At 34.1% G+C, this 72,089-nt stretch overlaps 1 protein-coding gene across 1 annotated transcript; it reads left to right on the forward strand.

Annotated features, from left to right (window-relative positions):
* Positions 1-21,589: 21,589 nt before the first annotated feature.
* TYRP1 (tyrosinase related protein 1) lies at positions 21,590-38,056 on the forward strand (the record flags this gene model as incomplete). The annotated part of the gene is made up of 7 exons (XM_079111654.1): positions 21,590-21,977; positions 23,429-23,751; positions 26,377-26,581; positions 30,434-30,601; positions 32,600-32,779; positions 37,029-37,175; positions 37,851-38,056. The coding sequence occupies exons 1-7, from the start codon at positions 21,593-21,595 to the stop codon at positions 38,054-38,056; spliced, it is 1,614 nt and encodes a 537-aa protein (XP_078967780.1). The 5' UTR covers positions 21,590-21,592.
* Between the last annotated feature and the right edge of the window lie 34,033 nt (positions 38,057-72,089).

Below are 72,089 nucleotides of genomic sequence, written 5' to 3' on the forward strand. Positions count from 1 at the left end.
TATCTAACTTGATTTTCTCATTGTCACCATTAACAACAACAGCAGGATCACAAACATACCTCTTAATAACCACTAGGTTTTATGGTTGTGTGTGCCATGACTCACTGCAGTAACTGGAACTTATAAAATAATATTATAATAGTAGTAATAGCAGGTGGGCTTGTCTCACTTTTATTTAAATAAAAATCACTGAATTATTTTATTTTGAACTATAGTATTGGCTATTGGCTTATACATTTTTTAGAGAACTTAAGAAAAAAATTTCTATTTTTAGCTCATCAGTATTTCATTTTTTATCAGAAATGGATATTATATTTCCTTAAATATCTTTAAGCATTTTAAATTTTTACATACTTTTAGAATATATTAATCATCTTTCTAAAATCAAATTCCCATTTGTATATCTAAATAAATTCTTGACTAAAATTTATTATATTTATTATGCTGCTGGAATTTATTTGTCACTTTTATTTCAGACTTTTTGGTACCCATATACCTACTAAAGATTGGTCTATGGCTTTGTTTTTATGAAATGTCTTTATGAGATTTTAGGATTGACATTTTCAGAGCTTTATGAAATAATTTGAATGAATCCAACTTTTTAAGTGTTCAACTGTGATTTTAAATGCTAATGGTTTTTAGTGGTCTTAAATCACTGTCTGAACTTAAGAACATCTTGCCATTTATACGTGGGAAATTTATCAAAAATAGTAAAGTATCTGGAAATATCTGACAGAATAGTAAAATTCTATGTAGCTTTTTTCTGTGAGTCAGAAAAGAATTAGAACCAGGATTACTTTACCTTTTCTTACAAATTTCTAAGCACCATAAAAATTGTTTATCAAGGTGACCAAACTTCTCATCAAATACAGACACATTTGAATGCCTCCACACCAAGAAAATCAAGAATTGTTGTTATTTATAAATATTGTTTTGTGTGGCACAGGGCTTAGTCTCAGGAAATCCATAAATGCAGTCATGTATTTAATTCACCTTGGTTCAGAGGGTTCTCTTTAATGTACAACCAAACAGACATCAGAAAAAACAGTCTACACAGCACAGATTTTGCACCTGCTTTTCCATATCAACAAAATGCTTGCTTCATATTCCTTTTTGTGTTGTTATTGGTGACTGTACTCAACGGTATATCACCTCCAGCCAAGAGTTGTATGAAATAAATTTACATTTCAGTGTTAAAAATAATAATTTTACCTTATTCCTTTTAAATAACTAATGTGTATTGTACATTCCTTAGCACTGATTCTAAAAATTGCTGTGAACATAGAATTGATAAAATAATGTGAAGGTGAAGTATCATTTTAGTAGTAGGCAATTATGTTTAAAAGTAATAATGTTTCTCTGATTCTCTGCACTTATTCCAAGATGCTACTTTCTTCTTAATGCCTTTAAATCTCATATAACTTCATGGTTTTGACTTGATGTCTGACTGTGGCATGACAAACTTAATTAAAAAGAGATATGGTGCTGTTGAACTTTTGCAAACATAACATTTTCAAGTGTAAATGGGTGACTTTCAACCTTGTAAAGAAAAGACAATATTGCATTGTCTGTCTTGCAGGTCATGGGTTGCTTGTACATATCGTGCGTACATGACTAACGTCACTTGGCTCAATGAACAATGCCAACTTATCCAGCATCCATGAGAACTGCATCTGTGGAATTCATTCAATTATTTTCTTTTGCATAGATTTTTCTTTGGAATTTTTCTTCCACTCTTAAAATGTAGAGTGATTTTAATTTTCTTACTTTGGAATTTCTCTATTTTACTTTATCAGTGTGATTAATTCCTTTCATGTCTTCTGAGACACATTTTTCTCATAAGTTTATGGTTCAGGTGAACAGATACTTTTTGAGATCTAATCTTTGTGTAGCATACTACAATTTGTGGTTGATACAGTTGATACAAGGTATTATTAGCATTAGAGATCACACTAACGACCTGAATGTGATTTCAGGTCTCTTTATTTACTTACATTTTGTCTAGATAATTTACTTAAATCTTCGAAAATTTTTTAAATTAATAATAGCAACAGTAACAGAACCTATATTCATAGGATTGTGAGGAAATTAAGATAATATTTGTAAACAGTTTTATACTACCAAGCCCATCGTCGATGTTTATTAAATGTTAACATTATAATAATCATTCTTTTTGGCATCAAGTACTAACATCAGGAAAGGCAGTGCATCTTATATTTTTTTAAAAAATATACAATCATAATCTGAATCTTTTTGTTAGTTAAACTGTATGTATCTGTCTTAAAATTTCTCATGTGCACAATTTTCTGAAACATTTAGCAATTTCTTACTTGTATCTCTGCATCTTTATAGAAAGAATGCTAGAATGCTATAGGCATATTGTGTCTGATTTTGAATAAATCATTTTGATGTTCTTACAATTCATCTTGTAAAAGCTAAAATGAGACTGAACTAAAGTTAAGTGCTTTACAGTGGGTTGATAGAAGTGTCAATGAGTTATTACTAAGCAGGCATATGTCCCCATAGAAGAAAACTTAAAAACTGTAAGTTTAAGTACTAAATTGTAAGTTTAAGTACTAAAATTGTGTCACATTTTTAATAAAGTGATAGTAGACATGCAAATCATATTCACAGATGACACTAGTGAATATAAATAGTAAAAAATGGGTTAGAATTATCAAAACTATAAAATTTGGAAAATATGTGCAAGTAAAATATATCAGAGAAAATTAGACACCAAAAGCAAAAGAGAAATTTGATGAAAGAGATTTCTCTATTAGCTTGCACACAGAATATTTCAGGTTTGGATTTACTATAAACGCATTAGTTGATGAGACTGCACAAAAAATATAATCTTGGGCTTTATTTTAAATGCAGAAAAGGATATAGAACAATGCCCATGGGCCAGACTTTCTGGCACACACCTGTAATTCCAGCAACTAGGGAAGTGGAGGCAGGATAATCTCAAATTTGAGACCAGCCTTACTAATTTAGCAATACCCTGTCTCCAAATATTTTTTTTTTTAAAAAAGAAAGAACTAGAAGTGTAGCTTAGGGGTAAACACCCCTGGTTTCAATCCCCAGCACTGGTTAAAAAAAAAAAAAAAAAAAAAGATGCTGAAAATCCCATACTATTCTGTTTATTCCATGCTGGAGAGAAGAAACCTAAAGAATTAGATATAATCCTCTATACCACAATTTAAGTGTAACATTCACCATTGGAAGAATGTTGGATGCATATTAACAGATTGGGCTGTGTATGGAACTGGAAATATTTAAAAGACTTGAGGACATTGTTGAGAACCTATAAAATACAACGGTATCCCAATATGACACCTCTCCAGAGAAATCTCTTTGTTATTATTGATAGGAAAAACTTTCAACACCCATCAGCAGAACTTTTTTACTTAAATGGACAGGGAAAAGTATTTAACTGGTTAAAAGTAAGTAACTGGTCTGTTACTTAGACACTCGGAATTCACTCATTCATTTATTCAATGAATATTTATTATATTTCAGATGATTTTGCTTTATAGGTACTGGGGACGCAACTGTGAAAATGACAGGTAAGAAATTTTCTCTTGTGGAACGTTCTGATGGGCCTGGAAGGCAGAAAAAAAGATCTAAAACAAGCAAAGAAACACTTGGGTAAGTAAAGTAACTTAAGAAGAATGAGATTTCCCAAGAGAATTATATAATTTGATGTGATTGAAAGAGTCTGGTATTTACAGTAGACACTGGAGTTGAGTTCTGAGTAATTCAGTATACTGCCAGATCTCTGAAATGGAGCTACTAAGCAAGAGGAACAGCTTGCACAAGAGCCCTAAGAAAGGCAAGAGCCTGGACTATTAATGAACAAACAAACAAACTAACTAACTCTAAGGAGAGGCTGCAAAAATGCCAGGAGTTCAGTGAACACATAGGGAGGTCCAGGAGAAAGGCCACAAGAAGTATTGGAGGTCCTGTGGTACTAGGGAGTAATTAGAATTTTATTCCATGTGTGAAGGAAACCATTAGAATATCTTAAAGGACAGCATGATCTGTTTCTTGACTTTAAAGTGATCCATCACTCTATAAAGCTGCCAGCTCTTGAGAAGCCTGTGATTTATGTATGTGAGCATACACATTCCTAGTTTCACCCACCTTGATTTTCTGTTCTGATTTCTTTACTGTCTAGTATTAATGGTCAATTTATTACTTAAATTTTAATATTTAGCTTAAGTGTCTCACAAGCTGATTCAAATCTTAACAAATAAAATTTATATAAATTTAAAAATTAAATGAATTATGATGTTAATATTTTTGATAAAGACTAATTTAAAAGACAGAAATTTGATTTTAAAAGCCTATCAAGTCTAGGATTCAAAGAATCGCTTACGTCTCAGTTCTTAAAGACATCCTGGCTTTCCTTTGGCAAATCAGATATGACCTCTTCAATTAGTTTCAGTTTTCAGAAACATATAGAAAATGACGTAGGTTATTCCAACTGTTTGGCAAATATTCCCAAAACCTGGCTGACTCAAATGAGAGGGAAGAAACAGAAAAAAAATATGAATTATTATTTCAACAATGCATTGTGCATTTCATAATTTCTGCCCCAAAAGTAATATCTTACTCAAAGAATCATTTGATAAATTCTGTATACAAGTCACTAGCTAACCACCCAGAGTGCTTTCTGATTTTCCTTAACATAGATTGATTTTTATGATAAATGCTATTCAGTTTAGAAGAAAACATAAAACATATAAAAATATATATTAGGCAAATTAATGGAGAAAATAAAGTCCTCTTTATTTACAGATTGCTTTTCATACTAAAAAACAGAAGGAATAAAACTATCCATAGGTCAGAAAATGAATGTAAATTCTGATGTTTATGAGTTTCAGAGGAATTAATCTACAATTTTTTTCCATTGCTACCATAAGTCTATGATTATATGAAGAACCAATATCTCTAGTTCTTTGAATGTTCTTCTTCTTGAAATCTTCAAGGGCCTTCTTTAAATGGGCCAACCACATCTCCCATTATATAATACTAATTTTTTTATAACCCTTAGATAAAACAAAGAGTAATGTTCAAAATATTTAGTAGCAGTAAGATATATGCACCAATCAGGTGGACAGATAAAAAGAGTAGGGTGTTGAAAGTGCTTGACAGCACCAGCCTTTAACCCTGTAATTGTTGGAACATGAAAGATAGGAAGTGTACTGAGAAAGACTTTGATGGGATAGACCAATCAAATGGTGAGTCAAGTGTTATCAAAATGTTTTAATGCTTTAGCAACTAATAACAACTCTACCTGCTTGTAGCTGCTGACCACTAACCACATAGATAGCATTCTGTTATCTAGAGAAGTTGAGGAATGTAAAATCAAGTATTTCTTCTCTCTGTAGTTAGAATGGAAAACAATAGCCTGGCACAGTGGCACATGCCTATAATCACACCAACTCGGGAGACTGAGGCAGGAGGATCACAAGTTCAAGGCCAACCTCAGCAACCTCAGCAGTTTAGTTGAGTGAGTAAAACCTTTAACAATTTAGCAATACCTGTTCTCAAAATAACAAATAAAAGAAGTGAGAATGTCACTCACTGGCAAAGTGCTCTTGGGTTCAGTCACCGTACCAAAAAAAAAAAAAAAAAAGAGAGAGAAAGAGAGAGAGATAAAGAGAATGGAAAAATAAAATCACCATCTATTAGGTGATATATTAGTTGTGTAACTTTAAATTCAATGTTAAGGCATGCTCTATCTATTCTATCTTATGCAGTATTTTAGCATATTTTAGCATATTTTATATCATATGCCATTTCTTCAAAAAGAATCATCCTGACCTTATTAATAATAAAGTTAATAAAGCTAACCTTCCAAGTTAGCTTTTTTCAAATACCTATGTCTGTTTCCTTCAAATCATATATCACAACTTGCAATGTTTAATCTGTTTGTTTGTTTTTGTATAAATGTCAGGGTTTACTTGTGTGTGTGTATGTGTTCTTGAACTAGAGTAGAAGTTTCTTGAGACCAGGATTCCTTTTTGACTCTATATATTTGTGTTCCTTTATCAGTAATCACAGCAGCTGACACATAGATGATAAAATTTTGTTAAATAAAATATTCAGCCTGTTTTACTAATAAAAAATAATGCCATAGTTTACATTCCCAGTCTGATAATTGTTTACTTCTCTTTTAGCAATGAATGCTACATGCCATTTATTAATGATTTAAGCTCCTTAGAGAATAGGGAACACTTTTCATTTGCTTTGTGCCCCCTTCTGCTAGACAGTGCCAGACCCACAGATGGAGGTATTAAGTGTTAGCTGAAATGACAATGGTAGACACAGAAAACTGCCACTATTGCTTTCTTGCAACAAAGACAGGATTATTTGGCCAGATTTTGAGATGCTTAATAACTCAAAGGCTGCATTGCAATCTCAAAACATTGGGTTTATTCCAGGATCATATGAGTTACAATGAAAAAAAAAAAATAGAGAGAGAGAAAGGAATGCAAACCATTTCTGCCTGGAAGCATGATCTTATTCTAAAAGTCATATGAAAACTCCAACAGCAAGTCACAAGAATTGCTGTGCAATTATGCATTTCAAACACTTCGCATTGAGAGTCAAGAAGTAGCAAAATGGTCTGATTCTGACATGGATTCCAACTTTCATGAAGTTGGATGATTCATCAGACTGTCTAAGGAGCATACAAATTGCTTAAACCTTTCTCCTCTACAGGTAACCATAAAAGAGCCTGGGCTCTTGCTTTTAAGGATTATATCTGGGACATATGAGAAAATCCTTTTAATTTTTTAATGATTTTACACAGCACAGCATCCATAAGAATGCAATGATTTGGTGAAAGTCCTACTTGGATGTGAGTGCTGGCAGATAAAGGCGCCCTATGGTGCCTATCGCGTTCACAGGCTGACTTAAACTAAGTCCTGCAGCTGGTCCTTTGCCCTTCAGTTTAAGTGCAATGAGTGTATCAGTTCTATTCATGTAAAATTGTCCACATCCTCTGAGAATGATCTGGAATGATAATAAGAGATGCCTTTTTACCTTTCAATTTAAAAAATTACGTTGTTCTTCAAAATATATACTTGTGATTTATGTGGACATAAACAGTGTTTACATTGAATACACTGTTAAGATTAGCAGATTTAGTATATAAAAATGTGGGATTCCTGGATCAATTTAAGTATCAATAAGCAGTGAAAACATTTATTTCCCACACAATGTATTTAAACTAAAATTATTTGTTGTTTATCTGAAACTCAGAGTTTTGTATTTTGCCTGCCAATTCTGTCCTAACTTCAAATTTCAAATTCATAGTCAACTATCTTTTACCAGTTATTTAACAAGCCTTACTTCTCTGTACAGTAAGAGTGACTTTATTTATATTTCACATTAAAATTTTTCCCCAATATGTTTAATTGTGATAAAACACAATTAGCTTAAGTTTTACTATCTTAACCATTTTTAGATGTACATTCCAGTGGCATTCAGTACATTCATCTTTTTGTACAATCATCACTACTATCTTTCTCCAAAACTCTTTGCCTTACAAAATAATATACTAATCAATCAACTATTATGCTCACCCCTCTATAGCCTCCAGCACCCACTATGCTATCTGTCTCTATGATTTTGACTCTTCATAGTAAAATAATTCCCCCTAATCTGCACATAATACTTTTCAAGACCCCCAGGTGGATGTCTGAAACCACAGGTAGTACAGAAACCATATCATATGATTTTTCCTATACCTGTGATAAAGTTGCATCTATAAATTAGGCACAGGAAGACATTAACCATAACTAATAATAAAACAGAAAAATTATAGCAAATATATAAAAATTATTTGAATTTTAAGAAATTTATTTCTAGAGTTTCCATTTAATACTTTTGAACCATGGCCAACTGAAGGTACTTGAAACCATGGAGAGTGAATCTGTAGACACGGGGGAGTAACTCTACCTCATCCAAGTGGGGTGATACATTATCCATGTTTTGTGACTGGCTCATTTTATTTAGCATATTGTCCTTAGGGTTGATCCATGTTGTGACATATGTCCTAACTTCCTTCCCTTTCAGGTATGGAAAGTATTTCATTGTACATATGTACCATGTTTTGTTTATCCATTCATTTGTCACTGGGCACACTGGTAGCTTCTATATTTTAACTGTTATAAGTAATGATACTCTGAACATAATTGAACAAAGTCTGTTCAAAATACTGTTTTCCAATCTTTTGAATATATATCCAGAAATGGAATTGATGAATTGTATGATAATTCTAATTGAAATATTTGAGGAACCACTATGCTATTTTTCCACAGCAGCAATTCAATTACAGTTTCTTCTCTTTTCCTCCATGTTTTCTTTTTTATTTTCAAACATTAATTTCTATTGTTCTCTCCTCAAGTTCACTCATTCTTTTGTCCGCCTACTCAAACACCTTTGAATCCCTCTAGCAAATTTTCACTTCAGATGTTGAAACTTCCAGTTGCAGAATTTCCTTTTGGGTTTTGAACTCTCTGTATCTTTATTGATATTTTCATTTTGTTCATACATCATTTTCTTGAACTTCTTCCCATCTCCCTTTAGTTATTTGAGCATCTTAAAGGTAATCATTTTAAATGTCTTTAGTAGGTTTGCATCAGAACTTTTCATAGAGTTTCTTTTTTCTTTTAATGGGCCATGTTTTCCTGTTTCTTCTATTGTTTTTGAAAACTGGATATTTGAATACATTGATATGGTAACTCTAAAAAAAAAAAAAAACTCTAAAAATTCCCCTTTCTCTAGAGTTTGCTAGTCTTTGCTTTTAGTTTATGTTTTTATTTTTTATCGTTGTACAGTATTCATGTTCTGAGGATCAACTTCAAATGTAAACTTAAGGTCTTCCTAGTGCTTTTCTGAACTTGCTTATTCCTCTGGACATGAAGGACAATTTTGTAATTTCTTTAATATACACAGTGACTTTTGAATGTTCTGATCTTCAATGTCTGGCTGGCTGCCAAAATGGGAAACAGGGAAAAATGAAGACAGGAAAATGTGTTTCACATCCCCTGGAAGTCACTTTAACCAGAGAAAGAGGGACTTAAAATAATGGATGAAGTTATAATAATAAATACCACCATATGTTTGCACCTCTGAAATTATAAGCAACAATCAGTGATGACAGCACAGATCCTTGATATCTAGAGGATAGTGTCCTCTTTATTCACCCTGATTTCCATAAGCTATGTGCAATCTGATCTGTGAACAACTACCTGCCACAGGTATAAGGGGCAGGAGATTGGTAGGTTCTTTTTTATAACAGCTGAAATTGATCAAAAGTTACTACATTTTTTTCTTCCACACCCTCTCCTGGAAGATATGAGCCATCAGTAAACTCCAGAGTTCCAAAATAATTGTATTAGAAAGATTTTTCAAGTGTAACCTTTATCTGTAAGAGGAGAGCAATTCCTGGTGTTTCCTACTCCAATATCTTCCCAGAATGCATTTTTTTTTTTTTTTAAAGATACTTAGCTGAAGCATTAGCATGCCTTCTGGTATAGATGGTAGATCAGAAGTCAACTTAAACGTACTTTTTAACTGTCAGATAAGGTTAAGTGCATGTTGTGCTGACAATGCCCAAATCTCTTAATACAAAAGGCGCTCATTTTCCACACATGCAGCCTCAGTTGTGATTCCATACAGTGTCTTCAGTAACCTAGGCCACCAGGATCTTGTAACCCTACCATGTTAACCTGCTGTGTCCTTCATAACAGACAAGCACAAAAGAAGATATGAAATGACCCATTAAATGCTTCAGAATGGAAGTGATGCACTTCACTTTCACATAGAGGCCACAGCAAAACTCACACAGTTCTGCCTCCCTACAAAAGGACAGACAAAAAAAATATCAACACTATCAACACCTGGAAAGAGGAGAACAGGTATGGGTGAGGACTACAAGTCCTGACCACAAAACTTACTATCAGTTAAAATCTACAATGGATTCTACAAGTCATATAAATACTCATTGGTTGAAACTGTTTTTTTAATGTGACAATATCTTCCAGGATGTCACCAGTACTTCATCAAGATTTGTTTTTAAGTGCTTTCAGTGACTTGAGGTTCATGGACTCACTATTAAAGGCTTTCTTCTTTGTTAATCTTGTTGAACTAAAATCTGCTTCCTTATAATTCCTAACATTTGCTCCATCTTGTGACTGTCACTACCAAAGCTTATACTTTATTTGAAAAACAATAACAATCACCATAGAAAATAAGGTACAAAATAAGAAGACATGATTATTTTAAGAATTAAGAGTAAAGAAATACAGGCCACTTTTAAAGTATTTTAATATTTATGAAATATCATGATATATTCTAAGCCAATTATAGTTTTTTCTTTAATTGTTTAGTCTATAAATTACTCTTTGGAATATAGGAATGGAGGTATCAAGAGACTTAATGCCTTTCTTTTTGTTTTTGTTATTGTTGTTGTTGTTCTGTTTTTTTTTTTTTTTTTTTTTTGTGTGTGTGTGTGTATGTAACACACTTATTTTGGAAAAATAAGCTTTATGCAGGAAATTTCTAACTATGATAAAGCATAATAGCTTAGGCAAGTTTTAGGCTAAAATATTTAATTTATTATCCAGGTTAAAGTAATTTGTGTACCATGTTGTTCTGAAAAATAACCAATTGTGATGAAGGAATCCCTTAATATTTTAGGACTGATTTTTGTTTCTTCATTGAGAGATTGAAATAATGATGGGAAAGCTTAATATATACTTTTCATGAATAGAGAACATAAATCATTCTGTAACTGAGTGACTATTCATCTATTCAAAGAAGAGTTATCTTGCTTCCCATTTGATCTTTCCTACTGATTAGTAGCTGAGTTTAATTTTATCTCCCATCAGTTTCCTATTTTGTTTCTTAAACCTTTCATGCATGTTGGAGGAAAATCATTGAGCACTTCAGAAAGAATACAGAGCTCTATTTTTACTGACCTACTTATAATTCTGCATAAGAAGATAAGCTGCTAGGAGAGCTCATTCCAAAACATATAAAAAGATTTAATAATGACCACTGACTAAATGGAAACTCAAATAGAACCAGCAGTATTACCAAAGGATTAGACAAGGAGTTTGATAATAAAAAATAATAGTATATTTTATCTATAATTGTTAATATGAGATATTCACACAGCTCATCAATAAAATATGTGTCCTATAAACCAGTTTCTGAGTTCTTTAGTCATCAATTTGACTGCTTTTTATAATTCCCTCTCTGCTCCTCCTATCCCATACCCTCCCTTTAGTCAACCTACTTATTTCAAATTGTGTAGTAACACAACCACAACCAGCTGTAATGTGTGGAGATAATGTTGGAAGTGAGACTAAGAAAATACATTCAATCCTATATACGTATATATTGGTATATAAACTTCAGCAAATCATTTCAGTTTTCTGAACCTTCATGAATAAGGCTCTTACAGAGCTGATATGAAGATTAAATCTAAGAAATGTTGCAAATTTGCTTCCAATATTGTAAGTATTTCTTGAGTAAAAGTCCCCTTCTTCTTGATATCCACAGAAATAAAAGGACTACTAATGAATGGTTAAGCAGATAAGCCTTCACTATCAACAGCCTAGACAATAAGAATTATAAAACAAGCAAAAGCCAAATGTAAAAACTGAAAAATAGAAATTCATGAATCCTCAAAAGTATAAATACAAAAGCTGCAGTGCTAACAGATCCTTCCCTAATAAAAACACAAGGTCTTTCTCCTATGTAATTTATATCAGTTCATTCTCGCTGACATATTTAAGAATTTTTATAAATATTTTCCAAAGGTAAGGAATCTCTATTGACATTGACAAAAGGTTTTTATCTTTTTTAAAATGCTGAGAGTAATTGATGTGAATTAACATCCATGACAACATTTATGATGAGCAGTTCCAGGCTACTACTAACCACTCTTAATGTGACCCACAAGGAAACAAACACATTATTTTTCTGATACTTTTCTTTATGGGTATTCATTTCTGCACAAAGAATTCTACTTTCTACCAGTCTCCTCATGTTGAACACTCCAGGAAAACAATCTAGTGCAGCAATTCTTTTATATTACAAATAATTTCTTCACCCCTCTGCTGTAACTCTAATGTGAAAGGGCAGGATGATAGAATACTCCCAAATAAACACTAAAACATGCTCAGCTGAAGACAGAATTTATTTTAATCTCTGCTTAATTTAAATTTAAATGGTATTTCTCATCTGTACAGAACCCATAGGGTAACAGTAATTGAGGGCTTCTTCTAGTCTATCAGTTCATGCCAGAGAACCATCACTGTGCATGAACCCCCATCCTCCTGGCTTGATCCTCCCTGGTCACCTTACAGGCACTCTCCCTGTCCCTCTCCTAGCACTACCTTGCTTCCAACTCCTTCATTACTGCTCCTGTGGTGCAGTTTCTAATGTCTAGTCACCAACACAGATTATCTGATGGAGTAGTGAGGAAATAGGGATTTTAGTGAAAACCTTCAGGTAATATTGTTTTTCTGTGAAGAAGTGGAAGAGAAAGGGTAGTCTCTAACATTGTTTGACTTTAGGAAGCTTACCTAAAAAGTAAAGAGACAGCCTTAACATGAAAATATATCTTCTTGCTAGATTTGAGTTTCATTACCAAAGTTCCTTAGGTATTGCAGGTTTCAGGGTACAAACTAAATACAATGTGTATGAGTGTGTGATGCACAAGGACAGAAGGGGAAAGACTAATAAAACCTTCTAAAATACACCAAAATTTCTAATAAGGAATGATAGCAATAATCATACATGTGCTGATAATGTTTTTTATTTATTTCTCTGAATTCCCTAATTTTAGCTACTAAGATGCCCCACTTGCCCTCACCGTAAATTGGAAAAGTGTAGCAAGCTAATTCATTTTTAAAAGGACAATTTGTTTGAAATCTAGCCAAACCAGTATGATCTTCCTCAGTTCATTTCTGCACATGGGTTTCATCCCATTTTGTTAGTAAAGTTGCACTGATAATGATAAATCTACCAAGTCTCATTTCTCCATCTGCATATTCTTAGTTTTAATTTAGTTAATGTAAGGACTTTTTGAAAACTTTCAACCTCTTGTTGAATTTCAAAGACTTTATATCAAAAGGTTTCCATGTAATCATTCTTATCCATTAGATTTTTATATCAGACATAAAATGAATAAAATGTGACATAATTTAAAAACAAAAGATTTAGACTAGTGAGACTGCAGGTTAGTTCTCAAGATGCATGCAGTTACTTTTGGGATCAAATTGATCGTGTTAGGAAGATTCTTAAAGGGCTCTCTTTGTGGACAAGTCAGCCTCCCCCGAAGGCTATGATTCCCTCTCAGAGTTTCCCCCACCACTGGCTCCTGCATCTCCTGCTTGTTTTGTCAATAAGTTCTCCTGATGCACTCTCTCCCTACTTGAATGTTTTCCTCACATTACCCAAATCTAATGTCTTGTTTTTTGTTTTTTGTTTTCCTGGTCTCAGAATTATCTGGCATCCTTAGTAGTGAGGGCAGCTTCTATTTACAAGATTCCATTAAAAAATAAATAAAAATGACAGTTTTCTCCAGATGGGCAACTCCAAATCCAGGAGTTTTCTTCAGTTTGCAGTATTTAATTTGGGGTAGCAACCAATGTAAATTGCAATTTAGTGAAGATACTTCTAGAAACTAACAGAAATGTCTGTAGGTGGTCTTAATGAGACAGACAATCCTTTGTAAATCTCTTACTGTTTATCACTGCATTATTTATGAATAGGGATCAACAGTGTTATTTAATAAGAAATGTGATTGTCCCAGTCCTGAGATGTCTTCTTAGACTCTGGGCTTGTTTTTCAGTGAAGGGTTACTAAGGGATAATAACTGGTTTCTTGCAGGTAGAAAGGTCCCTGGCTTTTCTAGCCCATGTAGTTCCCCAAAATTGTATAGGCTAAGCCTGCATTTCACTTGTAATTTTAGCCAGCTTCTATGTGTCTAACATGTCTCCAATCTCCTTACCTCCTCTGGTTCTTCATCCTCAATGTAGGCAGTTATGATGTCACTAAAGCACTGTCCCACCTTGTCCTTAGTGACCTTACAAAGACATGATGTCTATTCCAATTATGCATTCAAGTAACAGAAGTACAAACACAGAATATTATCTCAGACTCATAGCAGCACTATGATCTGCAACCCTCAATACTACATTTCCCTTGCATCCTAGCCCAAATTAGAACACTGTTCATGCAGCAATCTACAGTGACCTTACTCTTTAATGAATTTCATTTCCTTTGTAATCATTATCAGGGATTTCAGCAAACATATTCTGAAGACCATGATTTTGCCCACCCTGCTAAATGTAAACTCATTGAGAAGGGTGCCAGTTGCTAGTCTTCTTTTATGGCTGAGACAGTAAATATTATATGGAAAATTTCCTTTATTAGATATATACATGTATTAAGAAAGCTGCCAGACCACTTCTAATGAGTGGTGTGAGCATAGTTCAAAAGGAAAAAAAAAATCAGGCAAGACAAAAGAATCCCTGGTGAGATCTAGATCTCACAAATTTGATGAGTCTTTCATCTGCAATTTAATCTATATATATAGTTACATAATTATTATGCTGACTATTTTGGAGCTTTCAAAATAGCCAGTGGTTGTTATGTGGAGTAGAAATTTCTGGTCAATCACTAAACATATTTCCTCTTTTTTTCTTGGCACAAAGATACATTACATTTCTTAACCTCCCTTATAGTAGGATGAGACCAAATGAGTAATTCTAGCCAATGGAGCTTTGTAGGAAGTGATGTAAGTCACTTACAGATCTGGCCAGTGAAAAATCTCCCACATAATAATTCTCCATGTTTCTTTCACTACCTTAATGCAAACATGCATAGTGAAGGCCAGTGTGATAAGATAGAAGATTCACAATGGAAGGAATATGATCCTTGCACTTAGTGGAAAAACACTGTTCTTAGAAACACCCATTGTAGACTCCATATTTTAAAAAAATCACAATTATGATGATCTATGAATGTTTGAGATGTGTCTGTATCTGCAACTAGAGTAAAATATGGAGGTATGTAGGTAGATAGATAGACAGTCAGGCACCCCTAACATTTTGCACAAGATGTCACGACAAAAGAAGGGGAAGAAGAAATATCACTGCCCGACCTCCAACTTCACTTCAACGGTGATGCCAGAAAGGTGTGAGACAGATGCTATAGGGTTCCTTCATGTGTTTAACTAAGGCAATAACTCAAAAATAGGCTTCAATATTCATTTTAAACACACACCAGATTAGATCCAGAGAATTAGTTCCAGAGCCTGATTAAGAAAATCAACAAAGCAGTAACTTCCAGATATTATACATACGCATGTTTACACATATATAAAAATAATAGTATGTAATATACGTTATTAAGTATGTCATATTTGATATGAAAAGAATATACTTATTATAATATCTATATAACTATTGTAAGTAGTTTTACCACTTTTGCATTTTTAAAGTAGTAAGAAAAGTGTTTTAGTATTCATTCAATATGTTGATATTTTCTTACTGTAGAAAGCTCTGACTTCTCAGTTATTTCTTTTGCTAGTAATTCTAATTCTATCACTATCTCTACACCTTAGATTACAAATATAACACATATTGGAGCATAAGTTGTGTCAGTATTATTGATAGTTATACAAGCTTGATATTTTTATTTTCTTTATATTTAAAAAAATATGGTTTAAAAAGTAAAGAGCCAACTAGCTACTAATACAATGTAAAATATGTGCATATCTATACCCACATATTGTACATTTGCATATTTAATTATTTCATAAGCATTTACAAGCATATACCACTCAGCTCTTCCAAAGCATCAGTCCCTCATTTATGCCTTTGTATACAATACATGCTAAATGAGAAATGTCGAAATAACTCCAATTTTATCTTTACTAATACCATAGTACAGACAAGTTTTGGCAGAAGCACAATAATTTAAGTTGCACACACAAAAAATGCACTATTCAATTCCATTCCAAACACAAATTATCTTTATTTTGACTTTGATGACTCACACACATATACACAGAAATTTCTCTATAGGAAAATCTTACAAAGTCATTTGCTAAGACAAGCAGAATATAAATCTTAAATAAAGTAAATATTTTAAATACTTTAAACTTAATTTAGCAATAGAGAATTTCACTGAGCAAAAATCAAATTCTTGCTAACTGGCCCTATGCCAGTGTTTGCAATTTGGTGTTGAGTTATGAAAACTTGTCAAGAAACTAATAGCACAGTTCATCAGAGATCATGATCTGCAAAATATTCTGCCCTAAAATAGAATTGTTGTGTTTGACTGAATCTCTGCTCAGACTATACATTCTTCCCATTTGCTTTCACTGAATTTAAGCTTCTCCATGAGGTATAACCACATGACTGGCCCAACAGATGACCTCAGTTGCTTAATGCCTGTGGAATTCTAGTTATTAATCTAAGCTTAGTACAACCAAGGATATAATTTAATAACATGTAATCCAATTGAACAATTAATATGTTCAGTATCATTTGCTACAAATGATCACAAAAGATTAATATTCATTAACAATTTTCATGGAAAATACAGAAGCTTCTAAAATGCTCTCTCTTCAAATTAACCTAAATTCTTGCTCTTTATCATTCAGATAGTGGACTAATTCTTTCATGAATGATAATCATAAGACTTCCAAAAATGGGAAGAGGGGATTAGTTCCTTTTTCCTGAGATATTATCTAAACACCAACTATGAATATAAGACTTGCACACCAGTGGTATTTACTTTTTGATCTTATTATGTTGCTAATGTGTATATTTCTGAACAGCACAATATGTAAATCTTTATTAATTATTGTTCCTTATGGTTATTTCCTGTTATCCTTGAAGCTACTCCCTCCTTTGGTTTAAGAGTAAGTAAATACTGAGATAAAATTTATGCAATTTGTCAGTATCATTTATCTAAAGGTCTTTGAGTATTTTCTATTGTTAACTTGTAATAAGTAATTTTTCATTTTCGTGAATGCAGTATCTGTTTCATATTGTAGACAGATGATACAGGTAAATGGTTTAGATTTGGTACATTTTCCTATCATAAGAAAAAAATCACTCTAAAAATTTCTACCAAAGAAATATTAGAAATAATTTCTACAATGAACCATGGACTATTGTGCATGGATTTTAACATTCATTTCTGATCTATGGTATAAGTAATTATGCTAGATTATGGTATTTTAACCACTCCATAATGGTAGGACAAAAAAGGAGTATTTAAGTGCATTTTTCTTTATGTTTTATTTGCACCAGCCTCATGCATTAAAAAAAGAAAAAAAAAAAACTGTAAACTGGAGAATGATGTCAGTATATGTGATAAGATTTGCCACTGGTAGATTTTCACAATAGAGCAGATCATTTCAGACATTGATTTTTAAAATCATTATTATTTATTACTACTCATAATATTGATTGGATATTATTACTTTTGATTGGTAATACTGAAAGCATTATGTAAAAAGTTTTCCTGTCTACTAAGATAGTTATAAATTAGGTATTAATTTCAGTATTTTTATCTATTTTACGATAACTCTTTGATTTGTTTATTTAATCTAGTATTGATTGACATCTGCATTTTAATGGGCATTTTTGTCTAGGCTTGCTTATCTGAAGGATACACATTTATTACATTTATTTTACAGAAGAGGAAATGAGATTCACAGAAATAAAGGCACGTGCTTACTTAGGCAAAACTTGTCTATTTCATGACTTAACTATGACACTGTTTGCATTCTGCAGTCTTGTTGTCTCAGAATGTTGTATGTATGACACAGAGCAGTGCGTCCTGAGCTAACTGCAGAAATCAGACAACAACAAAAAAAAGTAATGGGAAAAGACAGTTTTTTTTTTCTCAACATAATATAACGCACTATATTTATATCTGTACAGATTACATGAGATTATATAGTCTTTAAAGTAACTTTTTAAAATAAACATTTTATTTTGGAATCATTTTAGAATTACAGAAAACTTGCAAAGATAATACAGTGTTTCCATATGTCCTTCATCCACTTCCCTTTAATGTTAACACACATTTCTTTGGTACATTTGTCAAAACTAAGAAACCAACACTGGTACATTGCTACTAACTTTATTCAAAAGATAAAAATGATAATCTAATTATATCTGGCAAGAAACCTGACCAAAAAAACTACAAAAACTATTTACATATTATTTTTCCCCACTATTTTTTACAATTAACTTTATCTTAAATGAATAAGAAACCTTGAGATATTGGTAAATGAATGTTGGAAACCATTTGAATTAAAAAACACTTTAAAATTAACCACCCCAAACTTGAAGACAAATGCCCAGTACTTAAATTTATGAAATATTCAATCTAGAACTTTCCTAAATTTTACAAAATTACTGTATAGAACAAACTTTTGTTATATGATGTAAATTGACTACAACAGATAAACATCTAGTCAAAATATGGAGCCTTGATTAAAATTAAGAAAGTCCATAAGTCATACAAAGAGAAATGACCTATACCAAGTAGTCACATTGGAAAATATACTTATAAAATGCATCAATGAAAAATATAACCATAAATATTAATGTTTCATGATATTTATCCAGTGGAAAATTTCGGGAAGCATACCAGTCTCCTCAAATTTATCTGAGAGGCTACATTCCAAGACTCCCAGTGGAGACCTGAAACTGCAGATAGTCCTTAATTTATATTTACAGTGTTTTGCTCTATTCATTCTTCTGTTCGGTATTAATAACCTCAACATACTTTTCCCTTTCCTTTTTAAGTCAAGAACATTTACCTTTCAGAAATAGGAAGCACTTTCTGACTGCTCTTCAGCATAACCAAATCAGCAGCATCACTATTTTTGCACTTTGGGATCATTATTTAGTAAAATAAGGATTACTTAAACTGATCTAACCATCTCTGATAACATGATGATTACTAAGTGACTAGTGTGCTGGTACCATATGCAATGTGGATACCCAGGCCAAAGGTATGATTCATGCCCCAATGGGTCAGCTTGAGATGTCATCATTGTATTCAGAATGGCACACATTTAAAATTTATGAGTTGTTTATTTCTGGAATTTTTCACTTAGTATATTCAGAGCATAGATGGTCATATAACTGAAATCATGAACCAAGGATGAAGGAGGACTGCTGCACGTAAAATTGGCAATTATGTCTATTAATAATAAAGTGTTAAAAACCCTGTGAAGAAATAAGCAATGTTGAACACTGTCAATGGAAATGTAAAGTGATACTTCACTTTGGAAAACAATTTGGAATTTTCTTGCAAATAATCACAATGGCAAACAATCCCCTTTCTAGTTATTTTACATAAAGAAACTCACATGTGTTCACCAAGAAATACTCGAAGACCTTTTACAGTAGCACTACTCATAAGACAAAAGAAATGGTTAAATATATTGCTGTATATTCTTATAGTGATATGCCAAACTGCCATTCTAAAAGACTATAAAAAACTACTATGGTATTTTGTGTCCAACAACTTGGGAACACATTAGAGACATAGTATTAATTTTAAAAATGTATTAACTGAAGCCAATTTGTATAATAATGATGGCATTTTTTTGTTATTCTAATGAACTAAATATTCCAGAGGAAAAAAAATAAAAGGAAGTTTCTCTTATGTATTGGATAAGTCATCACCATAATTTTTCTGTTTTTTGAAGCATTTTAAGTAAATTGTTATGTATCACTTAATACTGTGCATACTATATCATGGATTATAGTATTATTCCACTATGTATATACATTAATAGATTGTACTATATATATCATATATATATATATATGATAGACCAAAAATAAATAAAATATTAATAGAAAGAATGACATTTTAGATTCACAGACACATAATAACCATGACTTGATATGGTTGTAATATGTCATGTTGGTTTCATAAATAAGGGGCTGTAAACAGAAGATTCCTCTTTTTCTTTCTTGCTTTGATTCATAGACAACAGTGTTAATTGTCATTTTGGGTGGTAACCAGACACTCAACTGTTTTATATAGTTTTTTGGATAATTTTATGACTTAGAAACAAATAGGCAGCCAACATTGATCATGAACTCTGACAACATTTGCTCAGTAATTATGTATTCCAGATGAAAGTTTACATTTGAAGATTGGCTTCATATGCATGAGTTTCCAGCTACAGGAGAAAGTGTCTCCAAACACATATATCTGTTATCCTCAGGACCATAGCCATACCAATACTTGCAAAGAAAAGAAATAAGAAACCATTTAATGGGCACGTTCCAAAACATGAAAGTAGTAGTGACTCCATCATGCTTTGCCACAGAGGTGAACACAGCCTGGAAGGAGGGAATGGAGTGAAAGTACCCACCTCTAAAGCCAGCAGGCAGGTGACAGCCACTGCCGTGTGATTGGGTAGAGGTGAATCTGATGCTTTCAACTACTACAATTATTCTCTCTGGAAATTGTAAGAATGACAACATGTGTTTTCAAGACAGAATACAAGCAAAAGGTACCATTGGGTACAATTACTAACCCAAGCTTTGTATCACTAAGAAAAAGTAATTATTCTTGTTTCATCCTCTAAAGCTATAATGTGGAAGGAAAAAAATTAAAAATAAAATCTCTATAATGAAAACAAAGCTCTGTAGTTTCTGTGACTTGTCTTCCAAATTAGTGCTTCTGACCTTTTCTTAAAACTTTAAGCATCACAAGGAAAATCAGTGGGAAGGGAATCATGTGCTGACTAAGTCATTAAAGGGCAGAAAAATCCAGTGATGTGAGAAGGGATTAGTGAAGGGTGGAGAAGAGGACCAGCCCCTCCCAGTGTGGGAGAGGAGGTCTGAGATTAGTTATCAGGGCAGAAACCCACCTACAACTAACAGCTCTGACATCAGGAGACAAGCAAATAAAAACCACTCAGCTCCTAGGGAAGTTTGGCAGAGAATCTTCTCAGGAATTTAAGGTACTGGAGAGAAGCTCTATGGAGAGTGGGTGCATTCTAATCAAAATTCCATTAGGATGGGGGACTTTAAACTACAGAAATTAACTTGCTGGAAATCTGCTGCCAATTCTCCCTTCTGATCACTGGTTAAATGTTTCTTATGTTGGTGACCTGCTAATGCAGGTGCTTTTGCTAAGTGAATTTCAGGATAAGTAATTTTTATGTAAATAGAAATGTAAAATTAAGAAAATTCAAGTACTAGATAGTGGATACAGTTGTTAATGCATGTAAAATTTTCAAAGGTAAATAACTAATTTTACTATGTGCTTGAAATGTTATTTATCCATATATGTGTATAGGTAGGTTGTATATGTATATATGTATATAGGTATGTGTAATGTAGATTGGAAAGGGTTCACACCCTTTTTAAGAGTACTTTAAAATAGTTGTATAATTCCATTTTGTTTTCTTTTATTCAGTTGGACTTTTATCTACATGCCTCCATCTCCTCTATGCAAAGGAGGGCAAACCAGATCTGTATCCTGCACTTTTGTCTCCAGCAGAATGAAATCTTATAAACTCCTCTCTCTGGGATTTATCTTCTCCCCCTTGCTGCTTTTTCAGCAGGCCTGGGCTCAATTCCCACGAGAATGTGCTACTGTTGAAGCTTTGAGAAGTGGTGTGTGTTGCCCAGACCTGTCCCCTTTGTCTGGGCCCGGGTCTGACCCCTGTGGCTCCTCATCAGGGAGGGGCAGGTGCGAGGCAGTGACTGCAGACTCCCGACCCCACAGCCCCCAGTACCCCCACGATGGTAGAGATGATCGGGAAGGCTGGCCCCTGAGGTTCTTCAATAGGACATGCCACTGCAATGGCAATTTCTCAGGACATAACTGTGGGACATGCCGTCCTGGGTGGAGAGGAGTGGCCTGCAACCAGAGGACTCTCATAGGTAAGTGGGGATAGGAATGAGGGGTTATGAAGAGACTCAAGGCTCTTCATAGATTCCAAAATCATTGAAGCTGGAGGAACACCTGAAAGTCACAAAACTCTACCTTGCTTTTCCCAATTGAGCAAGCGGAGGTTTAGAAAACTTAAGAAACTTGTTTAATTTAAAGATTTGGAATTGAAGCTCAGATCTTCTGACAAATAATATAGTTCCTACCCATTTGTTGAGCAACCACCACCTGCTAGAAACTGAGCTAGATGTTTAAAAGTCAAGGTATTTGTATTAACTGTTACAGATGAGATTGAGAAAGGTCTAACCACATAGCCACATAGCTGGTACTTGGTAAACCTGGAATTCACACTGAGCTTTATCTACCTCTAAAATTTCAGCTTCTTCAACTACCCCTTCTGGCTTACAAAAAATTTCCCACCATAATGAACAAATTTGGGCTTTTTAGATGAGAACCTGGGCTGGCAGCTTAAGGAGCATCATATAACAAAGCATTAATTAGGAACAGCCAGAGAACTTCATTATTTTCTATGTGTCAGATACTGGACCAAAGATTTAGCAGGACACTTATTGAGTCTTTATTATAAGCTAGACTTTGGTCTAATTGCTCTTTGATCTGTACAATATGCATGTGCTCTTTGATTTGTACAATTCTGTAAAGCAGATATTAGTTTTACCACATTTTACAGAAGAAAAAATGAGCTCACCAAAATATGCGAAAAGTCACAGATTAAGTCACTGGTCTTAACCAATACATAATACCACCTACCTTGTTTTTGCTTGATTTGTGATGATAACAAGTAGAAAATTCCAAGAAAAAAAGCTAATAGTGGACCAAAATAAGTATGTCAGAATAATAGAATCATTAAAAAACATAAGGAAAATTAAACTAATAGAAATCCTAGAGTAAATTGGAGAGAAAGCAAGAAGAAAAAGAAAGAAAGAAAGAAAGAAAGAAAGAAAGAAAGAAAGAAAGAAAGAAAGAAAGAAAGAAAGAAAGAAAGAAAGAAAACAGGCCAGAAGAAGGAATTGTAGTTATGGGTATTTTTTAAAGTATACAGGTTGAGTATCCCTTATCCAAAAATTCCAAACCTGAATTTTAATCCAAAAATATTTGATCCCTGACATGATGCCACAAGTAGAAAATTACAAGCAATGAAACTGTTTTATGCACAAAATTATTAAAACTATTGTCAAAAATGCCTTCAGTTTATGTTTATAAGGTATCCATGAAGGAAATTAATTCTGTCTTTTGAACATGTATCCCAAACTCAAATAGTTCAAAATCCAAAGCTGAAAACATGTCTGGTCCCAATAATTTCAAATAAGGGATGCTCAACCTGTAAAATAATTGAAAACAGATATTAACGTAGATAGTGTACATATAACCATCCTAGAGTAGAAATGGGAAGATGCTTTCATTTCTGTATCTTTTATCCCTCAAGTCAGGAGAAATCTGCTGGAGTTAAGTTCAGAAGAAAAGAACCGCTTTGTCCAGGCCCTGGATATGGCAAAGCGCACAACTCACCCTCAGTTCGTCATCGCTACCAGGAGATCAGAAGAAATACTGGGACCAGATGGCAATACACCACAATTTGAGAACATTTCCATTTATAACTACTTTGTTTGGACGCACTATTATTCAGTCAAAAAGACTTTCCTGGGGGCAGGGCAGGAGAGCTTTGGTGAGGTGGATTTCTCTCATGAAGGGCCAGCTTTTCTCACCTGGCACAGGTACCACCTTCTGCAGCTGGAGAGAGACATGCAGGTATGCATGCCACCATTTAATTTTCAGGTTCTTTACAGATGAGACACTCTGTTTGTCAGTCATTTTAATTCAATGTTTTCCCAAAGGACCAGAGTATATAATGACAGAGTAATTTCATATTATTAATCTGCCTTTAACATTGAGTGGTTTCTCCCCTTCTGACTTCTTATTAACTGAATTTGGTGTTTTATCAAGTGACAAAGGCAATTGAGACATTTTTAGGTGTAGGTTAAAGATATGGAGATAATCTACAACTCTATAATTGAAAAAAATGACTCTGATGACATTTGAAACAAAAAAAGTCTCATTTGGCATGTTTCTCTACCAAATGTAAGTATATGCCTCTCCTGATCTGGATGAAGTGAGTGTATATATATTTATTCTCCTCACTTGCCCAGTCCTGAATATGTGCCTCAACGTGCCAGATGCTGACTCTTTCCAATATGATGTAGAGTTTTAATAAGGGGAAAAGTTTCCATTTAGATTGTTTTATTTTCATTAATATGTTTCTCCTATGCCACCTATCACTGTGGGGCTTATAGCAGAAAGCTATCCAAAAACATCACATCCCTATATAAGACAATAAATATGTTCACTTCTTTGAATGTAATAATCATTTAGAACTTGTATATATATACACATACATGTGCATGTATTTGTGTATAAAAATATTTCAAAACATCATATAGTACATCTTAAGTATATACAAATTCTAAAAAAGACCTCCCTGAAAAACAATCCACATCAATCAAGCATTATTTTTTAATTATAAGACCTCTGGGGGGTTTTGTTGTTTTTGTTTTTGGCATAAAATGAACGTCAAGTCAGGCAAAGTTATTTAATGATCATTATTTTAAGCAAAATCACACTAAAGAATCTGGTAACATAGATAGTGTATTGTTGTTTCTTTTACCAACTGCTCTGTTTCTTGAGAAAAGTATTGTAATTTTAAACTAAAAATTTAAATGACTAGATCTCAGCTAGGAAATCCATATGCAACACTTGTTTCCTATGTGAATTAATAGCAATGAATTTCTCTCTTCAAGCAAAACTCCAAAAATCAGCCTAAAATGATCTGAAAACAGAAATGATCTTTAGACTTACTGATTGATGTGCAAAAGGCTTGTGCCAGCATTATTTCAGAGGAAAAAAATGGTTAGAAGACAGATAATTAACCCTCTAACATAAAAATATATTTGTGTGAAAGTAGTCTATCCTTACACAGTTTGCAAGTGATTAAATGAATTCATCTGCTACTCCAAACGCCATACTTTATAGTTCTGATTACAAGTAAGACAGTTAGTAGATTATGAGGAGATAAATCTGTCATTTGTAATTGACTCTGGATCTTTATGCCTTGAAGTCTCATGAGCACACCAAAATGAAAGGGCAGTTTGAAACTATCTAAAATCTTCAGTTTTGCCTAGGTAAACTTCAACCTTGATGATTTACATTTTTAAGACCCAGCAGCATTAGGCATCCAACAAATTACAATCTAAACGTATTGCACGGTTGAAATGCCACAGGAATGTTCTCTGGCTCCCAAATGTCAGTTGCTGAACCACAGTCTGATTCTTAATGATCCCTTAGAAGCTGTCAGTAATTTTGGTGACATGCAATGATGGCTTCTAAATGAGGACTACAGACCCTTGGAGATCAATAACTGGGAGACTAGAAAAGCTTTGGCCCTCTAAAACACCCAAGCATAAGAAAACTTTTCCTAGAAAGGGATTTAAAATGAAAAGGCATAAAGTACTGAGTGCTTGGCAAGTAAGAGAAAATAATGGCAATCCTGCATTTAAATTTCAACCTCTGTACAGAACTCCTCGAAGGCCAAAAGAAATGAGAAATAAGTGAATATATGTTTTACAGAAGCAAATAAAATAAATATGTGATCTTGAACCCAGCATTTTTTAAAACATAAGATTAGTTATAAATGTATATTAGTTATGGTCAAAAGAACAAAAGGCCCAAAGATTTATTTTGCTTCTGCTTAGCATTCCTTAGTGTGTGAGTCTCAGGCAGAAGCCTCAGTCTTAGTAGGGGTCACTAAACAAAACACTCTTAGGGCCCATGGAGATAAGATAAATGTGAAAGAGATCACTTGGCCTGTTTCCAAGCCAGAATCAAATTAACATAGCCACTCAAATTAAATTAAAAACAGAAACAAAACAAAAATAGGTGTTCCTCAAAACACATTTCAAGGTCAAATCTGGAACTAGACTACAATTTAATGATGTTTCAATTAAAGACAGGAAGATAGAAGAAGGTGGAAATGTCAAGGAATGGACACCATTATGGGTAATTTTTGGGATAACCAATGCAAATGCATGTAATTATCTGTCCCAAAAAAAGAAAGAAATTTTTCTTCTCAATTCTTTGCAGAAATTTCTGCATAATGATTTGAGTTTTATTCCCTTTAGTGCCTACATGGTTCCTTTTAGTAAATTGCAAGCCTTGTTAAATAACATATTTAACTTCTCTGGGACTCTCTGTCACCAATGAGACATTAACTAGTTCCTTAGTGGCTACAGAGAGTTAATAGAAATAGGCACTCAGAGAGTAAAACAAGCAAAGAGGAAGAGTGCAAACAGCCAGAATACTAACAGAGTTTCTGTGACCTAGGACATGTTGCAGGAGCCTTCTTTCTCCCTTCCTTACTGGAATTTTGCAACTGGGAAGAACATTTGTGATATCTGCACCGACGACTTGATGGGATCGAGAAGCAACTTTGATTCCACTCTTGTAAGCCCCAACTCTGTCTTTTCTCAATGGCGAGTGGTCTGTGAATCCTTGGAAGATTATGACACCCTGGGGACACTCTGTAACAGTAAGTTCCAAGTGACAACTAGTAGTCAGAACTCCTTGTTAGATAAAGAGATTAAACAAGCTGCCTGGAAAGCCCTTTATTCCACTAAGGACTTAAGAATAAAAGCTATGGTCACTGTGGAGGATCCATGTACAGATCCTTACCAGAGCACCTAGGATATTCAAGGCCACCTACAAAATGATCCCAGGAAACGGATGTTGCCTATTTATCTTCACATCATTTTTTTCTTATAAAATTCAGTCAGTGCATTGCTAACTTCCTTATTTTTTAGCAATGGCCAGTTGTATAAATTAATCCTCTTAGTATACCCAGAACTTCTTAGTGGCCATTCGTCTTGGGTTGGAATTTCACAGAAAATATTTCCAAAGAAAATCCAAAGTATGCAAAAAGATTTGGAAATGCTCTGAGAAGAGGAAAAAGAAGAAAGGGAGGCAAGGAGGAAGGGAGAGGAAAATAGATAAATATTTCTACTTATTCAATAATAGTTAAAAGCCAAAGGTGATATAGGGGACACCTTTCTGAAAAAAAAAGGTACCATACAGGTGCTGTCCACCAGTGAGCTACATTGTGTCTCTCCTGAGGTTAACGTGAGAGAATTCTTGACCAGTTGCCCTAGTATCCTTTGTCCAGGGATCTGATGCCTCTGTCACAGGCTAAGTTTCTGTAATTTGTGAATCTATTCTTGAGCTTTCTACTCTCTTTCTTGAATAATATTATTTATCTCCGTACTATTAACATTAGGTCTTAAATATTTAAGTCTCCTACCCCAACTTTTCTATTCTTCTTCAGGCATTTTGGGCTATTTTGAACATTTGTTCTTCCATATAAAACCTAGAAGTATGGGAATTTTATTCATAACATATTATTCTATACATATTTCCCTTCATTAAATGTTAAATTATTTTATAAGCTTAAAAAGAGAATATTCTAATAATGTCCAAGGCATTGAAAAAAAAAAAATCCTCTACAGCAACAGTTTGATCCCCAGCACTGGAAAACAAAACAACAAACAAACAAACAAACAAAAAACAAGGGAGAGATAATAGTCTTAAATAGAACAGAAGGAAATAGGTGTGTAATTTTCACCATTGGAAAAGTATTTAGCTGTCCATAGAAATAAGAAATGGATACTATATGAAATTTAAAAATTAGAATAAATTTGTATTTGTCATGCTGAGTGAGTGGTTCTCCTGTGGCAGAGAAATTAACTTGAAGTGCAGAATATCTTCAGGTATCAAAGTTGTTATATTTGGACTTCAGAGTTTTCCAATCATATTTATGATTGAGTACCAAAATAAAGCACAATTCAAATAGGTATATGAAGTTGTAGCATAGGAGGGCAAAAGAAGAGTGAAGATGTTTTTGTTATCACCATAGTTTTTCTCAACAATAGAACAAGTCTCAAAACTCAGACACATAGTTTTATGACAAATTAACAATTCTTTCCAATGAAATTAATTTTAAGATTACCTTGGTCTCAGTTCAATATATAAATATCAAATATTTTATTTATTAGTCAAAGTAAAGAAAAAATTAAACTGAACTTTTATTGATCAAATTATATATCTGATAGTATACGAAATGCTTTAGGATCTTTAATCCTCACAGTAATTATTTCTTCTCTCTACTTTTCCTCTTGGAAGATCTTATCCATTCCTGTGGTTTCATTGATCATCTTTTGTAGGAAACCCATACATATTGTATTAGATCAATACTTCCTTAGATAGCTCACTCTTGTCTTTTTATTCTTCTTGCACTAAACTTGATTGATTGAAAAAGTGATTTATTTACACCTAACATTCTTCCAGCCACTAAAATATCATCTTCAATTAATTATATGAAAAACACAGTTCTTTTTTTTGCCATATTTCTCAAATCTATTTTTTCCTTCAAATATTCAAAACTTCCCATTCATTCCTATGTGGAAATTCCACAGGACTCTGATTCATTGGATGTTAATATTTGCAATGGCAGAAATTGTTCATATTTTTAAAAATGTAAAAATCACCAGGATAAAATTAAACTACCTTAAATATTTTCTTTACTATCAAAATTCTTTACTATAAAATTCCACAAGGGAAAATTAGGATGTAGCACTTAGAAACTCAAGTAATCAATACATTTTTTTTCTTGAAATGTATTGATAACTCTCTAAACAGTAATCCTCAAAACATCAGCTCAAATTGTTAACTTAGCTAGTGATTTCTGAAAGTTTTTGGTGATGACATAGCCCCAATAAATGCACATACACTTTCCCATCTCAGTATAGGTATATTTTTTTTATTTCTATATTATATAAAGTTTATTATGCTAATTCATCAGGTAGTAATAATTATGTCAATTATAAACTAAGCAACAATATATATAAGTTTCGTGAACAAAGTAAGTGGAACGTGAGTTGAAGTTGCAATGTTGCAATGTTCTCTCTCCCAGTCCAATTATTTTCTTTGTCCCTTTGGGGCACATATTTTTTCTCTGGAGACCAGTGGAAGAGACTGATGCAAAATACTTCTAGTCAACCTCCTCTCCTCCCACCAGTCTAAGGCTTCAGTTTCTTCCTAATGAATTAAATATAACTTTTTCATCTTGCTACTATTGTCTTCACAATAGGGCTCTGGTCTAGTTTCCCTTTGTCCCCACAGTCCACTATGCTTCTCCATTGCTATGTACTGCAGGAAGGCTTTTCTCCAAATAAGAATTTTTTTACAGCCAGCAGGACCCTTCCCAATCAACACCACACACCAAACAATTCTTGTAAATGTCAGGCCCTGAAGACCAAGCCGCACACTGGTAAGCCAGGATGGAAGAGTTCATCTGAGAGGGTTTTTGTATACATAGAAGAAAGCAGATAGTCCCCCATTATTTCCTCTGCCTAAAATGTTTACCTTATAAAATTCCTCCTACTTCTATGGAAATTCTTCTCAGTCCTTCAGGGTTCTTTATAAATCTCTTGTCTGTGAAGCCATTTTGGAGCCACCTGACTGGGAAGAATCCCCGCCACCCCCACAACACACACACCCTTCCTCTCTTCTTCCCTCAAAGTTATCATTTTATCTATCCCTAATAGTGCAGCAGCTCTGTTTACCTATTTGTTCCTGTTCTTCAGAAACTTGAATTATTTATCACATTAATTGATGAAAAAGCTGGCAAATGTGTGCTGATTAAAATGCACATTACTTTACAAAGAAATTTGGGTTTTTTTTTTTTTTTTCCTTATGTCTCTAAAGACTTGAAACATGGCATTTAGTTGTAAAATTGTGGTGTGGGGGGGGCAGATAAAGACTTCATTTAGGAATTTAGGTTTGGGAGATAATTTCAGCAAAATTCAATTTTTCATGGAATTCTCATTTTTGGTATATTCTCATGAAAAACAAAAAAAATCTATGCCACTTTAACAAATCCCAGGACCCATGTACATTGCTGTGATCATTCTGTGCTTCAGATGGTTTTATGTATCACATATCTTCTGTACTCATGGAAGAAAGACACAGTAACTTAGATTTTTTTTTTTTCATCTTAATGTCATTATGCATGCATTTTAAAATTAGTTTTCTACCAATGAGAACCTGTTTTTCAGTGTTCATGCTGTGTATAAAGTTTTAGGACTGGGGATGGTGGCACATGCCTGTAATCCCAACTACTCCAGAGACTGACGCAGGAGGATCACAAATTCAAGGCCAGCTTCAGCCTGTCTCAAAAAATAAAAAGGACCCATGATGTAGTTCAGTGGTAGAACTCGATTCAATTTCTAGTACAAACAAACAAGCAAACAACATCAACAGAAGGTTTAGAGAGTAACAAAAAGATCTCTAGGCATTCCATAAATGTTTGCCCTCCCTGTTTCTTCCCCAGGCACCGAAGGTGGACCAATCAGGAGAAACCCAGCTGGAAATGTGGGCAGACCCATGGTGCAGCGTCTTCCTGCACCACAGGATGTCGCTCAGTGCTTGGAAGTTGGTGTGTTTGACACACCTCCTTTTTATTCCAATTCTACAAACAGTTTCCGGAACACAGTGGAAGGCAAGTAATCAGGTCTCTTTAAAAAGACTCTGAATACCATATGAGTTTATATGAAATAAGTACCTACTATCATTAACTCACAATTTTATGCTCAAAAAAGAAGTTTCTTGAAATGTCAGACTACAAAACTCCGTGTAATAATTATGGAGGAAGCTACTGAAAATTATTTTCCACTCTTAAATACTGAAAAACCATTTAAAGTCAAATTTCTGGCAGCAAGCTGCCTGTATATGTAACTCTATCAAAGTCTAGCACTGTCAAATGACATTCAAGAATTGACATTTATTTTAAAAAGTTCTTTAATAAGACAAAAATAGCAATTTAAAGAAATTTCACATAATTAGTTGACATTCTGTAAAATCTGATTTGGGCATATTATATTTAGCTTTATCATTCTGTAACTTTAAAAATATTTATTAAAAAATAAAATTAGCTTCTGATTTTAATTTGATTTTTCTTGTTTAACAACATTTTTAAAGTATCTCAAGGTGAGAAAACTAAAATCCACAAGAAGCAAAAGGACTTTCCCAAGATATTTAGCTACTTAGTAACAGAACACAGGTTCAAATCCAAGTTTTCTAAGTCTAGTGTCTTTATTTATTTATTTATTTTATTTTTTTTTTTTTTTTTGGGTGCTGGGGATCGAACCCAGGGCTTTGTGCTTACAAGGCAAGCACTCTACCGACTGAGCTATCTCCCCAGCCCAGTCTAGTGTCTTTAAATAATAAATTTTGATAATCTAAATCATGCTCGACATATATTTATATTTTTAAAGGATTATAATGACATTTAACTTTAATATAAACTTGATCTCATTCACATTTTCCTTAAAGACAGCATTGCACACATTAGATGATGTGCTGTGCTACGTGGCCACCCACAAAATGAGAACAGATCTCTCTCTCCTATAATCTGAGATATTTGATATATAAATATGATAATTATTTTATTTTTCTTCTCTTTTATTATCAAAAGCATATGCCATTCTTATCTACCTTTAAATGTGATTTAATTTTAATAACTACATAAAAGCACTTGGAGATGATTCCCTAGATTATTACTATATATTGACTAAACTAGAATTTATAAACTAAGGTTATAAATACAGATATCTAAGAGAATATACAAATTGTTTCATTAATGTCTAATTAGAAGATAAATTATATACTGATTTCCTGGCAGTAGAAAGTATGGAAATTCATACATTTCATGTATATTATAAGCAATCTTTAAATATTATCTGTATAAAAATATAAGGGAATAAATGCATGAAAGGTGAATAAATGAATGAATGGTTGTACTTATACAGCAGTTCTTCAGGCCATTCAGACACATATAACCCCGCCCCATATCATTGGCCCTTCACTTTTATTTGTAATCTGCTTGGCATCTATCTTCATCTTCTTAATATAGTGAAATATTTATCAAAAATTCTATAAATCTTTTGACAGTAGACTTTACAAATATTTAAAACTAGTACAGAAATGGTAGGAAAGTGCTGAGACATACTAACTTCACTACAAAAATAATTTTCTAAAAATAAACATGCTGACAGTCATTCAAAAACAGTTAAGGTTGGAGACAAAAGTAACATCTGGCAATTTAAGTTCCAGGACAAACAGAGTGGTGTTCTCCCAATTGTGTCAGCAATTTTTAGAGACACCTGGAGATCTCCACTATCTTTATTTCCATGTAGAACAATGTCTGCCTTGTCAAGATAGAAATGTCGTATATATTTTGACTGGTATACTTGGCAGGTCATTATTTTTAACCTATAGGTTACCTTTAGAATGCCATGATGCTAGCTTAAAACTAACCTAGTTCTGGATATTGCAAGCAAATGTCATCCACCATTGGTACAGAGAAGTCTTGCTATTATATTAATGCAAAATTTGTTCTGACAAACTTTGGATAATTGTTTCCCAATATGATTACTACTGTCGAAAAGTGAGTTATGTGCAGTATTTTCTATGTTCTCATTCTTACTTTTAAATCTAGGTTACAGTGATCCAACAGGGAAGTACGACCCTGCTGTTCGAAGTCTTCACAATCTGGCCCATCTATTCCTGAATGGGACAGGAGGACAGACCCATTTGTCTCCCAATGACCCCATTTTTGTCCTTCTGCATACTTTCACTGATGCTGTCTTTGATGAATGGCTGAGGAGATATAATGCTGGTGAGACACTTTCATATGCTTTTCTCAGGATCCACGAAGGGGATTGCTCTGATGGCATGGTTATCAGTTTAGGCCAGCACTTGACACACATAAAATACCCTTCAAAATTAGGATAAAGTAGCTGCACTCCCTAGCCATTGCCAAATATTCAAAGTCACTCTGAAACTGCAGGAAGTCTCTCAGGATATTTACTCTAAGATGACATTTATTCACTGGGACTAACCAGATAATTCCTTCTCATTATTGCTGTGAAAAAATGATTACCATGTCTCCCAAATTTTTCTTCCCATATCTCCCAACCAACATACTCATTGCTTTTTAATAAGAAAGGGAAACCCTAACTCGCTCTTCTTTAGTGCCCCAAAAGCCTAAAAACTCCATGCCTGATGTAATCCACAGTTCTGAAATTTATTACTTTATGGCCTCAGATAAATAAAAATTTTGTTAAGCTAAAAAGTTAACGTTGATTTTTGTATCATACCATAGAAAATCTCTTGTAAGTTCATTTCAGTCAATGCATTGTCTAAAATATTATTAGAAAGACCTCTTTCTGCACCCCTACTCAGCTGAGAGACTTGTGTTACATTTTGAACCATGAAGGGACTTCCAGTAGTTAAAACATTCTAAGTTTCATATTTTGAAAGTGATCAACATTTTGGCTTCTGAGCTTTTACTTAATCATGCACATAAACATGATATCTGAGGTTAATTAACCATTGATTTATCTATTCAGCCTCTGAATTTCGTGTGTGCGTGTGTGTGTATTTGTGTGTACAGTAAAAGCCTCTAATTCATCCCGCTCAAGACCATTGACAGGTTGGTTAACAATCTATTCCCTTGAAAATTTATTAACAAACAAGTAACTAGCACATAAACATTTGTTCAGTTGCCAATGAATTATAGATTCACTGGTTGGGGTTCTACTTCATATTTCAGGTGTATTTATATAAAAAATACACTACAATCACAGCAAATTGTCTAAAATTTATAATGTCGGCTTCTTCAAAGCAAAAAAAAGTAAGATCTTTGTGATGCAATCTGAGGGCAGCATTCTGGATTCCCGTGCTCACCTCACCCTTTACTATTATCTTACCTAATCTATTCATTCATTCACTTTTAACAAAACTTTCCAAAGTGCTCAACTTATTTCTTTCAAAAAGGTCACTTTTTGCAATCATAATTTTCATTTCATATATGTTTGTATTATTTTGTTATAGTAACAAGTAAACTAGAATTAACAAGGTTAGGAATAAACAAACCCAACTTTTGTTAAACATATGCTTCTGAAAACTAAACAGCAATGTAAAAGTTATGCTTATCCAGTAATCCACAATGCCATGTATATTACTAAACTTTTCAAAGGAAATGGAGAATTTTGGGTAATCTGGCAAGTTTCTCTAAGTGGAGTTTTCCTTCAGTGGTAAAAATGTGTTCTTTTGTTTTTCATATCTTGATTGAAAAATAATTACTTCACATTCATTGGTTTAGGTTCTCTAGATATTAAGGACACTGATGAACTAGAAAAAATAGCTTTACCTTATTTTCCTGCTGCTCCCTTTGTTTGAGCTAAATATAGCATACGGTTTCTCAGTTACCTGGTAAGAAGTGGAAAGAAAAGTATCATAAATGAAAAGTAGAAAATTAGCCTACAGTGTATTTCTGAGAAAATGTGGCTAAAAAGTTAAAGGACAATTTGGAAAACAATGTCATAAAACAATTATGTTATGGAGAAAAAAATTAAAATATTAGAAGAATTTCTAAATTTTCTGTAAATCGGAGGTCTTTATGAAAGTAAGTCTAGGAGCAGAGGATAAAATTACTTTTTATATGTATCAAAGATTTCTATAAAAATATTGAAGTTTCTTTCAAATTCATGGAATTATAAAATTAATTACTAAGGTCAGAATGGAACAACAATTATATTTCATAGCTAAAGGAAATTACAGTCATTCACATTATAATACCTATTACAGAATCCTCTTAATAGACATGAGATAGTCCAACACAGATCATCCAACTCTAGTTACAATAATGTTAATTTCTATTCACTAAATTGTGGATCTGAATAACATATAATTCAATTCTCTCTTTTTTCCAACTTACAATTATGAGTTAAGTTTTAAATATAGTAGCCCAAAAGTTTAGTGCATTTCTCAGAAGGCAGTTAATACATTTCCCAGAAAAATTACTACTTTACCTCTTGAGCCATGAGAGAAATGATGTAATCACACACATCTATATGAATCCTTTCACGAATATTATTTGGGAGCACCTATTTCCTGGGCAGTATTCTAGGTTCCAAAAGTAGGATACAATGCTCAGACCTGTCTGGTGGTAGGAATGACCATAAATAAATGTAAATAAATATACTGTTATGTTAGATTATAAAACATTTAGCATGTTAGATTGTAAAAGTCTGTGTAGACAAAATAAAAAAGTAAAATAGGAAATACTGTGTAGATACATGGAGGAAGATCATCTCTCCCCCCAACCCAAAAAAAAAAGAAAGGGATCCAATGCCTTTGGAGCAAAGGGGAAAGTAAGGAGAAACTGGTGAGAGATACTAAGGTCAGAAGGAAATAGCAGAAATTCAAGGTCCTTGAGTTTAAGAGAGGTAGGGAGCATTCAAAAGATTTTCACATAGAATTTTTTACTATTATTTCTACAGTCATCCTAGTGGAATTCACTTTACCACACAGGTGGAACGGAACTGGGTTGAGTCTGGTCAAGTCAGGATTCAGAAGAAAGATGAAATGGAAAGTTAAAAAATTTATTGGAATTATATGGTAGTGCACACCTGAAATCCCGAAGGTTCAGGAGGCTGAGACATGAGGATCACAAGTTCAAGACCAACTCAGCAACTTAGTAAGGCTTTAAGCAACTTAGTGAGACCCTACCTCAAAATTTAAGAAAAAAGCGGGGGGGGGGGGGGGGGGGGGGGGGCGGTGCTGGGGATATAGCTCAGTTCATAGAGTGCTTGCCTTTCAAGCAGAGGACCCTGAGTTCAATCCCCAGCACCAGAAAAAAAAAAAAAAAAAGGACTAGGGATGTAGCTCATTGTAAAGCATCCCTGGGTTCAATCTCCAGTACAAGAAAAAAAAAATCTGAATTATTAACCTGAATATGTAACTTTAACAAATAACTATTAAAAGTGTACTGGAAGATGGGCTCCTTGAGGACAGGAAAGTTGCCCGTTTTGTTCAGTGCTAAAACACCAGTGTCTATACCAGTGCCTGTCACTACCAGGCACTCAGCACATTTTATCAAATAAATACTTAATAAACTGTAACACATGGAGAATATAAAGTTGCCAAAATATAAACACTACTTGCTATGTCTGCAATCATTATTTTTCAAACAAGATGTTAAAGCATACTCCTGGGATTCATAGGATCACAGTAACTGCTGAGGTAATGCAAATATAGAATATAAAATCCAACTGGCCTTCTCACATGTTCTAGCCCTTCAAAATATATTCTCATTAGTGTCCTGCCCAACCCCACTTTCAACTGTGGCTTTGTGACATTCCATTTGGCATTTAATTATACGCCCCTATAAATACAGAGCAAACAAAGAACAACGTTTTGCACCAAGAACCTCTCATTTCTTTTATCCCTAAAGATAGAAGTTGACTAATGATATAAATGTCTCATATATAAATATCTCATATTTAAATAGAAAAAAGGAGTGAGGGCAAGAAGCAAATTAGATTCCAGGAACTTGATTAAAAATTTTAAGTATATTTTGCTAACAGTAAAAACCTGAACTAATATGGATTTCACTAAAAGTAAACATAAAGAAGTGAAAAATATTAAACAAATATTCACAGTTAAGAACAAACTCCAATAAATAAATCATTTCTCAAATTTGAATTATAGATGATGCTATACTAAGTTAAAGATCCATCTTTTGTTTTACTTTGAAAAATATATTTCATGAATTTCATTCAAATTACCTTTCATAATTTTAAAATTACACAACTACTGATCATGATAGATAATAAGATACTAAAATTCCTCTGTTCATATTTTATATGTGTATTAAATGATATGTTGGTGTGCATTCAAAGCATGTAATCTCTGTTGAATGTAATTTCCTGTTCTGTTATAGTGAAATTTTATATCTTAATTCATTATGAAATATGAAAGACATTTTTATATTCTCTGTTAATAGTCAATACCTAAAAACATAATAACGACATTAATATTAATTTCATATCTATTAACAAGTTGCTTTTGGAATACATTAGATATATCCACATTCCCATTGGAAAATGCTCCTATTGGACATAACAGACAGTACAATATGGTGCCATTCTGGCCTCCAGTTACCAACACAGAGATGTTTGTTACTGCTCCAGACAACCTGGGATATGCTTATGAAGTTCAGTGGCCAAGTAAGTGTTGAAAATATATTTTTAATGTGGTATTTTCCAAAAGCAAGTTTGTTGTCTTTATAATAAAATAATCACAATATCCTGAAGCATACCTTTTCATTGGATATGAAACTTTCATTTGGATTTTTGTTTGGGATAAAGAGATGGAATTTAACATTTATTGAGAACTCACTCTGACCTGCTATTGAGCTGATTATTGGACATTATCTCATTTAGTCTTAGCAAGCCTTTGAGGTGAGTATTCTAATTCTTGTTTCACAAATAAAGAAGCTGATGTTTAAAGAGGTTTGGTTGTCAAAGATCTCATTTCCAATAAGTGGGGAGAATGGGTTTTGAGCTCGTATTTATAAAATGAAGAGGGATCGAGATATTCTTAAGCTTTTCTTTCTGAGATTTTGAAGTTCAAAACTTTCCTGTGCAATTTTCAATCTCAACAAGCATCCTTTCTTCACCTTAAAATGGAAATGAAAATAACTGTCCAAATAGGGTAGACTACTAAAAGAAATCAGAAAGCAACTTCCAGATTACAAGTGCCACATTAAGCAATGCAGTCCATACAAATTAAATTTGAGGATTTCTGTTGAAGTGCTTGAAGCAGTGCCTAACAAGATGTCGAAGTTTCAGTGATAAGTATTTTAATATATATTTTTATCTCTCATTTTCTTTTTCAAATAGGTCGGGATTTCAGTATATCTGAGATTGTTACCATAGCAGTAGTTGCTGCTTTATTACTGGTTGCAGTCCTATTTATGGGTGTTTCTTGCCTGATTCGTGCCAGAAACAACATGGATGAAGCTAATCAGCCTCTCCTCACTGATCAGTATCAACACTATGCTGAAGAATATGAAAAAATCCAGAATCCTAATCAGTCCAGGGTCTGATAACAAGCAATCTATTCTTGTATGCATTAATACCAGGGAAAACCCTGTTTGAAAATAGTAGATTGAATTATCAACTGTATTTTCTTCTACTTTGTTATTTCTTTGTTACACAGGCATATATTGGAATTGAAGCATCACTTTTCAGAGCTGAGAAGAGTAATTTGAACTCTTTTCAATGAATTATAATTATGAGGTCTATTTAAAATGGTAGGCTGACCCAACTCCATGATATTTAACGGGATAGTGTGATTATCTTTAGCATGCTTTAAAGGTTGACTATATAAGATATTATGCTTTATATACAAAAAAAAATAAAGTTTGATATAAGATCTCTGTTTAAAATACATAAAAGGGCATTTCTACAGTTTTAAAATGCAAATGTATTCTCAGTATTGATATTGGTCAACAGATATAAAGGCAGTCACATTTATTAGTGAAAATTAATTTTGTGGAGTTATAAATAAATGAGATCTTAATTAACTTTTTCAAATTAGTGTTGTCATTTGGTTTCAGCTTATGTTATTTAGTCTCAGAGTTTTAGTCAGTTTTGCATTTCTGTGACCAAAAGTCCTGACAAGAAAAACTTACTGGAGGAAAAATTGATTTTAGCTTACCTTTTCAGAGGTTCGGCTCGCTGTTGCCAACTACATCCCTCTGTGCCTGAGGTGAGGTAAAACATCATGGCAGAAGGGTATGGCAGAGAAAAGCAACTCAGGACATGGCAACCAGAAAACAGAGAAAGAATTCCCTCACCAGGGCAAACCCCAAATGTATATCCCCAGTTATCTGCTTCCTCCAGTCACATCCTACCTGCCTACAGCTACCACCCAGCTAATCTGTAGCAGTGGATTAATTCACCAATTAAGTGACAGTTTTCATAATCTTATCATTCACCGCTGAATCTTCTTGCATTGTCTCAGACATGAGTTTGGGGGAACGTCTCATATCTAAACCATAACATTTAGGTTCAAGGTCAAAACAAAATCACAATCTTTGTCACACTTTGGAGAGATGAAAGTTTCCCTTTGCTAAGAGATAGCTGTTATTGCCTGTTCACTACTGTGTTCCCCTACCTCCAATTCACAGAAAGGGAATGGAATTCACTACCTTTTTCGAACATTTCATCTCCTAATTCCACTTATAGCCTCTTAGAGAAAGCATAAAAATAGAGAACAGGCTTCCTAGTGTTCACAGGTAGTATTCTATTCATTGTGTTTCATTCAAATAGCATTCTATTATCATTTGCCAACCTTGCATTTATTTTCAGAATAAAATATTAAAATATTATTTATTTCACTCTCTTCTTTTGTAAGTTCTGCAGTTATGCTATTTTCCCCTGTGATTTTTTTTTTTTTATGATGTTGTTTTGTTTTGTTTTGTTTGTGGTGTTGGGGATCAAACCTGGGGTCTCGTGAATGCTATCCAAGCACTCTATCACTGAGTCATATTCCCAGCCCTACCCTCTGTTCTAACAGGAAGTACTTTTTTCTCTTTTTGATCTTCTATGAAATAATATTTCCAAGATGAACTATATGCATTGATCATGAGTGAATAAACACTGAAATTAAAATTGGTAAAAAGAAATACTAACTATAGTAATCTTAACCTATAGAAAATGGCTAATTTGCTATTCCCAATTCAATATACATAAACAAAATTAAAGTTATATTATACTGATTTGTTACTAGTTTCCTTTGTATTAAGCAAGTTAAGACTGTACACAAGACTGACAAAATATATTAATGAACCTAATACAGAACACTTTCAAATATATACTTAAACTTTCAAATAGCATTGCTTAATTGATTTTCAGGAAATACATTTGATTCATCAAAATGTTATATATTCACAGATTTTGAGATAAATTATTTTGTATTGTCAGATTTCTTTTTACATAGAACAACAATGAAACTGAATACCCCCACATTGGAGATTGAATAATTACTCATTCCAGAAACATGTATTAAGCATATACTAAATTTCAGCAATATTTCAAGGCACAATGGAGTTTGGGAGGAGAAAATAAGGACTGTAAAATTGAGAAGGTCATATTTGACTTGGACCTCAACGAATGCCAATGGATTTACCAAATATAAAGTAGAGAAGGGCATTCTGTTCAGAAGTGACAGCATGAGCAAAGGCACAGAAGTTTGAAAGAGCATGGAACATTCAAAAATATAAAGTAGGTCAATGTGGTTAGAGCATAGATTCCATGGAGGGGAAGAGAAGGATATGTTGAGACTAAAATCAGGATGTCCTATACGCAATCCTAAAGAATTTGGAACTCATTCTACGAAAAAAAAAAAAAAAAATGGGGAGCAGAACAGGAGAAAATCATAAATAAACTATGTTTTGGAAAGATAATGGTGGTGATAATATCCATACATAATGTTGATGAGGAATGGTTAAAGTAGAGGCAAAGGGGCTAGTTAACATGGAATAGCTTGTGGGAAAGGAGAGGAGGGCCTGTCCCAAAATATAAACATTAATTGCAAATAACTCTAAGAGAAGTTATATCACTCTAAGAGAAGTGTGTCACTTCATTTTTCTTGAATTCAAGGACTTTCATTCATTGTACTGCTCTATAATACCTTAGGCGTTATCTTGATCTGGCAATCATTGCCCTTCTTATAATAAGGTAAATTATTCATGACAAGCAATATTTGTTTGTTGTCTTGGAAATTTTTTCACTGTTTAGTCCTCCAGTTCTCTTATGAAACATAGTATATGGTATTATTATGCACTCACTGGAAAGCAAATTTCACATGACTTTAAATTCACTCTTTCCAGTTGCATAAATACCCATAGCATGCCAATGCCACAAACTGAACTCAGCTTTATGGCTTAAATGGAGTGAGAAAAATGCCCAAATGGACCTTTCTATGCAATCAAAAAAAAAAAGTGATTATGTTTGTGACATAATAGTTAAATCCTGTCTTTATTCCCAGAAGCACATTTCAGAGATAGAGTCAACTTATGACTCCTTATAATTTTAAAATTTGCATGTGGGGAAAAAAAAAAAAAGAAGTTTGAGGCTATTAAATAACTGTCCGAAGTTAGGTATGAGATATTCGTCCTGTGTTCAATTCATGAATAGCCAATAGTGCCGTATATTTTTGTTCTTTGCTATATTCTGGTGAAAAATTTTATCAATCGAACAATCAATATATGATCAAGTTGGGAAGAGAGCTAATATGAAATAAGAAGAAAAACTAACAATATTGACAAATAAAATATCCTAACAGAGATGAAATTTCATAAGAAAAAATGCAGAATATAATACTTCAGAAGTATGACTGCAAAATTAACATGTAGAGAAATTCTTGACTAAATAACCAGAAGATTTTAGTGAATTTCAAGTTTCATATATAAAAAATAGTGTAAGGCAATAAAAAAGAAAATGTGTATGCAACTGGTAAAGGGGTGTGTTGCTTGTGTATTGGGCTTCATTAATACCTAAGCAGAAATTTGATATGTCCAAGTCACATCTGGAATATTTATTCAACTCTAAGGTCACTTTCAGAGAAATATCAAAAATATGGAATATGAAACTTCATCTTAAGTGATATAATTACCAGACCAAGTGAAAAACTGGGAAGGTAACTTTAAATTCTACTATTTGTCTCAATTCTCTGGTCGAATTAATTATTATTTTTGTTAATATGGCCAATATCTATTGACATTATATCCTAAACACTAAACCCATCATCTAAGGCAATGATTCTCAGTTGGAGGGTAATTTTGCCCCAGTGGAACATGTGGCAAGATTAAGAGACACAATCGGTTGTCATAGCAGGGGTTAGCAGTTTTATTGACAGAGGCCAAGGTTGTTGTTAACTAGCCTTTAAATTACAAGGCAGACCCCTACATCAAGCGATAATTCAATCAAAAGACCCAAAGTACTGAAGTTAAGAAAATGTGATGTAAAGCTACAAAGGGTAAGCTCCTGGACTCAAGAGCTTAGTACCTATTTGGAGCGACCAACAAGCATCAATATCTCTATTAGGAATACACTATTTTCACATACAATAGGAAGTTTGAAAGATATAGAGCTGAAGGTGGGAAAGGCAGAAACATGGAAACTTCAGGGTCTCAGGTTTTTTGTAATTTCTCTCTACAACCTTTAGTATGTAGCTTTTTGCTTTTTTCTCTTTTTTTTTTTTTTAATAATGTCAGGGCTATGAAATAACTGCTTTATCTTTAAACATTGCATCCATTCCATGTGGAAATGTTCCATTATATTCAGAAATGTATATCTTTCCCCAAATTTCAATTATATCTCAAGGGAAATTTTTCATGTGGCAAGAAATTGAGAAATTGGTTTATATGGTTGGGTTGATTGGTTGGTTAGTGTGTTAATAGATTGGTTACCATCCTGAATAAAATCAGAATCATAATAGTAAAAGATAAGGGAAAAGGAATGATTTCTCCCAACCTGCAGGTTGCCTTTTCATTTAGTTGATGGTTTCCTTTGCTGTGCAGAAGCTTTTTAGTTGGATTGAGTCTACTTGTGTATTTTTGCTTTTGTTACTTGTACTTTTGATGTTATAGCCAGGAAATCATTGCCAAGCAAAATGTCAAGAAGTTGTATCCCTATGATTTCTATTACTCGATTTTAGGCCATAAGCCTAACTCTTCAAGCCATTTGGAGCTTCCTTTTGTGTTGTGTGTACTGTTGAGAGTTCAGTTTCATTCTTTTGCTTGGGAATATGCAGTTTTCCACCCATTTCTTAAGGAGACTATCCTTTCACCATTGTGCATCCTGGCTCCTTTGTTAAAGATGAGTTAACTGGATACCTATGAGTTTGCTTCTGAGCTTCTTGTTCCATTGCCTACTTATATGCCACACCATACAATTTTGATTACAGTAGTTTTATAATATATATTCACATTAGAAAATATGATGCCTCAATTTTTTTTTTTCTCTCAAGACTGCTTTAGCTATTCAGAATCTTTTGTGGTTCCAACTAAGTATTAAGATTGTGGTTTCTACTTTTTCAAAAAATATTAAAATTTTAATTTAGTCGAATCTGTTGATGGTTTTGTCTGGTATGTATATTTTAGTAATATTAATTCTTTGTATCCTCAATTTCTTTCATCAATGTTTTATAGTTTTCATTATACAGAACTTTCATCTTGGTTAAATTTGTTCCTAAGTAATTAGATGTTACCATAAATGGTATATTTTGTTAATTTTATTTTTGGATGGTTCACTGTTAGTGTACTGATATACCACTTATTTTTGTATGTTGATTTTGTATCCTGCAACTTTATTAAATTGACTTATTAGTTCCAATAGTTTTTTGGAGGAGTGTTTTCTACATGTACAATTGTGTCTTCTGCAAACAGAGATACTTTTACTTTTTCCTGTCCAATTTGGATAACTTTATTTCTTTCCCTTACTAATTGCTCTGACTTAGCCTTCCACTACCACATGTAATAGAAGTGGTGTGAATGGACATCCATGTTTTATATTGATCTTAGAGAAGAGTGCTCATTCAGTTTTTTCCATCATTTGTGATGTCATCTATGAACTTCTCATGTACAGCCTTTTTTGTCTTAAGCTTTTTCTATATTTAATTTGTTGAAAGGTTAATTTACCACTGAGCTAGATCCCCAACCCTTTTAATTTTTAATTTTGATATAGTGCCTCACCTTAATAAGATGCTGAAGCTGGTCTCGAATTTGTGATCCTCCCGCCTCAGACTCCAGAGTCACTAGGACTACAGTTGTGCACCACCATGCCAGCATGATTGTGTCATTTTTATCCTTCATCTTGCCAATATGTGATATCATACTGGTTGACTTATCTGTGTTGAACCAACACTGGAGGATTTATGCATCTATTTCTTGTCATGGATACCACCAGCCTATAGTTTTCTTTCTTGTGGTGTCTTTCTCAATGTTTATATGAGGGTGATACTGGCCTCATATAATTAGTTTGGAAATGATATTTTGAGGGAGAATTTAAAGATTGAATTTAATTCTTTGTTCAGTAGAATTTACCTGTTAAATCATCTTGATCTGGGCTTTTCTTTGCGGAAAGTTTTTTATTACTACGTCAATCTGTATTTGTTGTTGATCTGCTTAGGCTATTTTTCTTTGGTTGTCTTAGTACATTGTATGTTTTTAGCAATTTATTCAATCCTTTTAGGATAGACAATCTTTTGGCATATAATTGTTCATAATATTCCCTTATAATCTTTTATCCTTAATTTCTAAGGCATCCATCATAGTTATTTTTGTCCCCACTCATCAAGGACTGAGGCACCCACAGATTCCCCTTGCACTCAAACCAATGTTGTTAAAGTCTTTGTTGCCAGAGAATTTTAAAGACCAAATGTTCTGCAATATTATCATGATATTATACACAAGAAGTCATATTTCACTCATGTTTTCTTTGATTTGTTGGGTTCCAATATATAGCTGTGGAAAGTAATGGGATATTAACAATTTGGAATTTATGTGGTTTAAACAAAATTCATTTTTCAACATAGAACTTTTCTCAAGTTTCCACTGTTGAAACTTTCTTATGAAGCTGGAAGGAAACAGCACTGTCTAGTCTGGTTCTTTCACTATCTGGATGAGAAAACATTCCATGTTGAGTGGACTTGCAGAAGGCCACTAAAGTATTAAGAAAGTAATAGGCCAGAATCCAAGTGTTATGGATTGGATCTGGAGTATCTCCCCAAAAGCTCATGTATTGAAAGCATGTTCCACAATGTAGCAAGATTCAGAGGTAGGGCTTTAAGCAGTGACTGAATCATGAGTTCTCTGAACTCAGTGATGATTTAAACTATTTGATAGATTAAAATGAATTAATCCTTTGGTAGTAAATAGACTACTGGAAGTTTGGGAAATAGGTCAGTGGGGGTAGGCCCTGGAGGAATTTATCTTATCCCAGATCCCTTCTCTTTCTGTCTCTCTGCTTCCTGGCTCCTGTGAGCAGAGCATCTTTCCTCCAGCCTGCCTTTCTGCCATGATATTTCTGCCTTTGAAACAGCTGATAGACTGAACCCTTAAAGCCATGAGCAAAAATAAATCTTTCCTCCTCTAAGTTGTCCTTGTTAGGTATTTTGATGGAAATAACAAACTGATGAGCACATCAAGCCTACCAATTTCCAGAGAGCATAAAGCAAGCATCTCAAGCATTCGTTTAGAATCCCAAGAAGTAGTGTTATTATTCTAAACCTGTTAAAAAGAAATACTGCAATCATTTCCTATTATAGTTACATTTGTATTCTAGTGAAAGAATGGACATTTTTTTAAGCTGTCTGAGGTCACCCTCCCAGTTATCTCAACTCCCTAAGGTCTCCCTCCCATTGTCTCAACTCCCTAAGGTCACCCTCCCAGTAATGGGAACAAAGCCCCTAAAGCTGTTCCAAGAAATCAGCCCCAAACAGGGAGTAAAAGGGTAAATTGAGCCAGATAGCCAGATAGTGATCAAACAGAATGATTACCAGAAACTATTGACCAGAATCTACGCCCTGTTGTAAAACATTGTGAAACATGTTGTATGTTATCAGCAAACCCAGATCCCCCTTTGAAACTTCCCGGCAGCTTTGTCCCCCTTTTCCCTTTCATGTGTGACCCCTCCCCATGTGTGGTTTCTGCCTTTATAAACCTACAAGATTTTCTGCTAGGGACTCGACTCCTCGAGTTGGGTCCCAGCGTGCTGGAATAAACACCTCTTGCAGTTTGCATCAAGTGACGCCTCCTGCGGTTGATTGGGGTTGCTGTCCATCCATGGGACAGAGTTGGGGTTTCCTTTTTGGGGGCCTTACACTAGAACACGTTTCATTTGGTTAGAGGGAATACAGGGTAATGTACAGATTGTAAGACAAGGTGAGAATAGAAACAAAAGAAACACAAAGAATGGGTGGTTGTCCCATGAGCCCAAGGATCATAATAACTAAGCTACTTGAACCTTGTTTCACCAATTTCTAGTGCAGTGAACTGGAAATGTTTACCAATGAGAAGGATGAGTAACAAATTTTGCTAGTCAGTGTGCATATGAAAATAAAAAATACTCCTCATTGCTAGTATAATGTCTTTCAATAGAATACATTTTGAAAACATGCTTATAAAAAATAATAATAATGGTTTGAAGAGAATGATGTCATAGCCAGTGCAAAAAAGAAAGGTAATAATTATGATTTTAGGGGAGGAAAGGGGATTGAGCAATCAAAATTCGTTAAAACTGATTATCCAGAGGGTAATATTCTGGGAATGCAAATGTTTGTATTGCTGGAAAAATGTCCTCTATAATCAAGAGAAATAGTTCAACGATTCCTATGGCCTGGATAACTACTGGAATTTTATTATACTCATTTTCTAATATTTCATGCTTAAATAAGCAAATCTAATTAGTTTTCGTTTTTCCTATAACAAGAAAAAAATTAACATATATTCTGCTAATAAATACCCATTGTACTTAATAAACTGACTCATACACTTGGGTACATCAATGATGTACACTTTTACTTAGAAACTGTCTTGTACTCCCTAATGATTTGTACATAAAATTTCTAAATTTAACTTTTGCATATAAGAGAAATTCAGTTCTGGAGTAGCCTTAATAATGTGTGCACTCAAAGAAAAAAAAGTTCCAATGTATTACTTGGAAATGATCAAACACAGAACTATATTTTATGTGAAGTGAAAGAGAAGAATTAAAAAGACATATCTCTACAGAGTGTGGGGGAACAGTAAAATAGCTTTGTGGAGAGGATATATTCAATTCTACCAGTTTAGGGAGATTAAATCATGTAAGTTCATAAAAACTGATATTTATCATTATTATTTAAGAATCAGCTATTTGTGTCAGAAAGAAAATTTTAATGCAGTGGACTATGTAGAAAGCTGTAAACAACAAAATTTTCATGCTAATAGTCAAAACAACATCTTGACATAACAACAAAAAGTGTGATATAACTAAATGGGAAAATAGAGAAAAAGGTGAGACAAAATACACTGGTGAGTAGGGCTATGACAAAAGCCACATCGTCATTATCTATAGCAGATTATGAAGCATACTATCTTTAAACATAAAAGAAATGCGAAACAGAAGTTTAAATATACTATTTAGAAACAGAAAAAATCAGAAGCAACTTGAAGAGCCAAAAATAATTGTATTGGGAAGTGTGATTTATATGTGGGGAAATTTGGGGCAGGGAATTTTTGTAATTCTTCATTAACTTTGACCTTTAAAGGGAGAATGTGAAAGAAAAGGGTGATTCTTCTGTAATCCCAATAAAGAATGATTTACTTTAAAATTTATAATACAATGAGAAAGTTCATTCTTAATTTTCCCCTAATGGAGAGAAAATTTTAGATATAATTTTGGGAAGAGAGAAAAAAGGACAATGAGTAAAATTTGTCATGATTTTCAAATAGAAACTTAACCAAATGAGTAATAGTTACTAATCAAATAACTAACACATGGAAATACACTCTGGCTTTATTTATCGTTTAGGCTTCAAATACAGGATTTCTGACATGTCATAAAATGTATTTCTGCATTGTTGCATCTTTCTAGTCTTCAGATTCAGCCAGATTTTGATAAAAGATCTGTTACAAATGGAATAGAATATTACCACAAGATGGCACCTTTGAACGTATTTCAAAATGTTGATTATGAACATCAAATGTCTCCAACTGAAAAGAACAGTGAAGACATCTGCTCTTCCTTTTCTGGTTTAAAAAACAATGTTCATGTGATCCTTGAAAGCAAAAGAAATACAATTTTCATTTTGGTGGAAAAGAATTTTTACAATTAATAATCTCTAATCACTGAAATTCCCAACTAAATAATAATGACAAAAATGTTTATTTATTGACTAGAACTTTCTTGTACAAATTATCCCCCTTCATCCTGTTTACTGATCATCAGGCCCTTCTGGTCCACAAAATGCAGGGTGAGTGGAACATCACCCAAATGGTTTCGCATACAATGGATGATTAGGGCAGTACCAAAGACACTGATAACTTGTGACAAGGGTGAAGGGCTAGCCAGCTATGGGAATGGCTCCATTCAGCCACTGAGAATACAAATACTGAAAGCATCCATTGGTCTTGTAGACCTACACCTAAAATTTTCAAAGAAACACCTGGCTTCATAGAAGACTTAAAACATAATTCATTTTAACTTAGTATGAGAAAATTTCAATTTATGGAATATTTGCAAGAATGCAATGAACTCCCATGTACAGTAAACCTAGATTTACCAATCGACCATATTTTGTATATTTGCCTTGCCACTCTATCTCCACGTGCATCCATGCACATCTTATTAATTATTTTTCTGAACAAGATTAAAAGAAAATAGCAGATTTTATGACCCTTTATCCCTGTTGTAGTGTGGGCCTCCTAAGAACAATGGCATTCTCTTAAAAAATCACAATATAAAGGTCTGGAAATTTAACATGGTTACAATACTATCTTCTCACAAAGTCCATTAGAGTGGTATTTAAAAAAAAAAAACTCATCATGAAGAACTAAAAATAATATGACAAGGACATATAGACAGCATATATCTTATTTAATTCAAGCTTATTAAAGTCAAGTAAACCTAAAGAGTAGGAGAAAGGTGGAGAGAGATTCTTCTATCAAATTCCCTTTAAAAATCAAAGTCAATATCTGACTGTGATGGGCAATATTACAGAATCAACTCTATACCCAACCAGATTTAGACTGGCTTCCCGTCTCTTGTATTCATGAATAATGTGTGCTTGCTTGATTACTCCTCTAACCTCACTTGTCTTATCTGTAAAATAAAGGCAGTTATTACAAAACAAGGATTTTCATAGCATTAAAAGTAATAATGCACAGTAAGTATATTTCCCAGTGCCTAGACTAGAGTAAGTGTGGAATAAATTTTAGCTTTAATTCCTGGAATGAAGAAAACTTAACTCTCTCCAACAATCCCCTTAAAAAATGATTTGGCAAAAATAAAATGTACGCTTCAAAGTTAACTCTCTTGGTTTGCGACTCCGTGTTGCACACTGGTTTCCAACTGAACGCTCTCATCCCACTGCCATCAAGGGGCATGTCACAGCTAATTATCTGTCATCACGCCCTGTTGCATAGGCAGTACCTTGCCTGCTGCTGCTGGGACCTCAGCGCTGTCTGTTGACTCATTTGCATTGCCTCCCGAGTGTCTCCGCTGTGTATGGATCACACAGAATGAAGCCCAGGGGCCAACTGGCAGGCCCATCTGAATTGTGGAACATATCTAAGTCCCCTCCTCATTACTTAGTGAGTAATGTGGGGATGTTCGCTGGTTCACACACCCTGGCAATGTAAACGGTCATCTGCTGCCTCATCTGCTTCTCCGCGTCTGGGGTGCAGGACCAGATCGGCTGAGGAACTTTGCTAGCACTTATGCAAATAGCGATGGGAGTTCCTGGGTTTGGCAACATTCCTGTCAGAAGCCTCATTTGTGGCTGCACCGTCTGCCTCTTTTGTGCTTCCACAGCTTTGTGAGGCAACCTCAAAATAGATCTCTCCCGTAATCTAGTTGTTTTTATGTCCCTTTCCCAAGAAAAGACTAAAACCCTTCCCGATCCGTTTAGTGTTCCCTGTCAGCGTCTTAGTGATGGTGATGTTTCAATTTAAACTCTAAAAGAACATTCATTTAACACCAAATCAGATTATGCACATCTTGTTTTCCAAACTAAGGGAAAATGTGTTTCCTTAAGGGCTCCCCCAATTTAGATTTAAAATACATAAATAAATTCTTACAGCATGTGTACACATAGAACAAGTCCCAAACTGTAAGGTATATATATATATATATATATATATATATATATATATATATATATATATATATATATATAGGCATAATTTTGTTCCAGTAGAAACTTTATTCTTTCATATCACTGCATAACACCTACTCAAAAAAAAAAAAAAAAAAAAAAAATTGTTTCTGTTCTCCCGCCCAGTACCTTTTAATTACAGACTTCAGCAGACAATGATGGAATCCACAACACTGTACTGAGTGACAAGGATTCAACTTAATTTTGGTTTAAATTCTTATCTCATTAATGGATAAATTTTCTTAACATTTCCTTCCCTTTTCTCTACATCATGCTATAATTTTTCCTAGGAAATACTTGTATAGAAAATAAATACAAAGTCTGCTTAGGAAATAAGAAATAAAATAAAGAATCATAAATAAGTCCCAAACATGGGAAATTTATCTACCCGGGCTGTAAAAACCACTGGTAACTAGTGCTGCTTAAAACTGATTTCCTCTAGGTGTCAGTATAGTCCTAGAACTTAAAAACCTTAGATTTAATGAAAAAAAAAAAAAAAAAAAAAAACCACAGTAAAATAAATGTTTACTACCAGTTCATACTATATATGTATTTATATATGAACGACCTTTCTTTTGAAAACTGAAAAAAATTGCAACTATGAATGTTCAACCGCAGATGACAGAATAGATTTTGTACTAGAAGATTTTGTAGTACGAAGAACAAATTGTGGCTATGATATATTTCTGCAAACACACATTGTTTTCCACATCTATTTTGACATTGTATAACCTTATCATTCACTGTTGGATATCATAAGTTAGCCTGTCCTGGATAGAGATGTGAACATTTTAATATCTCAATAAACTTTATCTTAGATACATAGAGATACACTTTACAATAATTGAGTTCAATTTAATGTGCCCATTGGCAAGGAGTCCTGCATTATAACTTTATCACCAGCATGCAGCTTTAATTAGACTAAAAATTTTCAGAGTAATACAACAACATGCAAAGGTTCTAATGCATGTGCAGTTGATATTTATCACACATATAATGTATTAAAACACGAGAATTCCCATTTCTTCAGTCATGAAGAATATTTCTCTGTCTTCTCTCCATACTAAATCTCAATAGGCATTTTTACAACTGGATACCTCCCAGTGATCAGACCAGGAAAGCAACTGTGACATTTCTACACCTATGGAATTTAGTGCATTTCAGAATTCATTTGTCTACTTCTTAATTTTCCTCCAAATTAAAATTTCAATTTTGTAAAAATGTCAAACTCCCAGAAAATTGAAAAAGCCAATACTCACATTTTATTTGTTTCATTAGTTGGTAACATTTTATGACTTAATTTCCCTAAAAAGATACTCTTTTGTGCAATTTCAAGTAAAATATTTCTCTATAAAAATATAGTGATAACAGAAACTATTATTTATTAAAAGCCTAGGTAATGCCAGATTTCCATGAATTCCTCAGTTCAATTCTTATGTGACACCTAAAAGGTATATTATTAGCCAGGCAGGGTAGTACATATCTGTAATACCAGCCTCTTGGGAGACTGAGGCAGGAGAATCAAAAGTCTATAGCCAGACTGGACAGTTTAGTGAAACCCTTTCTCAAAAGAGAAATGAAAAGGTCTGGGGATATAGCTCAGTGGTTAAGCACTGGCCTATCATGTAAGAGACTCTAGGTTAAATCCCCAGTACTGAAATTTTAAAAAGAAGATATATTAAGTATATGTATGTATCTAAATGCCTTCTTGTAGTCTCCAGAGAAGGCTGGGATTCTGGATCAGGCAGATATCACATACAGCAATCAGAAAGAAAAACCAAGAATACAGGATTGTTGAGCTCCCCTACAGTTCACACTCTGTAGCCAATACAATCTCTATCTTCAAAGCACTTAGGGCAGTTCTTTCATTAGTCACATTAATCTGTCATCTGAGGAGGCAACAAACTATGAAGGAAGATAGATGGTCTGTGTCACCAGTCTAGAAGGATCTGGAAGAAATTACTAGGAAATTCAGAAATATGGTTCTAATGACTTCAAAGACAACTCCCCCTACTTCTGGAAAAGTGTAAAGTCGTCCTTCCCTAATCCAAGGAGACAGAACTTAAAAATAAAACACACACAAGAAAGAAAAAAAAACTAAACCATGAACATGATTCTTCCAACTGAATAAATGCATTCTTATTTATTTCTCAGTTTGAATGGTAACAAATTATTGGCCTATGCTGGGCACCAAACCTCGTTTTACTCAATGTGTTTCTGTAGCCATGTGGCCAATTCAGCTGAACATGTCACTCTTAATGGGTGAAGATTAAAGTCCATTCATCAAAATTCTCCACAGAATAAGAATAGAACTGTGCCAACTTTATTTAAGGCTTTATTTTACACTTGTGTCAAAACAAAACAAATTTTTTCTTTGCTCAAATAAAGGAGGTGTGTGTGTGTATGTGTGTGTGTGCGTGTGTTTTAAAGAATATCTTAGATCTCTAGAACAATCGTTCTTAAATTTTAAAACAGAGCTCCGGCCCGCCCGCAGGTTGCTTCAGGTACCAGCACAGGGCAGCCAGGGACTTCCCCAAGCAGGCCGGCTCCCTCCAGCGGGAAGCACCTTTCTAGGCTAGCTTCTCAGAGCAGATCACCCAATGAGAGCCTTTCTACGCAGAGCCAGCCACAAGTCCCCAAGCCAGCAGAGACCTCCCGACCCGCAAGCAGCCTCTGGGACCAGGGTAGGGCAGCCAGAGACCTCTCCAGGTCTCTCTCCCTGGAACCAGTTGCAGGCTAGGGGCAGCGTTCTTCAGAAGCACTGCATTATCAAGTTACTCCAAGACTTCAGGCTACTGAAGGCTGGGAGGTGATACACTGGAAATCTACAGGGACACTATAAGCCAATAGAGGAAATCTGCAATATCACAGAGTCCCACTGACATCTGACCAATATGAGAAAACAAGGGAAGAAAATGTCCCAAACAAAACTAGTTACTATATCAATAAATCCCAATGACAGCACAGCAGAAGAAATGTCAGAAAAGGAGATGAAAGAGCAAATGCAGGCATTAAATGACCGCACCAATCAACAGTTAAAAGAGCAAATATGGGAAGCAAAAGAGCATTTCAATAAAGAGTTAGAGATACTGAAAAAAAACAAAGAGAAATCCTTGAAATGAAGGAAACAATAAACCAAGTTAAAAACTCCATAGAAAGCATAACCAATAGGATAGAACACCTGGAAGACAGAACCTCATATATTGAAGACAAAATATTTAATCTTGAAAACAAGGTTGACCAAACAGAGAAGATGGTAAGAAATCAAGAACAGAATCTACAAGAATTATGGGATATCATGAAAAGGCCAATTTAAGAATTATTGGGATTGAGGAAGGCCTAGAGAAACAAACCAAAGGAATGAACAATCTATTCAATGAAATAATATCAGAAAATTTCCCAAATCTGAAGAATGAAATGGAAAACCAAGTACAAGAGGCTTATAGGACTCCAAATATACAAAATTACAACAGATCCACACAAAGGCACATTATTATGAAAATACCTAACATACAAAATAAAGACAGAATTTTAAAGGCCGCGAGAGAAAAGAATCAGATTACATTCAGGGGGAAACCAATAAGAATATCAGCAGATTTTTCAATCCAGACCCTAAAAGCAAGAAGGGCCTGGAACAACATTCACCAAGCCCTGAAAGAAAACGGATGCCAACCAAGAATCTTATACCCAGCAAAACTTACTTTCAGATTTGATGATGAGATAAGATCCTTCCATGATAAATAAAAGCTAAAGGAATTTATAAAAAGAAAGCCGGCATTACAGAACATTCTCAGCAAAATATTCCATGAGGAAGAGATGAAAAACAACGATGCAAATCAGCAACGGGAGGAACTAGCCTAAAGGAATAGCCAAATAAAGGAGAAACCAAATCATGTCAAAAAACAAAAATGAGTCAAATGACTGGGAACACAAATCATATCGCAATAATAACTTGAATGTTAATGTCCTGAACTCATCAATCAAAAGACATAGACTGGCAGATTGGATTAAAAAGAAAAATCTAACAATATGCTGCCTGCAAGAGACTCATCTCATAGAAAGAGATACCGATAGACTAAAGGTGAAAGGATGGGAAAAAACATACCATGCACACAGACACAGCAAAAAAGCTGGAGTATCCATCCTCATTTCAGATAATGTGGACTTCAATCCAAAACTAGTCAGAAGGGATAAAGAAGGACATTACATACTGCTTAAGGGAAGCATAAATCAGCAAGACATAACAATCATAAATATCTATGCCCCGAACACTGGCTCATCCATGTACGTCAAACAAATCCTTCTCAATTCCAGAAATCAAATAGACCACAACACAATAATACTAGGTGATTTTAACACACCTCTCTCACAACTGGATAGATCGTCCAAACAAAAATTGAATAAAGAAACCACAGATCTCAATAACACAATCAACAATTTACACTAAACCGACTTATATAGAATATACCATCCAACAAAGAACGAATACACTTTCTTCTCAGCAGCACATGGATCCTTCTCTAAAAGAGACCGTGTTTTATGCCACAAAGCTACTGTTACCAAATACAAGAAGATAGAGATACTACCTTGTACTCTATCAGATCATAATGGATTGAAATTAGAAATAAATGACAGAATAAAAAACAGAAACTTCTCCAATACTTGGAGATTAAATAATACACTATTATACAATGAATGGATAACAGAAGACATCAGGAGGGAAATTAAAAAATTCATAGAAGTAAACGAGAACAAAGACACATCATATCAAAATCTCTGGGCCACTACGAAAGCAGTACTTAGAGGAAGATTTATTTCATGGGGTGCATTCAACAAAAGAAGTAGAAATCAACAAATAAACAACTTAACACTACAGCTCAAAGCCCTAGAAAAAGAAGAGCAGACCAACACCAAAAGTAGTAGAAGACAGGAAATAGTTAAAATCAGAGCCGAAATCAACGAAATTGAAACAAAAGAAACAATCGTAAAAATTAACAAAATAAAGAGTTGGTTCTTTGAAAAAATAAACAAAATTGATAAACCCTTAGCCATACAAACAAAGAGAAAGAGGGAGAAAACTCAAATTACTAAAATTCGGAATGAACAAGGAAATATCACAACAGACACGAGTGAAATACAAAACATAATTAGAAGCTATTTTGAAAATCTATACTCAAACAAAACAGAAAACCTCGAAGACATCAACAAGTTTCTAGAGACATATGAATTACCTAAACTGTACAAGGTGGACATACACAACTTAAATAAATCAATTTCAAGCAATGAAAAAGAAGAGGTCATCAAAAGCCTACCAACAAAGAAAAGTCCGGGACCAGATGGGTTCTCAGCCGAGTTCTACAAAACCTTTAAAGAAGAGCTCATTCCAATACTTCTCAAAGTATTCCATAAAATAGAAGAGGAGGGAACCCTCCCAAACTCATTCTATGAAGCCAATATCACACTGATACCTAAACCAGACAGAGACACTTTGAGGAAAGAAAATTTCAGATCAATATCCTTAATAAACATTGACGCAAAAATTCTCAACAAAATTTTAGCAAATCACATACAAAAATATATTAAAAAGATAGTGCACCACGATCAAGTCGGTTTTATCCCAGGGATGCAAGGTTGGTTCAACATCCGGAAATCAATAAATGTCATTCACCATATCAACAGACTAAAAGTTAAGAATCACATGATTATTTCAATAGATGCAGAAAAAGCATTCGATAAAATACAGCATCCCTTCATGCTCAAACACTAGAAAAAATCGGGGTAGTGGAAACATTCCTTAACATTGTAAAGGCCATCTACGCTAAGCCCATGACCAATATCATTCTAAATGGTGAAAAACTGAAAGCATTCCCCCTAAAAACGGGAACAAGGCAGGGATGCCCTCTTTCACCACTTCTATTCAACATTATTCTTGAGACTCTAGCCAGAGCAATTAGACAAACCGAAGAAATTAAAGGGACACGAATTGGAAAAGAAGAACTCAAGCTATCCCTGTTCACTGATGACATTATTATATATTTAGAGGAACCTGAAATTCCACCAGAAAACTCTTAGAACTCATAAGTGAATTCAGTAAATTAGCAGGTTAGAAGATCAATGCTCATAAATCCAATGGATTTTTATACATAAATGATGAATCTTCAGAAAGAGAAATTAGGAAAACTACCCCATTCACAATAGCCTCGAAAAAAATAAAATACTTGGGAATCAATCTCACAAAAGAGGTGAAAGACCTCTACAATGAGAACTACAGAACACTAAAGAAAGAAATTTAAGAAAACCTTAGAAAATGGAAAGATCTCCCATGTTCTTGGATAGGAAGAATTAATATTGTCAAAATGGCCATACTACCAAAAGTGCTATATAGATTCAATGCAATTCCAATTAAAATCCCAATGATGTACCTTACAGAAATAGAGCAGGCAATTATGAAATTCATCTGGAAGAATAAGAAACCCAGAATAGCTAAAGCAATCCTTAGTAGAAAGAGCGAAGCAGGGGGTATCACAATACCAGATCTTCAACTCTATTACCAAGCAATAGTAACAAAAATGGCATGGTATTGGTACCAAAATAGACAGGTAGATCAATGGTACAGAAGAGAGGACATGGACACAAACCCAAATAAATACAATTTTCTCATACTAGACAAAGGTGCCAAAAATATGCAATGGAGAAAAGATAGCCTCTTCAACAAATGGTGCTGGGAAAACTGGAAATCCATATGCAACAGAATGAAATTAAACCCCTATCTCTCACGCTGCACAAAACTCAACTCAAAATGGTCAAGGACCTTGAAATCAGACCAGAGACCCTGCATCTTATAGAAGAAAAAGTAGGTCCAAACCTTCAACTTGTTGGCTTAGGATTAGACTTCCTTAACAGGACTCCCATAGCACAAGAAATAAAAGCAAGAATCAACAACTGGGATAGATTCAAACTCAAAAGCTTTCTCCCAGCAAAGGAAACTATCAGTAATGTGAAGAGAGAGCCTACTGAGTGGGAGAATATCTTTGCCACTCATACTTCAGATACAGCGCTAATTTCCAGAATCTATAAAGAACTCAAAAATCTCTACACCAAGAATACAAATAATCCAATCAACAAATGGGCTAAGGAAATGAACAGACACTTCACAGAAGAAGATCTACAAGCAATCACCAGATATATGAAAAAATGTTCAACATCTCTAGTAATAAGAGAAATGCAAATCAAAACTACCCTAAGATTTCATCTCACCCCAATTAGAATGGCGATTACCAAGAACACAAGCAACAATAGGTGTTGGCGAGGATGTGGGAAAAAAGGTACACTCATACATTGCTGGTGGGGTTGCAAATTAGTGCAGCCACTCTAGAAAGCAGTATGGAGATTCCTCAGAAAGCTTGGAATGGACCCACCATTTGACCCAGCTATCCCACTCCTTGGCCTATACCCAAACAACTTAAAATGAGCATACTACAGAGATACAGCCTCATCAATGTTCATAGCTGCTCAATTCACCATAGCCAGATTGTGGAACCAACCTAGATGCCCTTCAGTTGATAAATGGATAAAGAAAATGTGGCATATATATACAATGGAATATTATTCCTCCATGAAGAATGATACAATTATGGCATTTGCAGGCAAATGGATGAAATTGGAGGATATCATGCTGAGATAAGCCAATCTCAAAAAACTAAAGGACAAATGATCTTGCTGATAAGCGGATGAGGACATATAATGGGAGGCAGGAGGTGTTAGCATTAAGGTTAGGGTTAGGTTTAGGGTTAAGGATAAGGAGGGTGGTAAGAATGGAGGAAGGAAGGACTGTATAGAGGGAAAAGAGGGATGAGAGGGGTGGGGGAAGGGAAAAAATAACAAAATGAATCAAACAACATTGCCCCATGTAAATTTATGATTTTTAATAAAAAAAATGGAAAAAAAATTTTAAAAAATCTTCCTACACTGAAAAAAAATTTTTTTTAAACATTGTTTTAGTTTCCTGTAATATACTACTGTAACAATCTACATACTATTGCCACAGACCTTGTGGCTTAAAACAACACAATATATTTCTCTTCATTCTGGAGAACACAATTCTAGAATCCATTTTTCTTGGCGGAAACCAATGTTGCTTCATTGCTTCTGCCTTCATTTTATAAGGGAACTTGTGACTCACAAATATAATCCAGGATCATCTCAAAATTCTTAATCACATCTGTAAAGTCCATCTTATCATATAAGGGAACATTCACAGTTTTCAGGGGTTCATTAGTACCTGGATATCTTTTGGAGGCATTTTTAACTTACCACAAATTGCTTCTTTTTGTGTCCGTTTGTGAAATTGGTTCAGCTATCACCAGTACAGAAAAGTGAAGCCAGTTCCATATTCTTCACTTTATTAAACTCCCATGAATCATTTATCCTTAGTCTTCCTTCTGGAAATGATAGAAAACAATAAAACTGACTGAAAAATACTGCTTTATCCTCACAAGTCTTCAATGTAATTACCTATTCTCCAATTACTTTCCCTGTTCTCCACCTGAAAGTCTTATTTTCAGCCATGTTTCTATTTAAACTCTATAGTAAACATTTTGGTTTTATCATTCAACAGAGAATTTCAAATCGTTATCTCTTAAATGTAGTTTTGCTTTTCCTTTTCTTTAAATGTTCATATTACCCAAAGTGACTTAAAGATCCAATACCATGCCAATCAAAATATCATTAGCTTCTTCACAGAACTAGAAGAAACAATTCTAAAATTCATTTGGAAACACAAGAGATCCCAAATTGCCAGACCAATCTTGAGGAAAAAGAACGAAACCTGGAGGCGTCACAATACTTGATTTTAGTCATACTACAGAGTCATAGTGTCCAAGACAGCATGGCACCCTAGACACCAATGGAACAGCATAGAGGTCCCATAAATAAACCCACACGTCTGCGACTGACTCACTCCCAACAAAGGTACCAAACACAGACACCAGAGTAAAGACAGCTATTCAATAAATGGTGCCGGGAAAACTGGATATCGATATGAAGAAGATTAAAACCTGACCCTTTTCTCTCCTGCTACACAAAATCAACCCAAAATGGATCAAAGACCTAAGTCAGACCTGAAACTTAGAAACTACTAGAAGAAAACATAAGGGAAACCCTTCAAGACTCCAGTATAGAAAATGATGTTTTGGATAAGACTCTCAAAACATAGGAAACAAAAGCAAAAAAACAAAGAGATAGGATTATATCAAATTTAAGAAGTTTCTGCATAATTAAAGAAACAACTAACAGAATAAATGGGAGAATGTATTAGCCAGCTATTCACCTGATTAAAGATTAATATCCAGAATATATAAGGAACTCAAAAAAACTTCAGCAACAAAGAACCAAATAATGTAAATATAAATGAGCAAATGATCAACAAAAATACTTTTCAAATTGATCACATTGTTAAGTGCATATACAAATGTGGCATAATTACTCCAAATATTATGTATAATGAAAATACACCAATAAAAACTAAAAAAAGGAAAAAAACACACACAAAAAGAATCGGGATATATAGGACACTGATGGGATTGAAACAGAAATCTTAATACAGTACTATTGAATGTTGGGTATACCAGTGGGAGTCTGTGCTGGTCTTAAAACATCAAAGAGTTCTAAAAATGCCAACTCTAGAGGAATTTTAAAAGCTTGCAGGAAAAGATAAAAATGAGAGAACTGACCAAAAGGGTCAGTTCACCTGGGAGTGTCATCCAGTAAATTAATCAAAATGAAGATTGACAGAAGGGCTAGAGTCCATGGCTTTTACCACTCCCACTCTAAGAATTAGTAGGTGACTGGGCAATGTGGTCAAGGGATATAGAAGAAGTGTTTTTGAGACTATGTGACAGAGAAGTCCCATACACCAGGTTTGGGTATCAAACCTGGTGCTCATAGCTTTAACTAGGGCAACTATTAGACTGAAACAATAAAAGAAATTCAGAGGTTGATGGGCATTAAGATGCAAATTGGGATGAGAATCAAATTTTTTGAACAGACATCATGTGAAGTGGCTAGTTTCCTTTACCTAAAATGTTCTATGGAAATGGATATCATGTGTAACTAAGAAATATGACCCCTACCTGGTATTGTAAAACCAAAAATTGTTGGTGAAGTGTTAATGGACACTATTGTTTGAAATGTGAAGGTTGATGGAATTACTGACCCATGAAGTTGCGGAATTATAGTACCTCCACAAATAGTATAATTTTTTTTAAAAAGCCACCCCACACTTCTCAAAATAAAATAATAGTGGGGAAAAGGAAAAGTCTTATACCCTGAATGAGAATGTAAATTACAGCAATCATTATGAATAACAATATGGAGGTTCTTCAATAAACTAAAAATAAATCTAACACATGGTACAGCTATCCCCTTTCTGGGTCTATATCAATGAAATGAAATTAACATACTAGAGAGATATCTGCACACCCATTTTTATTGCAATGCTATTTACAATAGGTAAGATATGAGATCAACCCGGGTACCCATCTACTGATCAATGGATAAAGAAAACAGTGTATATACACAATGGAATATTATTCAGCCACAAAGGAGACTGAAATTATTGTAACACAGATTATACTGTAGGACATCGTGCTATGTAAAGTAAGCCAGACAGAGAAAGACAAGCACCTATGTTGTGACTCATATGTGGAAGTTGACCTGAGAGTAGTAGTTATTACTAAGTTGGGAGGGGTGGGAATTGAGGAGAGGGTGGATTAAGGGAGTTTGAATTTAATTAGTACCTACCATAGGCATGTATTAAAGTAGCACACTGGATATTAATACAAATTAATAATTAGCGTGATTAATACAGATTAATAAAACAAAATATTTCAAATCAAAATAAAAAATAATTGAGAAAAGATGGTTCTATGAGTAACAGCTTTCACACAAGAGGTTAACACACCTTCCTTTTTAAAAATATCATTCAGATTTAAGAAGCGTCTGAAAGCAACAGCTTCTGCCTATTGTTCTTAGCAGGTTACAAACTTTCCTTAGGTGATCTCAACCATCATCATCGTCTTAATCACCTTCCCTATGACAGCATTTCCCACATCTTTACTCAGTAGACCTCCTTATCCTTAAATGATACATTCCAAGATCTTCAGTGGATGCCTAAAACCACTGGTAGAACTGAACCCTCTATATATGTATATATACATATATATACAATATTTTCTCCTATACCTATGATAAAACTTAATTGATAAACTAAGCAAAGTAAGCTACTCACACAAGTAATAAAATAGAACAATTATAGCAATATACTGTAATAAAATTGCTAGCATCACTCATCTTGCACGCTGGGGCCAATATTAAGTAAAATAAGGGCTACTTCAATGCACACACACTGCAGAATCACAGTGGTTAACCTGCTAACTAAGACAAGCTACCAGGTGCCTGGTGGGCAGGTAGCATGTGCAGAGTGGATTCACCAAATATGATCAACGTCCTGAAGAGCAAGGAGTGGGATGGTGCTGAGATTTCACCACCTACTCAGAATGCACGCAGTTTTAAATGTATGGATTGCTTATTTCTGGAAATTTCCTTTTAATATTTTCAGAGGGAGGTTGATCATTGTTGACTAAAACCAAAGAGACAAAACCCACAGATAAGGGGGACAACTCTACTGCATTTGATCTCAGTCACTGCCTGAGCTTCAGTTTCACATATTAAACTGTGAGACAGACCAAACCATTTGACCAGTTCACAAGAATTTCAAATTCCACACCGTGTACACAATGGAGTTATTTATTTCACACGTGTGTGTGTGTGTACACATGTGCACGCACACATGCACAATGCCTCATCCTCTATCCTTTGCCTCAGGTAACAGTTCTACCATTCAAAAGTCACTCCAGCAGAAACCAGTTTGGATTCTTCTTTTCTTCTTGACCTGCTAATATGTCTTCATTTTATGAAGTTTTCAGTATATTAACAAGTGAAAAAAATGCCAAATCAATTATAAAAATATGTATTAAATACTTAAGCTAAATAAATTAATGCTTTCAATAGAGGTATAGCTGGGTTAATCACAGGATAATTAAAAGATTTACAAAAAGTTCAGTCTATGCTATAGGATATATGGATAATATTAAAATTTAATTTTAAAGAAATGTTCAAACTTGTCAGTATTTATCTGAGAGTGGTTGTAGAATTTTATTTAGAAATGATATTAGAAGTTTATAGTTAAGACTTTCTTATATGAATCCATGACCACATGGTCCTTCTGTAACCTCCCCTTGCCCTGCCCCTCCTTCACTGAAGCCTAATGTACCACAATCTCCTCCCCCTCTCCGATTACTCTTCTTTCTGCAAACAGATTGAACACTAACTCTTAAAATGGTAAGTAAAATACAATTTCTTTAATATCTCTCTTGTAACCAATCTGGTGTTAGTCTTATAGACTTATTTTCTATCTTCCTCATTCCAAATTTTAAGATTTAGGATTCCAAGCTCCTTGTTTGTCTTTAAAAAAATAAAATAAAATAAAAAATGCTTTTCCTTACTTACATACAATATTATTCAACTGTTCCCTCGGGTCGACCATTTCTGCACCTGACTGATTATTAGGATTCTACCAGGCAAGTATCATCTACTCCAGATGGACTCCCCTGAATACTCAGCAAGGTGTGATCCTCCTCTGGGATATGATCCCTCTTTGGAACTTGACCTCCTCTGTGAGTGGTCCTCCTCCAGGGTGTGGCACAGTCCTGTTCTGGCGTCATGACCTCCTGTGTGGAGTGGTCCTCCTCTGGGCATATCCTCGCTTCCTTCCACAATTGCAGCCTGGAAATATTGTATTCTTTGAGGGTAGAAATCCAAGTCTTACTTATTTTTGTGAGATTATCTAGCAAAGAGTGCAAGAAAGTATTTGTCAAATAATAAAATCCAGAGTGAACTTGAGGAGCTGTTGCATACCTTCCAACTTCCACCAGGTGGCACTATGCTATGCTCCGCAGAGAACAAATCACACTAACAGGAACCCCTGCAAGAAAGGCATTCAGTGTATTTGCATATGTACACACTTATGCCTATATATGTGCCCCGTTGAGTAACTCTTCTCACAGTCACCCATTAACACTAATTCAAAGTACAGATGATCAAGCTGGTATTTCCTTTATAATCTTTACTGAAACAAAATAGAAAAATTAGAGTCATAAAAGTGACCTAGTACCCTTTTCATTCATAGTTACCACTCTCATAGTTTCTAAAGTAGAGGTGAGCCTGAATTTCCATTCTTGGGATAATTCAAGAATATTCTCACCAGGACAAGTGGAAGGCTGGGGTAACTTCAGATCTGATGAGCAAAGAGTTCCTGCCCAGCACATTTTAACCTTCTGACATTTGCTGTCTCAATTATAAAAATTGGATAATAATGCTTACCTTTAAACTGTGATGTGAAGGATTAAAAATTATGTAACCTAAAGATCTCAGCACAAAATGCTGGGAGTAGTGGTGCATGCCTGCAATTCCAGCTATTCAGGAGATTGAGCAGGGGATTGTAAGCTTGGGGGCAAGGTTAGCGGACAAATAAAATCAGACAGAAAGTGGCCAAAGCAAGCTTTATTGGAATTTGGCTCTCGAGTGAAATTCCCAGACCCCTGGGGTACAGCTCAAGTAGGGACCCGGAGAAAATTGCGTGGGGCCCGGCTGCCCAGGGTTTTTATAGGCCGGAATGGGAGGGGGTCCTGCTGAGTGACAGATAGATGTTAAGAGTCAGTGGAATTTTCTAGCCCACTTGATCGGTCACCATTTGGCGGGCTGGCCTTTGTTTCAGCTGTTCTGCTCTGCCCCCTACAGTCGCCTAAATTCCAACCTATCAGGGATCACAAATTTGAGGCCAGTTGGGGCAACTTACTGAGACTCTGTCTCAAAATAAAAAATTTAAATTTTTTTTTTTTTTAAACAGGACTGGGAGTGTACTCAGTGCTAGTGCACTTGCCTAGCATGGGTGAGACGTTGGGTTCAAACTCCAATAATATAAAGTACCTAGAACAGAGAAGAAAATAAGTTTGATTATTATTATTAGACAGAGTAGGATGAATCACAAAACTCGGGAATTTCATTTGGCCTTGAAGTCTAAAGAATTCAAACTTCTTGTCTTGTCTCAACAGACTCCTGGGCTGGAATCTGTTTCAACCACTTTTGTTTAATGTGTAATAAGCCACCTAAGCCTCATTATTCTCAGCTATAAAATGAATCTTGTAGCAATCCCTGACTGGCTTGGTTTTAGTCTAATTCTCTGCTATGTGATGGGAACGGACTTCAAATAAACCTAGGCTAAATGGTACTAGTCAAGCAAGAGTAGAACTCTAGAACATGGCAAATCATCGGCCCAAATCTGTAACCATCTGTCCCAAACCATGGCTCAAAACTAACATTTCAATTCAGATTGGTGATGCCACTAATGAGATCTTTCAAAATTAGGTTGAAAACTTGAATGTAAAGCATTTCTTGTGACATCTCTCCCTGCAAGAAGACACTCTTTCCTTAAGAGGCAAAGCTCTTTCACCTGATCTGTAAATTTACATGGTAAGCACAGCTGCACAGGTGCTCCCTGAATTCCTATGCTACTATTCCCCCTAGTTGGGTGAAAATATTTTTGTTAGTGATGTCCTTGTTAGTGGTAATATTCTATTTCTAGTTCTGCCCTTTCTAAGTAGAGATTAGGTACTTATTTCTTAGATATGGGGTTTTCAAAGAAGACATAAAAGAATTCTGTGTGTGTGTATGTGTGCGTGTATGCTCTTTTTTAAAATAAATACAAGACTGCTGAGAAAATTATCCTTATTTGAAATCCCTTATTAGTCACGAGTGCCCAGTGCCCACTTGTATGTTTGCTAGTCTAACTAGCAGGCTGCCTAACACTTCAACTGTTGGAACACAAAAGCTTCAGGGAAAGAATATCTGAGCAAATGAATATTCCCTGAAGGAGTAGTTAATTCCTAAAATTCCACAGTTAAAGATTCTTTCTTTTGACTTAAAACCTTTGACCCCTGGTAAACACATGTCAGGGCAGGTGACTCTTGAAGTCTTGTCAGTTATTTGCATCTAAATATGAGAGATCTTATCAGAATATCTCCCCTTTAAACAGGTTTTGGAAAGGAGATATGGAGGAAGCTTCAAGTCTCTAACACCTGGGTGGGAGGGGAGGAGGCTGCTCTTGGTGCACCAACCCCATTATTTTATACCCTCCTGCCTCCCCATGCTAGAGGCATATTTTTCACATATTTATTCTGAGTTTATAAACATAATGAAACTCAGAGAGGCCAAGTAACATGGAGTAGTAGAACTTTTTCTTCAGATGAAAACCTGTATCTCCAAGTTATACGCACATCTACAGTTCAGATTATGAGACCGAGATAAGATTGACTTTACTAAGGCCACATTTCTGTGTTGGATGCTCTGCTTCTCTATATTGTCACAAGGCTGCTAGGTTGTAGAGAGTTAAAGAAAACGAACTCTTTAAATAAGAAATCCTTGTTAAAATGGCAACCCCAACCTTGCAGCTCTTATCCATACATCTAGATCTTTCTCTCTTGTCATTCCACACATATTAATAACTTTAATTTAATGTATGTAAGACATTTGAGGAATGTGTTTCAAATTCATTTGCTGCCAGCAACTATGAGTGTTCACTGAAGATACTATAAACAGCACTTTATGAATTCTTCTCCATGACCAAAATATTATTTCATTTCCTATCCCAGTTGTTTTCATCCTCCATTTAAAGCAGTTAAAATTTTAAAAGATGTATACAGAAACTTAAAATGATATCATACTGTCTTTCTGTACAAAATTAAATATAGAAGTTGAAATGACCTCTGCTAGTATTCATTCCAAATTTTCACATCACAGCTTGACACAACTAATAGCAGAATTGTGTTTCTATCATGAGGTTTTCAGCATTTCTGTCACTGTCTTGTTTGACAGATGGCAAAACACATTTCCACCAGTAAAAGGACAAAAGCAAACACATCAAAATTCTTTGTAAGCAAATAGTGTTTGTGCAATGCCAGGCTAGATTTCATATATTACCTTTAAAATCAGAAGCTTTGTCAAAATTCAACAATGATACAAGGCTAGGTCAGTAACCATGATCCATGGTAGAGTTTTCTTATATGTCTCCAAATATGGTGTGCTAAAGTGCTTTCTTCAGTTGACTAATCAAAGCAACTGTTCAAAAAAAAAAATTCTTTTTCAAGCAAAGAATTTAAAGGAAGTGGCAAGGGTTTCATTTATTTTTTTAACTGGTTGAATTCATTCAACCAAAAAAATGTATCATAAGCCAACTTTGCATAAGGCATTATCAGTTGGCAAACACTTAAAGATTAGCTCTTTGAGCTATTGATGTAGGGAATCTGCATATGAAAACAAACATGCAAAAGAATGATTGATAAGCATATATTCAAACCTTGCTGTGGTTGCAGTTCCAACAAAGTATGGTAGCAGTCAAATATCTATAAGGGCAACAAGTATCATAAATAAACAAACAAACAAACAAATATATGCCCAACTTAAGCTGTTATCATGCAAGTGTTATTTTTTCCCTCTACCCATCTTTGGGTTCATTAGCTAGGGTTCTTATAAGAAAAGATAGACTCACAACATAAAAGTATAAAACAATAAATTTATGACAAGAGAAAAACCATAAAATTTTATTGAATATTAGTTTCACCAATAGTTAAAAAAATGGACATCTGAAAAAATAGTTCAGTCTGAGAGTGTTTATGCTGGGTCTGATGAAGAATGGATAGTCACGGAAAAGTAAGATTGAACGAGCAGTTTGGGCTAAGTTAGGAAACTAGAGGAAACAACAAGTTCTGTTTATTTGGATTTTTCTCAGTGTCCCCTCCATCTTGGAGATAAGGATATCCATTTCCTTTTGGTGCAACTTACAGGAGAGTCATATGACTTGCTTTAGGAGAGAAAGGTGAGGGGAACATTAGAGACACCTTCGTGTTTCTCCCTTTTCTGAAAACTCCTTTAGCTTAACAGTCAAAACTCAGGTGCCGTATTCTGAGGTAACATCCTGAATCCCATCATATATAAATCAAGATTGTCAGGTTCTATAATTTTTCAAAAGTAAAATTTTTCAATCTGTAAATTCCCCAATATTTAATTAGTATGACCTATAGATGTTTTAATGCTATGCAAGTTCTTTTAAAATACAAAAAAAAAAGAACTTTTTTTTAAAAGTCTGCTTGCAAACTGTACATATTTCAGAAGAGAAAGAAACCACATGTGACTAGCATGACCTAAAAAAGGTTTGATCCAAAAAGTAAGGTTCCAGTTGTGTCTTAAAAAGGAGACAAAATTTTCAAAAGGCGAAAGTAAGCATTTTTAAAGGAGCAAAATTTAGAAGGAGGAAAAGTAACTGGCAAGTGTGTATCAGATTCAGAGTTGTTTTTTTTTTTAAACGTATCTTCAGAATTCTTTTTCTTTTTCTTTTTATTAAAATCAGAATTCTTTGTGTAAATAACCTGACTATCCATTGAAGAATGAGTGGTTTAAGAAAATGATATTAATGGAGCATTATTAAATCACAACTAGACAGAAATCCTTCATTTAAAATAACATGAATAAAACTAGAAGATACTATCCTAAATGAAATATTCCAGATACAAAAAGACAAATACTGTATGATCTCAACTACTATATGATACTATATATCTATGGAATCTAGCAAAACTGAACTCACAGAAGCAGAGGATGGAATGGTGGTTGACAAGTGCTTGGAGGGATAGAGAGATGTGGAGATTATTGGTCAAAAGGTACTACTGCAGTGTGGCTCTTGAGTGTCCACCATTAAGCCCATATGTGAAAGTCTTGGTCACCAAGTTTGTCCCTAGGTAGGGAGGTGGTGGAACCTTTAACAGGTGAGGCCAGTAAGAGGTCTTTAGGTTATTGGGTTATTGTCCTTGAAGAAGATAGTGGAACCCCAACCTTTCATCTTCCTCTTTTGCTCCTTGGCCATGAGGTAAATGATGTCGCTCTACCATATTCTAACACCATGATGTGCTGCTGCCTTGCCAAGCTTCAAAAAGAACAAGAAAAAGAAAGGATGAGATAATCTATTCAAATTTCTGAAAGGAAAAAACAAAAGCAAAGTGCCAGCTATGCTCAGAAAATCTATTCTTTAGCAATTAAGGAAAAAATAAAGGTTTTCCAAGCCAAACAAAACTGAGAGAATTCATTATCACCAGATCAGTCTTAAAAGAAATGCCCAAAAGAACCTTATACTGGATATGAAAGGATGACAAATACCATGATGAAACTGCACCAAAGTATAAAACTCACTAACAGAGCAATTCTACAAAAGAGAAAGAAAAAGAATCAAATCATAATAATATGAAACCACCAAAGCAAAGAAATGAATGATGGAGGAAGAAAGGAACACTATGGATATACAAAACAACTAAATCATTTTAACAACATGGCAGAAATTATTATCATTATTCAGCAAAAATAACCTTGAATGTTAACTTATTAAATTCCTCAATTAAAAGATTTAGACAGCTAAGTCAAGTTCTTTAAAAAAGATTCAACAATATGCTGCCTACAAGAAACACTTCACTGGTAAATACACACGAAGACTGAAAGTGAAGGGACAGAGAAAGATATACCATGCAAACAGATACCAAAAGCAAGCAGGAGTAACAATGTTTACATCAAATAAAATAGCCTTTATGCCAAAAAAATTGTCTTAAGTATAAAAACACAAAGAATGGCACTATATAATTATAAAGGGATCAATTCAACAAGAAAAAATGAAAATTCTTTTATTAGTATATTATTCTTATACATAATATTGGGGTTCATTTTGACATAATTATAAAAGCAAGGAATATCATTTGCTCTAATTCAGTTCCTAGAACTTCCTACCCCCTGTTCCCTTTCATCTACTGGTCTTTCTTTTATTTATTTATATAGTTTTTAAAATTAATGCTTTATAAATACACATAAAGATCAAATTCACTGTGTATATTCATGAATGTACATAGAATAATTTGGTCAATTTCATATTCTACTGTTCTTTCTTTTCCCATGGTTCCTGTCTCCCCTCAATCCCCTTTTTTATTCTATTGATCTTTCTTCTATTTTCATGGGGTTTCTTCTCCCTGCCTTTTCCTCCTTATTTAGTTTTAACCTTTGCATATGAGAGAATACATTCTACCCTTGACTTTCTGACTGTGACTTATTTCACATAGCATGATGTTCTCCAGTTCCTTCCATTTTCTAGCAAATGCCATAATTTCATTCTTCTTTATGGCTGAGTAAAACTCCATCATGTAAACAAAAGTTAAAAGAATTCACAATTAGAAAGCCTGCACTACAGAACATTCTCAACAAAATATTCCATGAGGATGAAGTAAAAAAAAAAAATAAGAAAAAGTGAAAATCAGCAAAGGGAGGAGGAACTACACTGAAGAAACAGTCAGAGGAGAAACTAAATCAAATTAAAAGCCAGAAATAAACCAAAATGACTGGTAATACAAATCATATCTCAATAATAACCTTGAATGTTTATGGCCTAAGATCATCAATCAAAAGACATAGGCTTGCAGATTGGTTTAAAAAACAAGACCCAACAATATGTGGTCTCCAAGAGACTCACCTCATTGTCAAAAACATTCACAGACTGAAGGTGAAAGAATGAGGGGAAAAAAATATCACTCATATGGATGTTGTAAAAAGCAGGGGTTTCCAGCATCATATCAGATAAAGTAGACTTCAAGCCAAAGTTAATCATAAGAGACAAAGAAGGACATTTCATTCTACTGAAGGGGATTATATACATCAGCAAGACATAAAGATTGTAAATATTTATGCCCCAAACAATGGAGCATCTATGTACATCAAACAAACCCTTCTCAATGTCAAGAATCAAACAGACCATGAAACAATAATACTGGGTGACTTTAACACACCTCTCTCACTACTGGACAGATCTTCTAAACAAAAACTAAATAAAGAAACTATAGAACTAAATAATATAAATCAATAATTTAGATTTAACAGACATATAAAAATATTTAATCAATCAATGAGTGAATACACTTTCTTCTCAGCAGCACATGGATCCTTTTCTAAAATAGACCATATCTTATGCCACAAAGCAACTCTTAGTAAATACCAAAATAATGGAACTAAAACCATGCATTCTATCAGACCATAATGGACTGAAATTAAAAATCAATGATAAAATAAAATTGAAGCTATTCTAATACATGGAGACTAAATAACACATGATGAAAGACAAATGGGTAGTAGAAGAAATCAAGGATGAAATGAAAAAAATACTTAGAGGTAAATGAGAATATTGATACTACATACAAAAATCTCTGGGATACTATGAAGGCAATACTAAGAGGAAAGTTCATTGCATTGAGCTCATTTATTAAAGGAATAAAACGTTAACAAATAAATGACCTAACATTACATCTTAGAGTCCTAGAAAAGGAATAATAAACAAACACCAAAGCAATAGAAGATAGGAAATAATTAAAACCAGACCTGAAATAAATGAAAGTGAAACAAAAGAAACAATTGAAAAAATTACAAAACAAAAAGTTGGTTCTTTGAAAAAATTAATAAATTGATAAACTTCTAGCCACACTAACAAAGAGAAAAAGAGAGAAAACCAAAGTTACCAAAATACATGATGAAAATGAAAATATCACAACAGACACTACTGAAATACAGAAGATAGTTAAGATCTATTTTGAAAATTTATATTTAAATAAAATAGAAAATATTGAAGACATTGATAAATTTCTAGGGACATATGACCTACATAAACTGAATCAGAGGTGATACACAATTTAAACAGAACAATTCCAAGTAATGAAATAGAAAACAAAATCAAAAACCTATCAATTAAGAAAAGTCCAGGACCAGACAGATTCTCAGCCGAGTGCTACAAGACCTTCAAAGAAGAATTAACACCAGTACTCCTCAAATTATTCCATGAAATAGAAAAGGAGGGAACCCTTCCAAACTTATTCTATGAGGCTAGTATCACCCTGATGCCAAAACCAGACAAAGATACATCAAGGGAAGAAAACTTCAGACCAATATCCCTGATAAACATAGAGGCAAAAATTCTCAATAAAGTTCTGGAAAATTGCATACAAAAACATTTTTAAAAGATGTGTACCACAATCGAGTGGGGTTCATCCGTGGATGCAGGGTTGGTTCAATGTATGGAAAGCAATAAACATAGTTCATCATATCAATAAAGACAAGAGTCATATGATCATCTCAATAAATGCAGAAAAAGCATTTGACAAAATACAGCATCCCTTCATGTTTGAAACACACTAGAAAAACTAGAGATAGTAGGAACAGACCTCAACATCATAAGGCCATATATGCTAAACCCAAGGTCAACATAATTCTTAGAAGAGAAAAATTGAAAGCATCCACTCTAAAAACTGGAATGAGACAAGGGTTCACTCTTTCACTTTTATTCAACCTTGTCCTTGAAACTCTAACCAGAGCAATTAGACAGAAGAAAGAAATTAAATGTATGTGAATAGGTAAAGAAGAACTCAAACTATCCCTGTTTGCTGATGATATGATTCTATATTTAGAGTACCCAAAAAATTCCACCAGAAAACTTCTAGAACTAATAAACATATCCGGCAAAGTGACACGATATAAAATCAATACCCAAAAATCAAACACATTCTTATACATCAGTAATGAATTCACTGAAACAGAAATAAAGTACCCCATTCACAGTAGCCTCAAAAATATAAAATACTTGAGAATCAAGCTAACAAAAGAGGTGAAAGACCTCTACAATGAAAACTACAGAACACTAAAGAAAGAAATTGAAGAAGACCTTAGAAGATGGAAATACCTCCCATGCTCCTGGATAGGCAAAATTAATATTGTCAAAATGCCCATATTAACAAAAGCTTTATACAAATTTAATGCAATTCCTATTAAAATTCCAATGACATTCTTCATAGAAATAGAAAAAGTAATCATGAAATTCATTTGGAGAAATAAAAGACCCAGAATAACCAAAGAAATCCTAAGAAAGAAAAGTAAATCAGGAGGCATTACAATACCAGATTTCAAACTATACTACAGAGCTATAGTAATAAAAAGCACATGGTATTTGCACCAAAACAGATGTATAGACC

This window comes from Sciurus vulgaris (genome assembly GCF_902686455.1).
Source record: "Sciurus vulgaris genome assembly, chromosome: 15".
Taxonomy (NCBI): Eukaryota; Metazoa; Chordata; class Mammalia; order Rodentia; family Sciuridae; genus Sciurus; species Sciurus vulgaris.